The following is a 72,089-nucleotide window of genomic DNA, read 5'->3' as shown; positions in this document are numbered from 1 at the left end:
GTTGTAGGTAAGATATATTCCCTTTTCCTTGATTTTCATTCTACTTTCATGCCATTTCATAGGATTTTTTTCTAGTTAAAATGGAGGATTTCAAATTTTAAAATCAGGGGCGACTAACGCGAGTTTGCTCATCGGATCTGCGTTGATTGCCCTTGAGCCCAAAAGGCTCTCATGATGCCAGCATGGAATAATTAAAATAGACGTGTTGGTTACAAGGTGGAAAAAATAAAGAGAAATCCCCTCTCTTGATCGATTTTTTGGAGTTTTTTATCCGTGGAAAGGCATTAAATCAATGTAAATTATTTTTTTGTAGGATATTTTGACAACATGGTCATCGAATGGAAGGAAAAGGGCCATGAGGTGGAAGACCACTAGGATGGCTCAAATGCTAAATGTGTCAACGCTTTGAGGGACTGCAGGTTATTGAAATTCTTCTGAACCCCAGGACTCAGAGCTCAAAATGAGCTGCTACAATAGCTGATCAGTTTATGGGATGTTGATTGATAGATCATCATCATTGGAGACCAAGAACTAGAGCTAGAAGTAGCTGATATTTACTTTATTACTGGATTGTCCAGAAGAGGTGAAGGAGTCCAACCCTTTGGATCCCGTGGTGGAGGTGAGAGAACCAATTCTTTAGTCAGAAGGCATTTCTCGGGTGTAGAGACAACTGTGAGCGGGAAGGTGAAGATAATGAATATCAACAATATTCCCTTGAGGAAAATTATACACATCGTGGCCCGCATAGCTAGGGAACAGACCTTACACAAGATCTTGAAACCAAAATTCCAGTACGCAGTGGATTTCCTTACTCCAACAGTGTTTAACTCGTGCAAGGGACTACTAGTCAACATGAAAATGCAACCGACCAAAGGAAAGTTGGGAAAATTGAAGCAATTCGCTTTGGTTCGATTTTGGTCACTTTATTTTTGGAGCGTGTGCACTTATTTTAGTACCAGTGGGTAGAGGTGGAGAATCCTACTCCACAAGATCTCTTGGCATGTCCCAAATAGCACGTTAGATAGAATATGATCCATACGAGGAAGGAGAAGACCCTATGGTAGAGATGGAGCAAAATCTAGAAGTGATTACCCGAGGGATTCCAGAATATGTGACTATAGATGACCTGCCACTGTGATACTAGAGGCACACAATAGGAGTGTCTGCGGGACTGCATCAGATATTGGGCTGAGTGATTAGAGTGGTCTCATGCTATCACGAGCATCATGTGGGCGAATAATCTTTTCTAGTCATGTTTTTTGCACTATTGTAGGCTTTGAAAGCCATTTTTCTGAGAACACTTATTTTTTGAAATTTTGATGACCAAACTTTGACAGATGTGATATATATATATATATATATATATATATATATATATAGATATATGCATATATATATATATTTATATACTTATGTGTATGTGTTCATGTATCATGACGATGTGATCAGTTTTACGCAAATTCCTGTTAAGAACATAATTTTCTAATGCATCTGTAAGTGTATTCAAATTCCATGGAATGTGTTGATATGTGATTTAATCAAAATTTATTTCCAGTAATCGAACATGTAGATACATACACAAAATTTGTGGATTTCTTACCAAGTAATGAGTATTCAATTGTAACACAATGATTTGTGAATCTAACTTAACAACTAAATTTCTAATGTCAAGAGCAACTACTTCGAATAATAGTTCAATAATTGTACTGTACTCGGTAATATTATTAGTTGTTCGTCCCAGGAAAATACCTTGTAAATCGATCGACTTGCTATAAGGGGTAAAAAGTTCCCAAGCTGCGGAGGATAAGTTTCGTGTGCTATGACAAACACCATCAACAAAACCAACATAATGGTTTGACAACATCTGCAAATCGAGTGGAACACAAGGTAAGCAGAGGAAACATGTCTGCAAAGGAAACAATCACACCAAAAAATCAAAACTGCACACCAATGAATTCACACACTAATGTACAAAGTAATTACACATAACTCACTCATAATACTTTTTTAGATAAAGCCCGTTGTGGGGCTGTGATAACGCATTACCTTCGTAGTAAACTAGCTCATAGGCACCTTTTTGCAAGACACGTTTAATGATGTATGGCCATGCCACATAGGTTCAAACTTTCCAGCTCCCAATGTATCGTTGGCTTGGTCATACAACAAGACCAAGTCACCTTCAGTGAAAACTCGCGGACAAATAGTTTGATCAAAATGATCTTTAACTCATTTTTTATGTGCTTCGATCACCATCACAAAAATATGATGGGTCTCATCAAGCCTCTTGAGATAAAGTAACCACTCCTCTTCAAGTGAGGTATTGGGGAGTATCTCGATAACTAGACTTAACGAAGGAATTTAACACTCGATTGGGAGTGTCGCCTCTAAACCATAAACCAACTGGAATGGAGTGAAACCAGTGGATGTCTTCCAGTGGATGTCTTCGCCAAAGTTCGATAAGCCCAAAGAGACGAGAATAGCATGAGATTCCAATCCTTCTTATGCTTCACAATGGTTCGTTGAAGCATAGTAATCAATACTTTTCTAATTGCTTCAACTTGGCCATTGGCCTGTGGGTAGTAAGGAGTTGAGCTATCATGGTGAAGACCCAACTGAGCAGTTATCTTTGTCATCATTTACTGACAAAAATGTGATCTGTGATTAGTGAGAATGGCTTGAGGGATGCCAAAACGGGTTATGAAATGGTTAAAGAGGAACTGAGGAGCAGTGATATCATCAGCATTATATGTGGGAATTGCCTTGGCCCATTTAGTAAAATAGTCGATGACGACGATGATATAGCCATGCCCCCCGACGAAGCGAGGGTTACATGTCATTAAATCTATGCGCCATCTAGAAAATGGGCCAACTGTAATGATTGGGTGTAAGGGTGTTGGTGGGGCGTGCTGTTTGCGGTTATAAATGTGACATTCATGGCACCTTTTAACTGCCAAAATACAATCTTTGAAGATAGAAAGCCATAAATAAATGACCTGAAGGATCTTTTGAGCATTGGCATATCTTGACATGTGACCACCACATGCCTCAGAGTGGTATTGATTCAAGACGCGTTTAGCCTCTTCAAGTGTTAGGCATTTGTGAAGAACAAAATCAACACCGACTTGATATAATGTATCACCAATAATCCGATAAGGTTGAGACTGATGTTGGATGCAGAGTCGGTCGGTTCGAGACAACTCGGATCGAAAAGTTTGGGTTTGAAGATAAACAATAACATATCCATACCATGGGTCGAGAGTGCTGATGAGAAACAAAATTTCATCAGGAATCTGCTCAGTAAGATCAATGGAGGTGTTTGTAGAAGGAAGGGCACAGATTAATTTGGAAAAAATGAGTGACTTCTTTGATTTGGTGGTAGTGAATTCCAAATCGAACTCTTATAGGATAACAATCCATTTAGACTATTTTCCTCCAAGTAACTGACAAGTCAGAATATAAGTCATGGGGTTACAGTGAAAAATCACTGCGGTTTTCGTAGAAGAATGTAATGGCGAAATCATTGAACAAAATGGACTGTGGCCAAGGCAAGTTTGTCAACATGAGCATATCAAGTTTTGGTGTCAATAATATTTCAACTCAAATAATAAACCACATTTTTATTGCCATCGTCATCATCCTGGACTAGCACCATAGCAATGGTACTATTAGCCGCGGCCAAGTACAGGAAATAATCGCGGTGATAGTTAGGGGGATGCAATAAAGGAGCACTGATGAGTGTTTTCTTTAGAGCATCGAAATATTTTTGGGCAATTTCATCCCAAATGAATGGGATCCCATTTTTGAGAAAGCGAGTAAATCCCTTGGCAAGATCAATGTAATTAGGGACAAAGCGATGAAGAAAATTATCCTTTCCTTGCAAACTCTGCAATTGGTGCAATGATGAAGGAGGGGGTAGATTTACAATAGCCTCAACTTTCAGAGGATCTATTCGGATACCTTCTTTGGACACAACAAAACCCAAGAGCCAACCAGATTCTATGCAAAAGACACATTTATGCAGATTGAGACGGATATTATAGTGTCGACAACGTAGAAAGATTGCTCGAAGGTGGTCCGGATGGTCACAACGCTTAGTAGAATGAGCTGGTAAGTCATCTAGATAAGGTTGAACAATGTGTTTAATATCATGAAAGGCATATGAAATTTCTCTCTAAAAGGTAGCACCAACGTTTTTAAGACTAAAAGGGAGCTTCTTATAAGCAAAAGTCCCCCATGGACAGATGAAAGTCGTCTTGTGTTGATCAACAGGTAATATGTTAATCTGGTTATAACTAGAAAAACCATCCATAAAAGAGAAGATCTCACTCCCAATGCACTCATCAATGATTTTATCAATAAAGGGAGTGGTATAGTTATCTTTAGGGCATGCACGATTGATATCATGGTAATCAACACAAACTTGAATTATTCCCTGCTTTTTAGTAACATGTACAATATTAGAGACCCAATCTGTCAATGGGATAGGGTAAATAAATATAGTCTTTAGAAGTTTTTCAACTTCTCCCTCAATAGCACTGACCTTCCTGGGATGCACGGGACAAAGCCATTGATGATCAGGCTTCACATTAGGATACGTAGGTATTTCATGCACCATAATAGCTAGATTAATACTAGGCATTTCCTCATACGACTAAGCAAAGACATTGCGAAATTCTTTGAAAAGGCCAGTGTAAACCCTGATCTCAACAGGAGAAAAAGAAACCCCAATGTGAATGTTCTCGACAATTCTAGGTTTAATGGAAATGTTGATTGGCATGGTTGTAGTAATATTTCCCATATTACCTTCGGAAAAAACTTCATGCACCAGAACATGTGTTTGAAGTGGATGCATCAGGTTATGAGAAACAAAAATCCTCAAGACACGAGGGAATCTCACTTAGACTTGGAAGAAATGAGGAATGATGATGGGCATTGTTCCAAGGAGTTTTGTCAAGAGACATAACCTCAACAATACTCTCATCGATACGGCATATCTTGTTCAAGGGATCCAGAGAATCCCAAGAACCAAGCTAAGGAGATTGCGAATAGGTATCCAGGTGCATGCTGAGAAGATCATGACTTTTTGAAGCGGCCACTGAAGCCGAGACAATTTCTTGAAAGGCTTGTTCTAAAGGACTTAGCAGCATAGCATCACCAAACAAATCAACCTGATCTAGAGAGGGAACAATCCACAGGTCAATAGAGATAGAGATCATGTTGATTGAAGCAACATGTGGAGGTGGGAGAGAAAAAGTTCCCATTAAGGTATAATCTTTGAAAAGACCTACCCCACACTCTCATATGGAATATCAGTATTTCCCACATATGGGATGTTTCCATTCAAAGCACCGGAAGAGAAAAAGGACAATTGATCGATGGTGCCAATTTTCCCTTCATGCGGAAAACGGAGCACCCGAAACAAAGTGGAAACCACAGTCCAAATTCACCCAAGTAGAAGGTTGTAATTCAAATTCACATCTACAACTTCTACTTCTAACTTAATAGTCTTCCCTTCCAAAGTGATGGGAAAACTTGTGAGAATACCATAAGGACAAGAGCCTCTACCATCAAAGGCCTCCAAGGTGTTCGGGGACTAGTTGAGAGATGGAGAGCCAATGGCTTTCCAACATGAAACATACATGATGCAAGTGGAAGCACCTTCATCAATGACAGTCCGATGGATTGTCTTTCCCTTTATAATGTCTTGAATCAAAAATGCAATTTGATGAGGAAGATGAGGAACATTGTTTTCAAGATCGAAAGTAATCAAATTCGAATCAGTAGGACTGTTGCCTCCTATAGCAGACAATAATGATTTCCTCTACATTGGACAAGTTTGGAGAACTTCCAAAGCAAACTTCACCAAAGGCGCTTGAGCTAAATCTTCGATAATACTATAATGTTTGTTGGAAATAATACTAAGAGGGGGTGGGGGTGCATCAGTATTAGTCAAATCAATAACTTTTTCTTTTCATACTCTGATTTATATAAGCTACTTCAACGAAGGTAACATGCGTGTACACGCAACTGTCTTTAAGGAAACCAACATATATCTAGTGAGCTTATGTTTCAGTTAATTCATAATATGTTAATATTTCATTAATGCATCGATACTTTATTAACCATATAAACAGTAACCATGTGCATTAATAACAGAATACACCATCACACATAAGAAACACACATGAACACCAAGATTTAAGGTGGAAAACCAATGCGGGACAAAAACCACCTGCTGCTGTCTTCTTTTAATATAAGAAAAAATGTTTACAATATTGTACTGGTGCAGACTCATATCAGTACGTAGGCACCCACCTATGGAAGGCTACAATCTTCTCCCATTCTCCAGCTTCTATTGGAAGGGAGATATAACCCCCTAGCTATTGTACTAGCCGATTCGTTTACTAGTACGTAGATGCCGGCCTACAGAAGGCTCCAACCTTCACTCATTTTCCAGCTGCTACTAGAAGGGATCTCCAACCACCTGGCTCTTGTGCTATCCTATCCGTTCACTAGTACGTAGATGCCAACCTACAAAAGGCTCCAACCTTCACTCGTTCTCCAGTTGCTACTGGAAGGGAGCTCCAACCCTTTGATCAAATCACCAGCCACCACTGGTAGGAAGCTTCAACTTCCTCACTGAAGGCTCCAACCCTTAGCATCCTCTAGGGACCACGTTTCATAAATTTTCAGACTGGATACTCTTGGAACACAACACCACAATCTGAAGACAACATTTCATCCAATTTTCATACTAGACCCATCAGAAACATTGAAGCTCAAAATCAATCACCACTACAATACAACCAATCACTAAGAACACATCATCACTGAAGAAAATCATAATCAATCAATCTGAACATTCAAAACACTATCACCAGAACATAGTTCCGGGGTTCCATTCAATAAACGACTAACTTTTTCACATCGGGGACAATGCTTGGTGTATTTATCTTCCTCACAATTAAGGCAAGGTTATTTCAGCTTTCGTTTGGAGGCATCATCAATAGATGAATTAGGAGTATCCTGTTTTGGGGTATTGGATTTTGCTTTACCTTTACCCTTCTTCTTACCTTTCGAGGCTTTGTCTGCCGCAGTAGACTGGATGACATTGACCTTAGAGGTTTTACCAAGATTTGATGGGTTTTTCGAAGGAGGATTAGAACCAGTATTCGAAACAGATTTTTTCTTCGAAGAAGCTTTAGTAGAAGTTTGAGATACTAATCCAATTATACCATCAACAGGTGGTACATCTGGAGACTTCGAAGATGTGGGATTCATAGATGGCCTTGGAGCATCAGGTATAATTTCATATAGTGTGCCAGATTGGGAATAAACCAAATCCAAATATTGCGCAGGGGAAATAACTTGATCCTCAGAAACACAACATCCCATTGTTATATATTCAATGATTTTGTTTAAAAATGACTTGGTGAACCATTCGGTCAACAAGTCATCAGGGATTTCGAATTTGATGAGGTGACGCCAATGTCTTCATTCATGGATGTGATCAGAGATATGGGTCGCGGTATCCTGTTTCATATATGTGAGAAAGTGGGTACCAGTTTCATAATGAATTGGTAACTAGAAGTGGGTGAGGAAGGGTGTAGCCAATGAATTGAAGCCTGCATAGGTACCTTGAGGAAACTCGATGTACCACTTTTCTACAACACCTTTCAGGGTTCATTGAAAGAGGTGGAGACAAACAAAATCGTCAATGTAGGAATTGGAAGAACACTATAAGTGATATGTCATCACATAGGCCTGAGGGTCCTCTTTAAATTTTCCTTCAAATTTGGGGCAATTGCTTTGACTTTTAATGGGAACTAGAAGCCAATAAGACAAATGAAGAATTGGATCATTAGTAAGCCTCGAGACATCAAGCAGTTCCAACATCGCTAAAAATGGAAATTGCAGGTTAAAAAGGTAGGTAAGGTCTTTGAGGAGGCCCAATATACGGGTTTCAACCTTGTTGGTAAGGATTCTACCCCCAAAGTGGAGGATTTTGTCCATAAGGGGCTTGATTTTCTCCCCACTGAGGGGTTCCTTGACCATAAGGTGGATTCTATCCAGGGTAGGGTTGATATTGACCTACCATAGGCCGTTGATAACCATAAGGAGGATAAACATTATGTGCAGCATATGGATTGTAAGGTTGCTGCATTTGCTGACCCTGGTAATAAAGCTGTTGGCCCTACTGCTACAGGGGTTGACCTTGTGTCTGCAAGGTTTGGTTGGGTTGTTGAAAATTTTCTAGTTACAAAGGTCGTTGAAACTGCTGTAAAGGTTTCCCCTGCTTCTGCAAAGGTTGTTGAATATTTCCTTGAGGGATTCCTGTTGGTATTTATAAGTTCCAATTGGGATTTGACCATATGCACCAGGAATAGGATTTTGACTAGGTTGCACATGACCATCTTGTGGAATGTAAGGTGGATACCACTAGGATTAGGCTGAATCAATCCAACCATGTGAGGTTGTGATCCACTCACATGGGTTCCACCTGACACAAGAGGAAAGTTGCGATTCTGGAAAGTCACACCTCTCGCACTTCCCTGTGTCAGACCTCGAAGTGCCTGAAACTTTGTAATCATGCAATGTACCCATCTTGATATGTAGTTCAGATCCTCCCTGAAACACCAATGGAAACATCCCTTGAGCCTTCCCTGAAGACGTAAGCTCTAAAACCCTAATTTCAGGACCAGCACGACTGTGAAACTGGCAACTAATGTTGATGACAAGTTGAATTATACTAGACTCGCACCACCAACGCATTTTTTACTTGGATACTCATGTTGATCCCTAAAAAGAAAGTTTTCCCAAAGAGGAAAAGAAGCTTCGTGATCTAAAGGCTTCCAGAACGACGAGCTGGATGTTGTTCGGTGTGGATGTGGTCGAATTATCCCAATATTTCCCTTTAATATTATCCATATGAGCTATCTCCTTGAGATGAGGGCCTTCTCCTATCTTTGGAGAGATCCTAACTCCCTTTCCCTGCCTATATATTCATCCTCTCCCATTCCCCAATGGTTGGTATCTAATTATTTTAACCCTTATGCTGAGATAGTGGCTACATGCTACTCATTTGGCTTGGAGAAGGAGTGCTTGGAGAGCTTGAGCTTGGACTTGGAAATTCACTCAAGGAGAGCTTATTGACATCAAGGATTGGTTGTATGTTTCCTCCTTTATTTCATTAATATATACAATTGCTGGTTCACTTTCCATAAATGTTTGTGTTAATGCATCATTTATCTTAATGCTCATTGATCTGTTAATTGGATTACTTTAGATTATGATCGTTGTATTTGTATGCTTTGTTGTGTCTTTGATCTCTTGTGCAAATATTCAAATTCTGTGAGTAGTAGAGTTGAGCCTGAGGAGCAAGCGATTCAAGATGTTCAACAAAGTGTGTTATAGCATCAGAATGAGGTAGACCATCTTCCTTTTCTCTCATTTCAATTGTAATTTAGGAAAGTGTCTTGTAGATTTCCACATAGGTTGCTAGTCCCACTCATTGGGCTAGAGGGATCATCTCTATCTGTAGAGAGGATTTACCTAGACAACATTTACATTCCCTGCAAGCATTCATTCCTAACTATTTTTAGTTTGTTGCAGTGTTTTCTTCTCAAAGATGTACGAAAAGAATCCACTTAATATTGTGGATGACAAACAATCTCAACAATGCAAATGGATGCTAAACATTGTAGATCTGCATCAATTGATAGAAACAAAACCTACCAAATTTTGGATCTATGCCACAATCATAGTTAAACAACAAAAAGAAAGAGTAATAACTCCAATGATCCAATGAAAACCAGATATACAAAGAATAGTTTTATTATAACACCTGTGAAGGGAACAGATGAATGTTACCAGTCCCCCTCTATGGGATGGGTTCTTGGCTATCCTCAAATGTCTTCAGCTTGTGTAGAGTCTCTCTCCTCTATAATGTGTAAACCCAAAAAATAATGGTGTGCGACAATGAAAATAATCAGAGTTACAACAATGAGTGAAACAATGAAAATAATAAAAAGTGAATAATGAATGGCAAACCATTCTATTTATAACAAAATATTGAGTTATCCTCGAATAATGAGCAATAATAAAATATTATTGATCCCATTCTTGGAATAACCACTTGGAATATTTTATTATATTTGGTTAGGAGGGAAAAAGTATTTAAACTTTTATTTAGAAATAACAAATAAATAAATGATTTAATTATCATCTCAAGGAATTAGTTAAGGAATAATAAATAAATAAGGATTTATTTAATTATTCCTAAGGGATTTAGTCAAATTCAACAAAGAATAATAATTAATTAGTGATTAATTAATTATTCTTAGAGAAAAATAAGATAATTAATGATTTCTTTGTTTATTTTTCATGATTGGGTCAAATATGACAAGGAATAATAATTGAACAATGGTTTAATTAATTATTCCTAGAAAAAATCAAATAAATAATGATTTATTTAAGTATTCTTCATGGGTTTAACTATAAATTACTCAATAGAGGTGGTTTATTAAGTAATTTCTCACAGTGAAAGAAATTTTACTATGGTAAAATTGGCTTTAGATGGTGTACTTCGATCCATCTAGTAAATTGGGCTAGACGATCAATTTTTTGAGGATAACAGATTGTCTCCCAATGTACAAGTGTTAGGAGAAAAATGTGTGACTGAAGTATGTTGTAAAGACACAATCACTAGACAACACAAGGGAGAGAGAGGGGGAGAGAGAGAGAGACCAATGAAGCTAAATTGAAAGAGGATAGGGACAGAGGGGGCTTGACTAATGCAAGTCTCCTTTTATGTTGTGTTACTAGACCTCACTGAGGCGGGGGAGGCATACCCATACCCGTCGAGATAACTTAGTACAAAAATAATGGTTTGCCCAGAAATATAAAACTGAGTAATGAAGTACATGCTAGCATGGCAGAGCCAAAAAATAATACAATGTATCCCATATACATAATGCACCTAGAAAAACATGAGCCATGATTGAATAAAATAATATCTGAGTACATGAGATATAATGGCCCTTCCCTAAAAACAATTGGGTGGGAGGGAGGGTAAAACAACCGAAGAAGCCCCGCTGAACAGGGGAGGGATCTGTAGTACTGAATGGATCATTTGAAGGAGACGTGCATGCTATGAACACTGTGATCGGTAGGAACCAAACCCATCAACTCCGTGAAACTACATCTGAGGCTGTAGCATAATGGGAATGCATCCAGGCATGTGGGGGGCTACCCGAAGGGCACCCCCTCATGAGGTCTAAAACATCTCACACACACCCAAGAATCACTGGTACAATCTGTTGCATCACTGGACCATCAAGTGTATGGATCACAAATATGAAACAACCAAGTCAAAGGGAAATAATGAGTCCCTTTGCTTGATCCGAGGCACCGAACAAGAATGGAAGTTGGAACCAAGATACACCACCCTTTAGGCTGTTCTTCTGGAATAAATGCGCTGATGTCGACATAATAGGGCCCGCGATAGGTGAGGCAATGAGGATCCTCAACTAAAGCATGAGGGAAAATAGTAATGTGACTGATGGAATGACGCCATGGATACTGTAATGTCCCTTAATAATAAATAATAAATAATAATAAATAATAAATATTAAACAATAAATAAAATAATAAATAAAAATAAATAAATGAATAAATAAAAATAGTAATAATAATAAAATAATAAATTAATAAATTAATTACATGCTTTAAATAAATATAAATAAAAGAAATAAAACAAGAAAAATAGTAAAATTCAGTAAAACTATCAAAAAATAAAAACAAAAGAATAAAACAAGAAAGCAGTAAGTTGCATGTTGACACATGGAGTGTGTGCATGTGGTTCCCCTTCTAATGTTTTCTCTATTTAATAGATGGTGAGGAAGATGAGAGGCATTCCATCATTCCAAGATCCTGTCATTCATTCTCTTGGGAGAATAGTGTTCTAAGACAGAGGAGTCACTGGCAGTAGTACGTTGATTGAGGGCTCGGGGGTGGCTAGTTGTAGCAAGTCCTTGTGCAATTGAGCCTATGGTTGGGAGGAGAGTCATCCCCAAAACCTTGTTTCTGTTAGCAGACGTCAACCACAGGTAACACAGGTAAGTGCTACTCTGATTTGAATTTGATATTAATTAGAAAATTAATTATATGTTTATTTGGGCTATTACATATGGTATCAGAGCAATAGGTTCAACCCTTAGGGCCTATGGGCATCTTAAAATATATATATATATATATATATATATATATATATTTTGTTTTGTTGGGATCATTTAACTCGAGTTATTTTGAAAGTTATAGGATCATTACTTCCGGGAGGCCGCATGTCTTTTATGTTATTCCATTCCTCTTTTCTGAGTATGTAGTGGTTAACTTGAAGGATTTGTTATTATTGTTCCAGACTGCTTTGAAAACATTTTTTTTAAACATTGTATTTAATGTTATCATTCTATTTTATATCTACTCTGAATGCCTATTCTTTAATCTTAAAAAAAAAATTGTGCCTACTCTCTAAGGGTTTTACAAAAAAAAATATAAAATTTTAATTGACAGTTAGCCATTACTTTCAACGCAGGAAGAAACGCCTTACTTGGTAGTTTAATTTGTATTGTCAAGTTACTTGATCAGGCAAAGGTTTTAGAGCATTCAAGTTTATTTTGTGAAGCCGTCCCGTCCTTTCAAGGCCACAGGGTTTTCTGGCATTCACTTAGTAGGCCGCAAGAAATTTTGGGCCGCTCCTTTGAAGTTTGGATATAATACACTAACCATTGTATTTTTCCACAGATCATAGTTGTATTTGTAGGGGTTTACATCTTGGAAATTGCCAAGGAGTTACAAATTGAAGCATTAATCTGAAAAGTGATTTTTTTTTAGCAATGCTAAAGGGTTTTGACTTTTTACTAACCGAGAGCCTGAAACAAGTCGTCCTCTTCTCTGGTGTGAAATCCCTCTGCTAGCTTGGATGTCTTGGGTTGGGGTTTTAAAATTTAATCATAAAAATTTCCGTAAAATTCAAATTTAATTTCTTGCGTAGAATTTAGCAGTCTCTTGATAAATTTCTCGCCCAAAATCTAGCATTCTGTTTATTAATGGTTTTTACCTCATTCCCGTCTACCAGGCAATCCGCTCCATATATTTTCCCTCTATTTCAAATTTTTTGGTTGATTGTTGTTGGTATTCGATTGTTGTCCATGACTACTACTTTTTGCCTATATAACAATAGTCTCCTTAATGTTTCTAATTCTATTGGATAAGGCTCTGTTTCAGCTAACATAATATCATATGGAGTGAAATTTTTTTATTCTCAGGAATCCAAATCACAAATTTTTTTTAAACCTAATGTTAGGGCTTGAGGTCATCAGGCAGATCCAAATAGTGATGTAAATTAATATGTGGCACAAGAATTTGTCCATCTTTCGCCTAACACAAATCTGAACATATTCTGTATTCTAGACATTAAAACATATAGGATTTCAATCTGTGAAGTAGCACTCGCATCTCCTTTTGGGTTGATGTTTTTACTGAATACCGTTAAAAGGAAAACCGATGCAAAACAAGTTCAACAATCCTCCTATTGTTCATGTCACATTAAATTGCTTGTTGTCTGAAGACTTCTGGCACTGGTTATTTGCAGCATTGATAAATCTGTGTAAAAAGAAATATGAGCATATTGATTGCATGATGTTTGGGTAAATGTTTGAACATATAAACCTGTCCATAAGTAAATCAACAATGAGGTAAGAAGAATAATTTAATACCTAAGGATAATGAATTTATTTAGAGTTTAGGATTTACACCATAGATGTGATATGTTCATGGCATAGATGTGATATGTTGCATCATTTTGTTTTTTGTTTTTTTCTCTGCAATTCTGAACATCACTTGAAAACATATATATGCTAAATGAACCAAATAATCCAATACATAACATCAATGTCATACTGATTGAAGGTATACATTGCTGGAATCAAATCTTTATGTTTATTGTTGCACTAAAGAACTGTTCTAACGCTCACTCATTTATGATCAATATCTCAATATTATAAATTCTATCTCTGATAAATGGCTGAGCTTTACCTTCAAATACAATTGAATGAATATGATTCGAGGTTGCCTAAAATATTTGAATGTTTAGCTTAAATCATATATTAAATTTCAGTTTCCTCTCAAAATGATATGACATTTAGATACTGTGATAAGCATCTCACATCTGATGCATGAATGAAATATGGTTATAATAACAACTAGGATAGGATATCTTGCTCTGTATGGTCTTTCGCTGATGCATCAAATATGTGATAGGAATGAAATCATCGTCATAAATTTCTTAAGACTTGGAATGTAAATGTTTGAGATTTCCAGTTTTAATTATCATAAATGAGATGATGTGTGGATAATTCCATTTTTTGATGCACAACCATTTGATATACATGCTTTATTTCTCGAATATAACTGAACATTGTAACTCGCGCTTCATTTCCAAGCATTAATGTTTTAATAAGCATTGTTTCATTTAAGTCAATATTATCAAATCTTGTTCATTATTTTTATCTAGTCAACTTGATCTATTCACATGTTTGCATTCCCATTATTTATGATTAAAGGTGAGTAGAGTGAATTGATCCTTTTAGTCACTCTGAGCCTAGTACATTCACATCTCTATATTTTTGAATATAATTGGAATTTTATTGAAATAGGGTTTTTACACATCACAGAGCTAACACTTTGTTTCGTCGGAATATTAATAACACCATGAGGGATAGAGGGTTGATCTCTCTAGGCCGTGACCATTTTTAGTGCCTGGTGGTTTTACTCCTTAAAGGCTAAAACCTTTGGCTGCTCCTAGATCACTCAGGAAGTGAGAAAATTGGACTGTAATCAGTGATTCAAGTATTTGTGGAGTCATTTGTCACTTCTTCAGCTCGGTTTCAGTAATTGTCAACTTGTCATTTGAACACGTGGATTTCGAGCGAACTATAATCATTTGTAAGACACTTGGGCATAACTAATGCACATCTAAGGGATACATTTCTAAGTGCTAACCATCTCATTCACTCACTGCTGGCACAATTGCTTCAGCATTTGAAATCATCTTGAACAGTTCACCAAATTGAATGTTGGGATAAATTCTGGAAATTAAAATCTTCGTAGTTTACCTAAATGCTGATAACAGTGCTAAGACTGCTGTGTGAACAGTTACAATGTTTTAAGTTCGAGAGCAGTTGGGACTCACGAGTCTTTGTGTTCTTTAAATTCGATAACTGGATCGGAGATAAAATGAGCATAACCACGATGAAGAAAACAGGGGGCATGAAATACAGATACAATTCCTTGAAGCAAGAACGACCATTGATTATGCAAAAGAGCATACTGAGTTCTTGAATACGAAAGTTCATATGTTGTGTATTTTTTTTTTTTAGGCATATTCACGCTTGCCTAATGTGAGAAGAGTGTTTGAATAATGAAATGAAGTCTCCATTGGCTTTTAAAAGCGGTTTGCATGATCCTGTTGGATGTTTAGCTTCATGGAATATTTCACCCAGTGGAAAAAGCTTTGAAATTTAGGCTTTGTGTAATCTCCTTGTGTAGCATCCAAGTTACAACCATTTGCAGATATATATGATCCACAAAGTTACCTCAAATGAAGTGCATATCTGTTCAAAGTACAAGCCCCAAAAGAAGCTCCTTCTCTCGTCAAGAATTCAAAGTGATAAAATCATTATAGCTAAAATGTATTGTAGAATGTAAAACCCGGTAGCTATTAAAGCTTTGCTAAGGGTTTGATATGGTGTTGCCTTCGCGGGTGCGCTTGAAGGCGGGCCATATTATTAATAAAATGATTTTATTTTGTGTTTTGGGGAGGGATAACCTTCCCAATGATCCGATCCAATTTTGGGTAGGGTGGCGGTGTCTCTTCTTGTTTATGGTGTGTTTCTGTTGGAATATGTCTTTGGTTTCTTAAGCCCATAGAGTCATCATTTAATGGCCATAAGAATCTCAAGATACATAAATTTGTTAACGATTTATTTTGTTAAAGGCAGTCCATTTAATTTTTATAACATCTTTCTTCTAACATAAGTTATGATTGCTTAAACAGATACTCAAAATATTTCACTCTACAACACAAAATTTCAATTTATCCTAGCACATAAGGTCATGAATCTGTAGACTTAATATTGGTGTGACATATAATTTCAAAAGTCATGGTGAATAAATTTTCTTTCAGAATTCAAGTACCTTCTTAAAACAATAATGCCACTAATATTCTTAAGCTTTACTCATTTGAATTTTGATTTTATGTTGAGACAATTCTCTAAGTTTTATTTTAGACATCATTATTACCTTCCAACCCATGTTTTCCATGATTTAATACTACAAAATTAGTGATTATTGATAATTTGCATGATCAATCAAACAGTTTCAAATTTGGCAATGGTCTGATTGCATGCCGTGCAGTAGGGGAAAAATATACAAAATAGTAGATTGAAATGAATCAAGAATCTTCAAAACTTTGTTGAATAAATTTGGCATGGTTAATACATATCTGGTTAAAAATTCACTGCATAATTTTCACAACAATAATCTAAGTATCTTGGCTCTTATTTTATGCTTCTTCAGTGATGAATCTTGATATTGAGTGACTGATAATATTATTACAGTGTTTGGTTGCATTATTCCAGTGGTGTTTTAGTTCTCGTACAAGGTCTCTATACCATTTTTTTTTTTTTTAAGTTCATCAACTTTTTTTTAGCACTATTAATATGGTCTACTGGCATGTTTTTCTGGAGAAAAAAAATCTTTAATGTTGGTGTAACTACTCACCACCGGTTCATTTTATAACACAGTTTACATAGCGCCTGAAGTATTTGGATAATTGATGTTGAAATTTGTCACCAATTGAAGTGCTCTAAAATAGTGAAATCTGTTCCAATTCACAATGGTATAAACTATGATATCTTATTATCTTTAGATAATCGTTGTTCACTTGCATCTATTCATTATTTTATGGTTCAATCTGATCTAAAAGAACAGAGGTAACATTCCTTGAATGCGGAGCATATTATTCACTAATTATTTGGGTTGGATTGCTGTTCTCATTGTCCTTTAAAGATAACAATTGCTTGGTATTTCTCTGGTCTCTTATTGCAAGAACACAACTCTCTGAATATGATCTTCTTGCGATGACAACAAAGCCTTGATGATTAATATGTGATGAACTAAGTAGGAGTACTTACTTAGCTAAGACATATTTTTCTATTTTTTTTTTTTTTTTTTTAAATGGAGCATCTAAATCATGTTTTATTATGATACATCTAAATCGGACACTATGATTTCAGTTTAGTTTAATTAACTGTTACGATGTTGAGTATAATGTTACATTAGGTTCCGTGATTCAAGGTTAATTGCACATATTGGATAAAGTTGTCTAAGGAGAAGTGGAAAGGAAAAGCTTGCAAATTTTCTAAGGATAATAACTAATGATAGATCATGTGATTATGGCCAACTTGGTGCTAGATAGATACTTATGGTGGTTGAGAAGAAGTGTGATAACAAGGGTAAGAAATTAGTAAGAAGAGGAAACCTATTTTAGAACATAATGGAAGAATTTGGTATAATCATAACTTGATACTCTAAAGGTATCACTCTAAGGTCTATCTAAGGATGATTCACATAAAGAAGAAAATATTAGCAATCAACTGATGAAGTTGAAAAATCATGGTAATAACGAAGGTTATTTTAAGGAACCTGGAAGGTATGATAAAATAGAATGATTGGAGAAGATAAGTTGTGTGCATAACAACATCTATAACAATGGGAGAGCCACATTGTAAAGTTTTCTATAGGTGACTAACTATATGAATGAATTATGGAAAACAAGATGAAGGATTAGGCAATTTTATTATCTTGATATCTTAAAACAGGAAATGATAAGCAGATTACATTTGGTAGTCATCTTAATGAATCTATTTATCAGGTATTACCCAAGTTGGGAAATAGTAACAACATTTCCAAAGTATATCAATACTATGTTTTTAAGGGAGGAGGAAAAGAAACCACAATGCCTAGAGGTGAGAAATTAAAGTCAAATGAAGTGAAGAAGTTTCATTTTTGAAGCTAGTAGACATGGAATATTAGGAAATTAAGACTAGGAGAAAAATAAAAATATATCTATGAATATCTGGTAGGAGGAAATGAAGGGATGTTCTATCAAGAAGAAATTTCTTTCAAGGTACTGATGGATGGAGCGAGAAACATGATTGGTAATGGTCATAATGATGATCTACATATTTTAAAAATGTGAAGATATGAAGTTGAGAATTTCCATGATGATAAACGAGGAAGATGTTTAAAATAATAGTGAAGTATAGGAAGGAATGTTGCTAAATTTTTTATAAGGATACCTTGAAAAGGATTGTGTACATAGTGACAAAAGAAGTGAAAGCCAATTAATAGAGGTTGTACGTGACTGATTTGCACTCATTGTTTCATGAGTAGGACTTCCAATAATGTTAAAAGAGGTTGTTTCCACATAAAACCTCACATTTAAATTTTTCATGGACAATGATGATAGTAGTATTTCCAACTGTTTAAAATCTAAAAGAATGATACTATTTAAAGAGAAAGAGTCTTTTGTCCAACTTGATGAAGGGTGAATTTATGATAAAGCAATCAAGTGGTATAGAGATAGGAACTTGACGAGATAAGAAAATATTTTTGTGGATGAAAGTGATAATTGTTAAATGATGTAGGTATAAGTCAACATGGATCAACAAATCCTCATGCAAGTAAATTAAGCATGATATAAAATTAAATCATGATGACCTAGTGTTTATATGCAATTGCATATAGCGGTATTGGAATTAGTAAGCCGGAGAGTAAATGGATGTAAAACCAAGGGATTTTAATTTTGAGGTAGAAGATTTAAATAAGGATTGTATAACGAGAGATTAAGACTCAAGATGATGAGGCTCATATGAAATTTAACGATGTACTTAGATGATTATACCTATGGTGTAAATGGTCAACTTCCTAGTTGAAAGAAGTAGAAATGATTATTGAAAAGGAATTGGTATCTTGATGAAATCATAACACTAATAACCCTGATGAGATAACATAGATCCTAGATGGATGTTGAATAATCTTAGTTCATAGTTGAATGTCTGTAAAGTAAATGAATGCTTATAGAGTATTATTCTATATTTGATAAGTGTTGAGATGTTTCTCATATTGACGATGTTTCATGATATGATGGTATGAGGGTGATCATGCCCATGTGGTTCAAATTTATATAGTTGTTACAATAGTGATGATGTATACTTATGATGATTATGATATGCATAGGTATTATGATGTTATGTCAAGGTATATTGACATATTCATTTACTACGTGATGATAGGTATTTAATGTTAAATACTCATGATGGATATGATATGCATAGTGTGGCATAGGAATTATGATGCTGATGTTATAACTTATGAGGGTATTTCATAAGGTGAAGCATATGATAGTTGCATACAAATTTATGACATGCATGAACATGTAGTTCGTTATTATTCATAATGTTGTGATTAACAATGATGAATGTTCTCATGATGACATGCACGACTTGGCATGTGGATTATTTTCTATGATACTATGATGGTATGGCTAATGCATTGGTTGCATGTTGAGTGTGATGATTCAAAGAACTCCACAAATGGGCCGAGAGGGCCGGTTTATTTGATGATCTCGTGCAAGCCCATACGCACGAAGGAGAATAAGTAACACCATATGGGCTGGGGACAAACTCAATCAACACTACATATGCTAGTGGTTCCTTTGTCTTGTATAGCTCTTGAAGGGCTATGGGGCCATCTTGAGGAGGCCCAGTGCCTGATGTTCTAGGCTAGGTGCCTAGTATTGTATTGGGATGCTAAAGTCTGGTGGGGGTGTAAGGACTTTGATGCTTGGGGTTGTGCGCCTTAGTGAGTTGTGGAGGGAGTGGGCCAACCTTGCGAGATGCCCGGTGACATTGAGCACTGTACCGGATGCCTGCCTTGGGGTAGATGAGGTCTGAGTCAGGCATGAGCCTTGGGGCCAGCCTTGGACTAGGATACAAACTAAGGAGGCTTATGCCTGATTCCAAAAATGGAAGGCTTATGCCTAATTCCGAAAGTGGGAAAAAGGATAGAAATTCCTTAGGATTTCCTGGGTGTTGTGAAACTTTCGATGCCTGCTGGTTATGCTAGTTCAGCAGAGGGTTCCGGAACTATTACATGACGTAATAAATAACAAAATAAATGTAATGTCCCTTAATATAATTAATAGATAATAAAAATAATAAATAATTCAACTTAACTTTGGGACGAAGTTCCTTAAAGTGGGAGAGTATGTAATGTCCCTTAATAATTAATAATTAATAATAATAAATAATAAATATTAAACAATAAATAAAATAATAAATAATAATAAATAAAAATAGTAATAATAATAAAATAATAAATTAATTACATGCTTTAAATAAATATAAATAAAAGAAATAAAACAAGAAAAATAGTAAATATCAGTAAAACTATCAAAAAGTAAAAACAAAAGAATAAAAAAAGAAAACAATAAGTTGCATGTTGACACATGGAGTGTGTGCATGTGGTTCCCCTTCTAATGTTTGCTCTATTTAATAGATGGTGAGGAAAATGAGAGGCATTCCATCATTCCAAGATCCTATCATTCATTCTCTTGGGAGAATAGTGTTCTAAGACAGAGGAGTCACTGGCAGTGGTACATTGATTGAGGGTTCGAGGGTGGTCAGTTATAGCAAGTCCTTGCGCTATTGAGCCTATGGTTGGGAGGAGAGTCGTCCCCAAAACCTTGTTGCCATTAGCAAACGTCAACCACACGTAAGTGCTATTCTGATTTGAATATGATTTTAATTAGAAAATTAATTATATGTTTATTTGGACTGTTACAGATACTGGGGAAAGTGGTACTGAGGGACAAACATACGACTTCCCTTGTTAGAGCTTAAAGTGCATGGTTGACCTGGTATCCACTGACTCAACTTCGAAGGGGATGGGGATAGTATGACTGGAGGCCAAAATGGGCAACAAAGGATGGAAAATATGCAAAGATGGATGGAATACTGTGACATGATATAATGGGACATGAAATAGACTCCAAGAATGCAAGGGTGGCTCATCGCGAATGCTCTGAACAAGGGTGACTTGATGATGCTGCCACACAAACTAGGCCCGGTGGGGACCATCGAAACATGAGTAAATGATGGTTACTCATCACTAAAATTGACACGTGGTGTGACAAGTATTCAGAGGATGAGGAACTCAAAGTATAAGTGTCACTTTATGAAGAAATTCAATTTTGAGAGGTGATGAAGTGTCCCTTCTTGGAAAAATGGCTTCCCGGCGAAGTGTCAAATCATCAAATGAAATGATGCAACCTACCTAAATGCATGGCAGAAATAAATACGCACAAATCAATGGGAAATTCTATGGGTAAAATTTCTTAAGGTAGAGTGCATTACGAGGATTATGAAGGAGTTGGCCTTCAAAATCCTCCAAGAGATATGCCCCCTTTCTTAAGTCCTTACTAATGATGTAAGGTCCCAACCATAATGATTCAAACTTCCCATGCCCCAAAGTATCATGGGCCTGGTCATACACCAGAACAAGATCACCTTTGTGGAAGGCACGAGGGTTGAATTTTCGGTCATACTGAGCTTTGGTGCGCTTTTTGGCCACTTCAATGGTTTGCAAAGAAACACGACGGTCTTCAGAGGTGCGTTCAAGCATGACAAGTCTTTGTTCTAATGGTTGGGTGTCAGGGAGAAGTTTGACAGCTAGGTGGAGGGAAGGGATCTCACACTCAATTGGAAAGACTACCTCCTCGCCAAAAACAAGGTGGAAAGGAGTAAACCCAATGGAAATTTTAACAGAAGTTCTATAGGACCACAAATCTGGGAAGAACATAAGGTGCAAGTTGGTCTTGTGCTTATTCACCATCCGTTGAAGCATCATTTGAGAATCTTGTTGACTGCTTCAACTTTTCCATTACCTTCAAGGTAATAAGATGATGAGTACTGGTGCTGGAATCCCAACAGTGAGGATAGTTCACGCCATACCTCATCTTCAAAATGTCGGCCATGGTCAGAGACCAATTGTTTCGGAACCCCGAATCGAGTGATAACAAGGTTAGAAGAGAAAAGGGCCGTGGTAGTTGCCGTGTTATTGAACCTTGGCATGGTCTCAACCCATTTGGTAAAATAATTGACCACCATGATAATATACTTATGATTATTAACAAATGATGATCGACACTCCATAAAGTCAATGACCCATTTACAGAAAGGACCAACAACTATGAGAGGATGGAGGGGAGCCAATGAGGCTCTTGCCTTTGGGGAAAAATGTTAGCAATTGGAGTAGCGTTTGACTGCCTGAATGCAATCATTGAAGAGAGAAGGCCAAAAGTAACCAACGCACATGACTTTATGGGAAGTGGCCATACCAGAAAGGTGACCATCACAAGCGCCATTGTGACAGGAATTTAGCACTTGCTCTACTTCAGGATGGGTGAGACAACAACGAAGGATGGAATCCAGACTGTGACAATAAAGGTTGTCATCGATGAGGGGGTAGCGAGGGGCCTAATATCGAATCCGTCATCAATCACCACGGTAAGATGGGGGGAAAACTTTTGGGTTCACAAAAATGTGAAAATATCTCCATACCAAGGATCGTCTAAAATGATGACAAACAAGTGTTCATCCGGGAGCTCATCGTTAACTGACGAATCACGTGCACCGGCGGGTAATTCAAAAATGGGTTCCGCGAGGGCCAAACCTTTATTACTCTTAGGTGTAACAAACTCAAGATTGAATTCCTAGAGGATGATGATCCAACATGCATACTTCCCATTGATGATCCATCGACTCAATAGGAAGGTCATGGGGTTGGAGTTTGTTACGACCCTAATGGTACACGTGAGGATATAATGATGGAGATTTTGGACAGAGAACACAACGACCAACAACAAATTCTCTTTATGAGAGTAGTTCATAGGGGAACTACCATGTTCTTACTAACATAGGAGATAACATTCTCATTTCGATCATCATCATCTTGAATGAGAACCCCGTGACCGAATGGGTAGAAGCTCAGATGTACAAGATGAAATCATTGGTGAAGTTAGGGGGACTGATCAAGGGTGTGGAAGTGAGAGCACGCTTTAGGGCATCAAAATAATGTTGAGCATGTTCATCCCAAAAAAATGGGATGGTTGAGCAAAGGTGTCTGAGAAACCCATCCGCAGTGGTTGCATAGTCAGGCACGAACATGCGATGGAATTTGGCTTTGCGTTGAAGGCTTTGTAACTGGCATAAGGTACGAGGAGGTGGAAGATCAAGAATGGTTTGAATGTTGGGTATACGACCAAAGTCCCACATTGACTAGAAGTGGGGAGGATCATGGGTATATAAGGATGGACAAATATCTCCATTGGTATGAGGCCTTTTGGGGTAAGTCCAAAAGCAAATCCATGAGGGCTTAGGCCCAAAGTGGACAATATCATACCATTGTGGAGATATGTGGTGTCCACAGAGTCCTTACAAGTGGTATCAGAGCCAAGTTCAAAGTTAGCCAAGTGGATGAATCCTCGGAATACCGAACGAAGGTGGTGGGCCCCAGTAATATCACGATGGGATCCGTGGATGAGCTCGGTTAGACAGGCAGTGTGCTCCGGATTCTTCATGGACGTGTCCTAGTCCAAACACGGTGAAGAGGAGTTGACCTGGGATAGAGCAAGCTCTCGAGGCAGGTGGTGCTCCATGTAAGGCGTGTGTTTCCAATGCATTGGAGCGGAGAATCCTAGTTGGTAGAGAGTGGACGGATGGATAATCATTTGAGGGGAGGCTCGATGGTCCTTTGTTCGAGGGGAGGATTGTTGGGTATACGACCAAAGTCCCACATTGACTAGAAGTCGGGAGGATCATGGGTATATAAGGATGGAAAAATATCTCCATTGGTATGAGGCCTTTTGGGGTAAGTCCAAAAGCAAATCCATGAGGGCTTAGGCCCAAAGTGGACAATATCATACCATTGTGGAGATATGTGGTGTCCACAGAGTCCTTACATTGAAATTTCAAGGGGTCAAGAGTGATACTGTCTTTCGACACATTGAAGCCTAACAGACAACCGAAAGGAACACAAACTACACATTCAGCGGATTAAGATGAATGTTATACTTGCGACATCAGAGAAAAATGGTGTGCAAATCATGAATATGTTACGCCCGAGCCTAGAACGAGTGGTGAGATCGTAAAGGTAAGAAAGGATAAGGTGCACAAAGTCATGAAAACAGTATGACATGGCCACTGAAATGTGGCTCCAAATTTTTAAGCCAAATGGCATGACCCGATATGCAAAGGTTCCCCATGGACTAATGAACACTGTCTTTAACTGATCAACACGACAGATACTAATCTGGTTGTACCCAGATAATCCATTCATAAAGGATAGAACCTTGTGCCCGGCACACTCATCAATGATTTGGTCAATAAAGGGTGTGGGAAAGTTGTCTTTGAGACAAGCTTTTTTCAGGTCACAAAAATCTGTGTAGACACGAATGGTGCCTTGATTCTTGAGAACAGGAACCGGGTTGGATACCCATGTGGTATACTCAATGGGATAGATGAAATCAGCTTGCTTGAGCTTTTCGATCTCGACTTTATGGCCTCATGTTAAGAAGGGTGGTGTAGAAACTTTTTCTACAATTATCTAGCTCCGATACCATGTAGAAACTTTTTCTACATATCATCTAGCTCTGATACCATGTAGAAATTTTGAATAATTTAACACATATTCACAAAGATTATCCTGATCATACAATTATAAGCGGAACATGTATAATACATAATCTCCTCTACGTTGATCATCAATTTACAGAAGCAGAAACATTCACAGGCACACATAGAAGCATCAATCAAACTCATAAACACAGTATGTATCCCGGGGAAAGCATCTCGCTAAAAACCCCACACTATCTGTATATTATATTGATTGAATCATGTAACAATACACAGCATAATACTTCTCACAAGTATCTCCACCTGTTACACACAATACAGCTCAGATCTGATCTCCAAATCTCTTCCACTTCTTGCCTGCCTCCACTGCTCAATACCTGCTCAAGGACTGATGAGAATAGCTTCCCAAACTCGATTTTCACCTGCAAAATAGTCACTCACTCTTTGTGGACGTGAGAAAAGGCTAAAATGTGGGCCAAATACATGAGCAAACTCATTGGCATACTCAATCCCTTGATTGTGCAAGATCTGATGCACAACTATAGTCACAACTGATAGCAATCTGATTCTCTACCACTTGTCCCTGTTGAACTGAACATGCACTGACATGCAACTGAGTTAACTGATGTATTCTTTAGTTGCATTATGAGTTAATAACTTGTGAATTAATTAATAACTAATTCACCCAACTCATCTCTAGTCTATTGATCAGTTAGACTAAATACAACCAGTTTAACAAAGCTAAACTGAACACAACTCCATCAACTGCACCTCTAGTCCACTAAACTCAACTCACTTGAGTTCTAACTGAAGTCCTGCATGCAAATATTAGTCATCCCATAGGTAACCACGTATTTCCTTGTGGGATCTGCATGTACCACATCCGTAGCTCATTCTGAAGTGCTCCAAGAGAATAAGATCAAGTTTATAGTCCAAATATTATTATGAGACAATAATATTTGACTTTTCTATTTTTGACAGCCAGTCTAAAAATAGACTTTGATCACTCACACTGTGATCATTCACATTTTGATCAAAAATAGAAGTCCATCTATTTTTCCCAACTTGACCAATCATCCATAAACAACAACCTGCAATCCATAGACATGATCCATATGTCTAAAAATAGACATAGTCTAAAAATAGACTTGCGCCAAAAATAGCCTGCGGGCCCACTTAGTGAAGGCGACTCTTTTCACTAAGCTCCATCATCTTGTTGTATTCTCAACAAGCATTTCTTGTTGCACACTTTTCAACAGGTGGATGGGTATCAACTTCTGATGGACATGAGTGGCATCAGACCATGTGTCGATATGATGTTCAACAATGGAGGGATCAAGTCCGGGCATCTCAAAATAGGACTAGGTGAAAACATCACATAATTATTTGAAGAGCTTGGTGTAAGCTTCAATTTATTTCGGGGTGCACTGTGCCCCCATGGTAATGTTTTATTCGACCCCTAGCTTATCTGAAATGTTGATTTTGATAGTAGGAGAGATGTTGGCCATATTCTCTTCTTCGAAAGAATCTAGGGTAGGTATGGGATTTCGAAACCAATTGACTTCACCGTGGATGAAGTCTTTTGATTCCATAACATACTGGTCATGGGACTACTGTGGAAGGAAGTGTGCACAATGGTGCATATCATCCAAAGGGTAATAAGGGGTAGACATGGATTCCATGATGTCCTCATTGGAATGGAAGATTAGTGGATGGGAGGAAGATTGACTACATGATACGACGACATTACCTGGTGCATCAACTTGAGAAAGAAGGTTCATGTACACATCATCTTGAATGATAGATGAAGAGATGGTAGATGGAGGATCTATGGATGTTGAGACCTGGGATTCTGCCAAAAGGGGTTCGATAGAAGCACGCGCAAAAACCTTAGAAAGGTTTTCCTGCGAGGAACTCAAGGATGACGATAGGTGAAGGATATGGCCTATGTTTTCCATCATCTTGACATCAGGGGGAGGGATCACGATGGTGGGACTAGAGTCCCCCTATTTTGGTTGAATAGGGGTACAAGAATCCATGGGTAGAGGAGTAGGGATTCCACTACGAGTGGCCTCGTATTTGTGAAGCACTTTAAGGAAATCGCAAAATTCATTGAGACGAGGGAAACAATGGGAATAGTGACCATGATGATCACACAGGGCACAAGGGTGGTTTGTGCGCAATGTTTTGAGTTTCTTAGGTGGTCCCAGTAAGTTAGTATGGACTTCAAGGATATTTGACTCAGGGAAAATTTCGTGAACCAAAGGTTTGAGTTGAGGAATCTTGGGACAATTATTGGTGGCGTGCCCAAAAACTTTACACAAAGCACATGAAGGTGATCGATTTGGGGCCTTATGGGCTAGAGTAGCTTGGGGAGCCTTGTCCTTAGGTTCTTTCCTCTTAGCTTTGGCCCCCTGTTCGGATTTTTTGCAACAGGAGTGGGTTCCTGTTGAGGTTGTGATGGAACTGAAGTAGCGGCAGGGGCCATAGGGACTGGTTGGACCGGGGTCAAAGCATGAAATGGTCTTAGCTGACCAGGCAGAATGCTTGCAGGGGGATCGATGTATCATACTGGAATCCCCAAATTCATGTTAGGAAGGACCAACGAAGCCATGATAGGGGCAAAAAATACTCTCATAGGGGGGGAATAAGAAAGGTATCTGGCTTGCAGGGTAAAGTCTTGGCAGAATAGCTCCTAGATGGTTGAGACTTGGAGGAACAGTTCCTGGTGGAAACATAGGAGAGGCACGCAAAAATAGAGGAGGTCCTGGGGGGTGGATCTAGAGGGCTCAGCTGGGATGGAAACAACAGGGTGCTGAGGAGCTGGATGTTGATTAGATGTACCAGATTACTTAAGGGTAGATCGTGACACTTGTAACATGCAAACACTTATAGAGTTAGGCTCTGATATGGGAGGGGGAGGACCAATGAAAGTACCCAACAATGAGGAATCTTTATAGACTCCTCGTCAAACACCAGTGAGGGGAGTTGAAGATTGCTTATCTGACATTGACGAGATAATGGACTTGTGGGAGGTCATGGATGCCAGCTCCTAGTAAGTCAACTGATCGATGGTAATGATCTTCCCTTCTTGGGGGGAGCACATCTTGCGGAACACCACAGATGTGATGGCTGACATGGAATATGTGTAACTATGATCTAAGAGAATGTTGTAATCCAAAGGGGAATGAATAACCTCGATGTCAACATGGATAGTCTTGCCCGTAAGAGTCACTAGACAATTGCGGTACATTTCAAGGGGTTGGTAGGAGTGTCCGTCCCAAGCATGCAAAGTGATTTCAGAGGGGAACAACTTAGGTGACTTAAGTTTTTTCCAAACAACAGCAGACATCACACAGGTGGATGCACCTTCGTCAATAATGCATTGGGAGATGATGGCATTATGGACTCAGAATGGTATCTGGAAAGCAATGGATGAAGGCAATGGGGGATATTCTAATGTATCAACAAGGAAGACAATTAGAAGATCGTCAGAAGAATCTAATACACCCAAGGCAATTAATTGGGATTTATTTTGAGATCAACATGACTGGAGGACTTCCAATGTCGACATGGCAGCAGGCGATTGTGCTAAGTCATCTACTATATTATATGTATGGGAAGCTCTATTAGAACTCGCATTATGGCATAATGGTCCCTTTGGGATCTTGGGAATGGCCTCAAATTTAGGTTGAGGGATATGTAAGAGACAATTTGGTGACGTAAGAGGCTCAGTAGATGCTTTGGTTTTGGACTTAGTGGCAGATGAAGTTGATGGCTTGTCATATTGACACGAACGAGTTTGCATGTTGATATCGGAGGGATTAACCTCATCAGAGTTCATCATAAAGATATGGTAGTCTCCAGAACCAGAAGGTTGGGGGGGATGGGTTGCTTGACCAGACTGAGGTTGACCAACAACAAATCCTTACTGAGGGAAAGTATTTGTGAGCACGACCGGTTGAGATGGCGTAGGATTCTGAGGTGATTTTTGACCTCTAGAAGCTGCTTGAGCTTCCCACATTTGGCGCATCTGGGGTAAGAGAGGACACTCATGTGTATAATGGCCATGTACACCACAACATGCACAAGGCTTGTTCATATGAATAGCCTTGTTCTGCTTGGGATGGCTTCCATGTTGCTGGTTGTTAGTGTTAGGCTGGTTCCCCTAGGGTTCACTAGGTTGATTACCTTGATTACCTTGGTTACCCTTGTTACCCTTGTTACCCTTCCCCTTATTCTTTTTCTTTGAATTTTGGGGATTGGTCGCACTCTGCTGTGTAAAAACCTAACCTTGAGGGGTTGGTGGCTGCTGGGGCTGAGGATGCATGGGAGGCTGTGGTGCTAATAATTGAGGGGATGTAGCACTAGGTTGTACATAAGGAGGAGAAACAATTTGGTAGACAGGTTGGGGACCTAAAAACATGTTGCTAGCAGCAGAGGCATAAGTATTGGAGGAACTGGTGCCCCCTGCGATAGCCATAAATTTGTTGACTATATGGAAGGGTGTGAAAGGGTTCCAATGATAACGTTAGTGGCGTGAGATGCCCCTGGTGCATTGGCACTTCCAGGGCGAGGGAGGTCTAGAATGACGGCATATACATAACCAGATTGCGCATAAGTCAGGTCATATCTTAGAGCGGTTTGCAGAACTTCTTCCTCGGTCTGAGGAAAATGGGACACGATGTCTTTTCCAATGGGAGATAAAAGGCTCCTAAGAAACCAATCTAGATAGACACGGTCTTCCAAAGGTGGGGCACGACATGTGCTCCTCCTTCAAGCCACTCTCGAACATGGTCAGATAGGTGAGTGGTGGAGGACCAACGGAATGAGGTCAATAGCTCCGTGCCAGTGTCATACCAAAGAGGTAACTAGAAATGTGAGAGGAACTCTTTAGCAAGCATCACAAAAATGGAATGAGATGCGGTGGGCTGGTCTACATACCATTTTGCAGCATCTTCATTGAGTGTGCATTGGAGTAGCCGAATATGAAAGGAGTCATCGGTAATGGATTTGGACGAACACCACATATGGAAGGAGCGGAAATGATTGGTAGGATCCTCTCCAATATTACCCTGAAATTTTGGGATGTCTGAGGGAATCTTAGTCGACATAGAAGGCCAATCAGCATCATGGTGTATGGGGTCATTTATTAACTGGCTAAAATCTAGTAGACTTAACCTAGCCATAAAGGGGAGCATGGGGGTTTCCGGAACGGTTCCTGAGATTGTTCTGCTTGATGTGACCATTGGGTTAGAATTGGAGCCAACACTAGGTTGGGTTCCTACACCAACTCCGGGTCTAGACATGGTGACAATATGCGGTGAAGGAGGTTCAGAATTAGATGAGGAGTTAGAAGGACTAGGATAAGAGTCGATATGGGGACTCAAAGGGCTATGAAATCGAACCTGATGGGGAGGGGTAATATGCCTGAGCGGAAACTGGAGATGAAGGCTTAATAGTCTCCATGACAAATGACTTAGTGGTGCGATGGTGGTAAGACACACGTGGCACGGAAATAGTGAAGGGAGATCAACAATATGCCTTTGTCTCAATGAGGAGAGATAAATTTATTATGTTAAATCTTGGCTTGACGGTGTAAACCAAACACCCTTCGCTTAAGGTGTGCTTGTGTATGCAAGTGTATTTATTGATTGAGCCCAAATCATGTTTGTAAAAAAGAAAAAAAGTTTGTTGAAAATAAACTGAAATTAACAACAGAAAATGAACAACAAAACAATTAACTAAACCCCACCCAAACTGGGTTTGCAAACACTATGTTGGTTGGTGGCTAAATCAACGAAAAATACAATAAAATGATCAAGAGATCTAAATGTCGATGTGACTAGGATCAAGTGACACTAGGCTATTGAAAAGTGGTGCAGCGGAAACCGATGGGACCCTAAGGCCAATGACCAAACAATTTTAAATGTGAAAATATGGATGGTAACAAACTATCTTTACAGATATGAAACTGAAGGGTATAAATCTGGAAAATGTGGCTGAAAGCGCTGCAGAAACTCAGACTACTCACTTAGCTAAACTCCTCCTATAAATGTGGAAGCATACTAGAAGCCCTAGGGGGGACTAAATTCGAATTCAACAAGTGAATCAGGGCCTAAGCAAGATGAGACTGAGGTCAGACAACCCAAAAAACAACTCTCTGCAAAATGCAGAAACAGATCTGAGAAAAATCCTAAAACCCAGAAATCGTAGGCACTGACCTGTTTTCCAGTAGGGATCGCACTTTTTGGGCTAATAAGTGTTCTCTGGCCTCTAGATCGCACTTTTTGGGCCAAAAAGTGTGATTTATGCTCCATGGATCCCTGTCGACAAATCTTAGAAACAACTGCCGCCTTTGTCACGGCTAGTTCTTGTGACCTGCGGAAAAGACCAAAAATCTTGCGAAAGTAAAAAATTTAACAGATCTACGGTTAAAAAACTAGGAAAAATTAAGAGAATTGAAAAAAGAAGAAACCCTAAGCTGAAAAATAAAGGTCACCCAGGTTTCTCGATCTGAAGTATAAAACCCAATGGAGTCGCCAATTTTGTGTTTGGCAACAATAAGAAAATCCCCAGTGGAGTCACCAATTTTATTGTAGTGTTTTCTTCTCAAAGATGTACGAAAATAATCCACTTAAGATTATGGATGACAAACAATCTCAATAATGTAAATGACTGCTAAACATTATAGATCTGTAGCAACTGATAGAAACAAAAGCTAACAAAGTTCAGATCTATGCCACAATCATAGTTAAACAACAAAAAGAAAGAGTAATAACTCTAATCATCCAATGGAAACCAGATATACAAATAATAGTTTTATTATAACACCTGTGAAGGGAGCAAATGAATGTTACGAGTCCCCCTCTATGAGATGGGTTCTTGGCTATCCTCAAACATTTTCAGCTTGTGTAGAGTCTCTCTCCTCTATAATGTGTAAACCCAAAAAATAATGGTGTGTGACAATGAAAATAATTAGAGTTACAACAATGAGTGCAACAATGAAAATAATCCAAAGTGAATAATGAATGGAAAACCCTTATATTTATAACAAAATATTGAGTTATCCTCGAATAATGAGCAATAATAAAATATTATTGGTCCCATTCTTGGAATAACCACTTCGAATATTTTATTATATTTGGTTAGGAGGTAAAAAGTATTTAAACTTTTATTTAGAAATAATAAATAAATAAATGATTTATTTATCATCTCAAGGAATTAGTTAAGGAATAATAAATAAATAAAGATTTATTTAATTATTCCTAAGGGATTTAGTAAAATTCAACAAAGAATAATAATTAATTAGTGATTGATTAATTATTCTTAGAGAAAAATAAGATTTAATGATTTATCTGTTTATTTTTCATGATTGGGTCAAATATGACAAGAAATAATAATTGAACATTGGTTTAATTAATTATTCCTTGAAAAAAATCAAATAAATAATGATTTATTTAATTATTCTTTAGGGGTTTAACTATAAATTACTTAACAAAGGTGGTTTATTAAGTAATTTCTCACAGTGAAAGCAATTTTACTATGGTAAAATTGGCTTTACATGGCGTACTTCAATCCATCTAGCAAATTAGGCTAGATGATTAATTTTTTGGTGATAACATAGTTATTCAATGTATGCATATATAAATGTCGGTGAATTCCTATTTCAATGGCATGTACTGATAATATTTTTTTTGTTTTTGTTTTTTTTTTTCTACAACATGTATTCTAATTTGCAAGTGAAATACCCTTGCAATGCTGGAAATACAGAGAGGGGGGTGAATCAATATTTCTTTTCAATTGCTATTTTTACTAGTTAGATTCTTCACAATTTAATAAGAGAAATGTATAATAAAATGATTTTATTAAGTATAGAAAATATTGAATACAATAAATGATGAATGTTTTCCAAGCACCAACTTGGACTTGATGAGCCTCTGACCTCTAGGGTTTCAACCCTATCTTATCCAAGGCTCCAACCTTTCATTTAGGAGCAACAAATCCAAGGACACCAATTCTGCTGTCTTTTCTTATTTTAATTGAAAATGAAAAATGTACTTACTTTACTGACATCAATGAGATCACCTTACCGTGTTGTTGATTTTAATCTTCAAGGTCAACTTCATTTGTCCACTTGCTTTACTTCACTTAATCTATCACTACTTGTGCCACTGCTTGCTGCTTATTGAGGTGGAGTAATTTTCTATTGTCCAAAGTTTTATACCAAGTATCAAGGTCTCTAATGCATGCCACAACTCCGATCTTCAAAGCATTTTATAGTTCAAACTTCAACACTGCACAATCCAAGAGGATATACCAACACCCATAGTCGAAGATACACTGTTCACAAAGGATATACTAGACTGCACTTGTTCAAGAACACCTCACAGTCCAAAGAGTCAATTGCCATAGTCACAAACATTGAGAGCACCCTGTCCAAAAGTAGCACTACCTAGTTCACAATGCAACAGTTGATACACTACCCAATCCAAGATTCCTTTACACAGTAATCATATAGAAAGAGATGCCCAATCTGAGGTTTCGAGACAAATTTTGAAGAGGGTCTGAGTTATTGCAATGCACCAGAGGTTATCTTCAAGTCCGAGTAGTGGCACTATGTCAACAGGTCTGCAGAGAAATATGAGGTAATAGTTCTGAAGATGTGTCAACAGATCTGCAAAAAAATCGAGCCAACAGTTTTGAAGCTGTGTCAATAGATCCGCAGAAAATCGAGCCAACAGATCTGAAGATGTGTCAACAGATTCACAGAAAATTGAGCCAACAATTTTGAAGATGATTTGAGGTTCTGTTCTTTGAAAAAAGAGCTTGTCAATTTGCATTAATCCATGTCTGTGTTAGAAAGATAGCTCCTATTTCAAGACCAGGCTCCTCTTCTTTTTATGTTTCTCCTTCCTTAAAGTTCACGAGATGTGAACTATTACCTTCTATTCTTCTTGATGATTGAATTGACGAATAAAGAATGAATACGTATGCCTAATATATAGTGTTCATGTCTCTACAAATAGGCTGACATGAGTAGGCTAGTATAGGCTGGCTCACTGTCAAGAATAATATTCTTAACTTAAAAAAATTATATCTCCCAAACTATTTGGAGTTTTGGGATAAGTTGAGCTAATTGGAAAGGAAAAATTATGCTCTAAAAGATGATATATGTATCATATTGAGAGGTTGCCTCTAAGGTAGTGAAAAAACATATTTTAACAAAAATAAGAGAGCTCAACAATACATATTTCACCAATGACAATTATTGACCAACAATCTCACCCATTGTCATTGATGGAAATATTTATCCATTTTCTCCCCCTTTGAGATGAATGGAAAATGGGGTGCCTAAGTACTACCCCTATCAAACTGTTTCCTTTTCCATGCTACTCCCCTTGATATGCCACTCCTACTCTTGTGAAGATGATTATTTAATGTGATGCAAGAGAAATAACCTCTATATTTTGGTGAATGTGTTCAAATGCTTCTCGTGGAAGAGGTTTTGTAAAGATATCTAAAATTTTCTCTTTTGTATTGATGCATTCCAACTTGATGTTTTGTTCACCAACCTGTTCACAGAGGAAGTGATATTTGATTGGAATATGTTTGGTCTTCGAGTGCATTACTAGATTATTTGAGAGACTGCCGGCACTAGTGTTGTCACAATAGATGGTGATTGGCTGTTTAGTTTCTATGTTGACATCCTTCAAAGGTTCCTTCATCCATAATATATGTGTACAACAATCCGAAAAAACTATATATTCATCTTCAGCTGTGGAAAGAGATATAGATGATTACTTTTTGCTGAGCCAAGATACTAGACAATCTCCCATGAAGAATGGATTTCCGCTGGTACTTTTTTGATCATCCACGCTTCCATCCCAATCAACATCACTGTAAGCTATCACTGTAAGAGTTGTGTTTTTGGGATACCAAAGACCAAAGTCAGGAGTTTCTTTCAAGTATTTGAGAATTCTTTTCACAACCAACAAATGGGATTGCTTAAGAGCTGATTGTAATCTTCCCACCATTCCTACTTCTTTTATAATGTCGAGTCTTGTAGAAGTTAAGTATGGGAGATATCCAATTATTGACCTGTAAATAGTTGCATCTACTAAGGGGGATTCATCATCTTTTCTCAATTTGCAGTCTATGGTCGTCTGTGTTCTCATAAGTGCACATGCTTCCATCCCATATCTTTTAAGCATGTCCTTAAGATATTTTTCTTGAGATATGAGCATGCCTACTGTGGTTTGAGATACTTGTAGTCCAAGGAAGTAAGATAACTCACCAATCATCAACATTTCAAACTCTTTTGACATATTTTGAGCAAACTCATGGCTCATCTCATCATCATTGCTAGAAAAAATTAGATCATCAACATATACAAGAGTGACTAGTAATTTATCCTTGTCCATCTTCATGTAGAGATTACTTCCTGCCACCCCCTTCCTGAAGCCTTGTTGTTGTAAACAGTGATCCAATCTTGCGAACCAAGCTCTAGGAGATTTTTTTAACCCATATAATGCATTTTTCAACTTACATACAAAGTATTTTCCTTCTGCTAGATCAAACTCTTCTAGTTTCTCCATGGAGACTTCTTCCTTGATTTCCCCATTCATAAATGATGATTTTACGTCCATTTGATAGACTTTGAATCCTTTAGAGAAAGAAAATTCCAAAAACATCCTTATAACCTCCATACGTGCTTCCGGTGCAAAGGTTTCTTCAAAGTCGATTCCTTCAATTTGTGAATAACCTTTATAAACAAGCCTTGCCTTATTTCTGATGATTTATCCATCCTCATTCATTTTGTTTTTGAACACCCACTTGGTTCCAATTATATTTTTATCTTTTGGACAAGGTACCTAATCCCATGTTTCATTCTTCTTGATTTGAGACATTTCTTCTTCCATGGCTTCTACCCAATGAGGATCCTTACTTGCTTGAGTAAAAGTTTCTGGTTCTATCATAGATAAGAGAGAAACATCATCTTTCCTTGGTGTACTTGTCATCCTTCTTCGAGTTTGTATTCCCTCATCTACATTGCCAATAATCTGCTTTTTCAGATGATGTTTTTGGAGGAATTTCACTTTTGAAGGAGTTTGAGATGGTTCTTTTTGTTTTTCTTGATCTTTTTCCTCTTTTTGTTTTTCTTGATCTTTTTCTTCTTCTTCTTTTTTTTTTTTATTTTTTTTTATTTTATTTTATTTTATTTTATTTTATTTCATTTTCTGAATCTTCTTCCTCAAATTATTCAAGGATAAGATATTCTTCATGGACTTCAATTTCATTTTATGGAAGGGCTTCATCAATTTTTACATCGATGCTTTCTACTACTTTTCTTAGTTGATTATTGTATAATTTGTAAGCTTTTCTTCTTGTATAATTTCCAAGGAGTATTCCTTTATCGACCCGAGAATAAAATTTTCATGGTGAGTCATCATCGATCTTCATAAAAAATTTGATTCTAAAGATTGTAAAGTACTTTACCGAAGCAGGTCTCCCTTTCCATAGTTCGTATGGTCTCTTATTGTTATTTGATTTTAGTTGAGTTCGATTCAAGGTATAAACTGCTGTCCCGATTGCTTCTTTCCAAAACTTGGGCTGCAAATCAACTGCTAGTAGAATTTTTCTTTCCATCTCTTGTACAATTCAGTTTCTTATTTATACTACTCCATTCTGTTTGGGAGATCTAGCAACAAAGAGCTCTCTCTTGATTCCATGCACTTTACAAAATTTATCAAATTCTTTTGAAGAAAATTCTCCTCCTCTATCTGTTCTAAGGCATTTAATCTTTGATTCTTTCTCATTTTCTACTAGAGGTTTAAATTTTTTGAAACATTCAAAAGATTCAAATTTGAATTTTATAAAGTATACCCACATCATTCTATTATAGTCATTAACAAATAAAGAAAAATACCTTTCGCCTTGTAGAGATGGAGTTCTGGTTGGTCCACATAAATATGCATGTATGATCTCGAAAGGTTTTAATGTAGATAACTCCTTAGTCTTGAAACCGATCCTTGTTTGTTTTCCATGTTGACATGGTCCATAAACAACTTGATCCGGCTTGATGATTTTTGGAATGTACCTTACTGCATTTTTTTTTGTTGATAGTGATCAACTTATCAAAGCTTATATGTCCTAATCATTTGTGCCATAGCCAACTTTCATCTGCTCGACTTACATAGTGTTTATTTTCTTGAATTTTGTTCAAAATGTATACATTATCTGGTGTTATTATTCCTTTAGCTATAAGTTCACCTAAGGAGGAGCTCCTTATCTCACAATCTTTTGTACTAAAGACAACCTTGTGTCCTTGATCACAAATATGGCTCGCACTCAAAAGATTGTGTTTGAGTCCTTCCACCAATAATGACTTTTGGGATTTTCCTTTTCCATTGATTAGAGCAATAGTTCCTTTTCCAGCTACCTTGGCAGATCCAATTCCAAAATACACATTTCCATATTTCTTGTTTGAGGAGTTAAATATCTTTCAGTCACCTAACATATGTCTTGAACATCCACTGTCTACAAACCATTGGTTTTCATGACTATGAGCACATAGGGCTAGGCCACATTTATTAATAGCGGGTTCATCCTTTTGTAGATCTTCCCTTTTGAATGGACAATTTTGCTCATCATGAAAATAATCACTACATAATGATCAATTTGGATCATACTTAGCGAAAGGATCAAAATAGTTATAAGTCTTTATTTGCCCTTGTTCTTTGAGGCCAAGTGGCTCGCTTTGTTGATTCTTATTTCTTGAGGCATTGTACTTACGAGCCTTGCAATGCTTGGCCTGATGACCAATTTTTTTACAATAAAAAAAATAACCAAGAAATATTATTTGGTACCTGTTAGAATAGCCTAGATTTGAGGTAGTATTCTTCCTTGGAGTTTTCCTTCATTCCTTGGATTGATAAAGGTGAAATTTTTTTCTTGGTGAGATGACTTCTCTTCTTTTGGATGACTAAAAATAATGTCAGCATAGATTCTCTAGATTTCATTATTCACATTCTCCTTTGTACTTGATGATTCTCCTTTGAAGCCAATCCTAGATTTGTCATATTGAGAATTAAGGATATTATCAAGTGTTTGAGATATTTTCCAACTCCTTTTAGCTTGATCCAATTCTTTTCTTAGTGAAACAATTTTAGTGTCACGTTTTTTGCAAATCTCTTCTTTCTCTTTTAGTTTATTGTTCAAGAAATCTTCCCTCCTTTTTGCTTCCTCCTTTTCTACTTTGAGAGAAATAATATTCTTTTGTAATTTCTCATTTTTTCAATGGAACTCATTAGTAACACATCCACATTTCCTTCACCTTCTTGTTTGGAGTCATCATCATTTGTAAATACCATGAATAATACTTCTTTGCTTCCAGCATAGTCATTTTTCTCATCTGACTCATCATCATTTATTTTGTGAAAAGTGATATTTTTAGTTGATTTCTTCTCGGTGATCATGAATTCATCTTCCGCAGAATTGTCTTGTTTGGAGAAGAAGTTATTCTTGTTAAAACTTTTCTTTTTGAACATCCCCTGTTTATATTCATCCTCATTATCCCTATCATATTTATGAGGACATTTTGTAGCATAGTGACATATTCTTCCACATTCGAAACAAATGAGAGGATACTTAAATTTTATCTTGGATCATTTCCTTAGATTTCATACAAACTGTGCAAGTTCAGATTCAGTATCGGAGTCATCACTACTGGTATTCCAATTATTCCCCTTATTTTTTGATTTTGAAGCTTTGAATGCAACTTCCTTGGAATTTGGGGTCCCTTTTATCATTTCATAAGCAACGAGAACTCCATGAAGTTCATCCATTTTTAAAGTATCCAAATCCTTCATTTCTTCTATGGCACTTACCTTGGAGTCAAATCTATCTGGGAGAGACCTCAAGACCTTTTGAACAATTGTGCTTTATTTAATATTTTCTTCTAAGCCTTTAAGTGAGTTGTCGACTTCGGCTACTTAGAGAAAGAATGATGAAATATCTTCTTCGTCATCCATTTTAAGACTCTCAAATTTCCTTCTATTAGTTTGGATGTTTGCCTTCTTAACTTTGGAGTCCCCATCATATAAAGAAATGAGCTTGTCCCACATTTGTTTTACAGAATCACAACCCATGACTTTTGTGAATTCAGAGTCAGTGATTCCACTAGTTATGGAATTTAATGCTTTTGAATTTTCAATGTAAGATTTCCTTCCATCTTGATCAGTCAGAAGAGTGGGAGGAGCTTTGTATTAATCCAAAAAAGATTGCCATACTTCAGGTCCAAGTGACATTAAATAATAGGACATCCTTTTCTTCCAAAAATCAAAGTTTGTACCATCAAATAAGGGAATCTTTCCTGTCATTTCTTGATTCTTCATTGTGACATGTGAATCCTTCTTCCAGCTGTTACGCTGATAATGAAGAAGCTGTATCTGATTTCAATTGTTGGAAATACTCAGAGGGGACTGAATCAATATTTCTTTTCAATTTCTATTTTTACTAGTTAGATTCTTCACAATTTAATCAGAGAAATGTATAATAATGATTTTATTAAGAATATAAAAGATTGAATACAATAAATGATGAATGTTTTCCAAGCACCAACTTGGAATTGATGAGGCTCAGAGCTTTAGGGCTTCGACCCTATCTTATCCAAGGTTCCAACCTTACGTTTTGGAGCACCAACTCCAAGGACACCAATCCTACTATCTTGTCTTCTTTTAATTGAAAATGCAAAATGTATTTACTTGAATGACATCAATGGGATCACCTTACTGTGTTGTTGATTTCAATTTTCAAGATCAACTTCATTTGTCCACTTTCTTTACTTCACTTAATCCATCACTACTTGTGCCACTTCTTGCTGCTTACTGAGGTGGAGGAATATGCTATTGTCCAAAGTTTTATACCATAGATCAAGGTCTCCAATGCATGCCATAGTTCTGGTATTAAAAACATTTAATAGTTTGAACTTCAACACTACCTAGTCCAAGAGGATATACCAGCACCCACAGTCAAAGATACACTACTTCCCAGTTCACAAAGGATATACTAGATTGCACTTGTTCGAGAACACCCCACAGTTCGAAGTTTCAATTTCCATAGTCACAAACTTTGAGAGCACCCTATCCAAAAGCACCACTGCCTAGTTCACAATGCAATAGTTGATACACTACCTAATCCAAGATTCCTTTACATAGTCATCGTATAGAAATAGATGCCCAATCCGAGGTTTGGAGACACAATTTGAAGAGGATCTAAGTTACTACAATGCACCAAAGATTTTCTTCAAGTCTGAGTAGTGGTACTATGTCAACAGGTCCGTAGAGAAATCTAAGGAAAAAATTCTAAAGATGTGTCAACAGATCCGCAAAAAAATCGAGCCAACAGTTCTAAATATGTGTCAACAGATCCGCAGAAAATAGAGCCAACGGTTCTAAAGATGTGTCAACAAATCCGCTGAAAATTGAGCGAATAGTTCTGAAGATGATCTGAGGTTCTGTTCTTTGAAAAATGAGCTTGTCAATTTGTATTAATCCCTGGCCATGTTAGAAAGATAACTCCTATTTCAAGTTTCGGGCTCCTCTTCTTTTTATGTTTCTCCTCCCTTAAAGTTCACGAGATGTGAACTATTACCTGCTATTCTTCTTGATGACCGAATTGATGAATGAAGAATGAATACATATGCATAATATATAGTGTTCATGTCTCTACAAATAGGCTGACATGAGTAGGCTAGTATAGGCCGGCTCACTGTCCAGAATAATATTCTTAACTTAAAAAATTTATATCTCTCAAAATATTTGGAGTTTCAGGCCAAGTAAGAGCTCATTGGAAAGGAAAAATTATGTTACAAAATATGGTACATGTATCATATTGAGAGGTTACCTCTAAGGTATAGATTTTTTTTTTAATGTGACTGGTCATCAATTAATGCAGAATTGGAGGTCGGACAAAATGGCTTCATGGAGAGTAGGGTTGTTTGGAAATGTAAGGATTCATGGTTACATTTACTAGGAGAGCTCAATAATATATATTTCATCAATGACAATTATTTACCAACATGCAAATTTTTTGAATTTTGCTTCATTGTTTGCTTGATTTTCTGCACTGAATTTGCTCCCTTCTTATTTTTGTTTATTTCCTTAAAGGATATACACCAAACATTATGTCAAAATAGTCCTCTTCCAGAGATATGAAGAATGACCTATGCATATGATGCTATTTATTCTTGTGCAAATGATTTATGTATTAAAAATTGGTTCAAGATTTTTGATCATAGATTCATGTTAAGAAATTGCTGATTTGGTTGAGTATAGCGATGAGACCTTGATGAGATGAATCTACGCTCATACCCCTATGAGGCTGTGGATATCCATATGATCAACAAAAAAAAACTAATTATTCTGTTCCCATGTCGTTGAAGCTCTTGAAGATATTTATTCTTTTGATGATCAATTAATTTAGGTCAAACTAATGCATTCAAATATGTATGCTCATAATAACAAGATGAAGGATTTAGAGGGATTGTAATGAAGCATTGAAAAGCAGTAGTGTAGCTCAATCACATGATGACCTTTTGATGTTTAGATCCATTTTCATAGTCTTCTTCAATAACAATTTTTGCAACCATAGAGAATACATGCATACTGTGATCCTTTATGCCAATGTTGTACTTGATTATCCAATTATTTGATAAGCCTTTTCATATAGAATTTTCAAATAATATGGTTCATATGATGACATCATGGTACTTCATGATGAGGGATACTAGTAACCAAGCATACAGATGTATAAGATCCACTCCTTACAATGCTTTTTCTTTCAAATAATTGCAGAGGCTCATGTTTTTGCTTACTTCATAGACCAAACATCAACTAAATACATGAGATGTCACCATAATGTACATGATGCATTCCATATACATATTTTAGATTCGTCAGCAGCTAAAGAATTTGGAGAAAATTATGATGATGCCAATATACAATGAGCTAGACTCATCTTTCAAAATGATTTGACTAGATATGCAAATGTCTAACAGGACTATGTACATTTGAGAATATTTATTTACATTCTTATATAAAAGATATATACATGTGTACATTTTTTTCATAAAATTTTGTATTAAAGGATGGAATTTTGATTGAAGAACCTGATTGATGTTGCTTGTTCATGAAGAATATGACTTGTTCTCACCATTTGATGATGATCCTTTGTTCTTTCTGCTTCTTGACTGCTTCAACTTCTTGACACAATCATATGCTTCGTGTTCCTCTTCTTTACTCCTTTCTCTTAAAGTCTCCCCCTTTTATAGTGCATTCAATTTCATATTCTCTATAATGTTTTAGGCTCTTCTTTTGAAGACAAATTAGTGAGAAGAATCTGCATAAACTATCCCTAATTTATTTCTTACATATTCAAATGGTTCTCTATCAAGAGGATTAATAAATATCTATACTATTTGTTCTTTTGTGGGTATATATTCTATAGGGTCCTATAAATATAGTGATCAAGGTATGATTATCTAGCCATTTATCCTAGTGGGATGTTGTAAGTTATTTCTCATTTTAAGTTGTTTAGTTGTAAAAAAATTAAAAAAATAAATAGACATAATAGAAAAATAGAAAGGAAAATAAATAAAATAAAGGGGAAAGAGAAATTAATAAACAAAAAAAGAAAAAATAAATAAAAAAAGAAAAAAATCCCCAAAGGGTGTGCCAGCCAAAATGCTACCTAAGTTGTTTTAATTATCCTTTAATCTTGATTAAACCAACGAAAAAATGTTTTAAATGATGAATAAACGTCGATAAGATTTTTTTTTCATTTTGCAATAAATTTCTAGCACTTTTGGATGAATGAGATTGTCCCCACCAAAATCAATGGCAGGGAACAATGTTTGGTCCCCCCCCACCTCCCGAAGGTTAATGCAGATGGGAGGGAGGTACAAAAAGTGGTTTGTTGGAAACCAACTTTGACCACGTGGAGACCCCACAAACATTTCAGGGGCCTCTCCTCCCTTACCACTTACCACCCAAACCCCACGAAAAACACTTCTTGTTTCCACTTGCCCCCCCTCCCTCTAGCTCCCGCGCTATGACATCCGCCACCCCACTTCATCCATCCATGTCATCCCATATTCCACGTCACCTCACCCCCTTACATCACATGACCATTGGCTAAATATCCCGCCAAGAGTCATGTAAATGTTGGGTCCTTAACTCTCGCCAATGTTTAAACTATTAATTGCGATGCTCCAAAAATGGTAATTTTTCCTTTGATATCCTTCCCCCTTTTTCTTTAAAAATTCCGCATTGCCCAACTTTTCTCCCTTTTCCATTTCGTTGTATCAATGCAGGTTGACTCTCATAAGTTGTTCAATGCACTAATGCCCTCTGCAATCACCATCCTCTTCCAGTACCAATCAAGCACAAATTAAGTAATTTCCTTTGGGCCTCTCTGCAATCTGAAATGTCATCACATAAGGGAAAAGTGAAAATGGTGGTCGACAGTCCAATATTACCTTATGTTCCAATTCTAAATGAGATTCATTTAGTTTACACACAATACAAGATAACATAAACTCAATGCAAATTTGATTTGTATGAGCTTCATAATTGGATGAAATAGAAGTGTTTAGATAATAGTGATGATTTAAGCATCCATGAATCGTTTTTACCTCAATTTTCCTTTCCCCAGACTCATATTTTCCCACATTTCACTACTTGGTGTCATCTCAGATACCTTCCCATCTAGAAAGCGGTAATTGCTCAAAACAATGAAATCTTATTCCTAATTACCCCAGAATCTATTTGTGAATTCCTTCAAATTAATTATCAGGCTTCTTTACACCCATTTTCCACTGATGCACCCATGGAAATATACAAAAATCTTACCTTCCCCTAGTGAGCCCATATTTTTGAATGTTTTTCGCCTAAAAATTCTGAATTTCCAAGAACAAATCCCCCATACTTTGCTTCTATTTTCCCTGATATGTCAAGACAAGTTATTTCCATGGTTACTTGCCTATTAGGTCATCCCACAAAACAATGGGTAGATGAAGTAGTGTTAGTTTTCTTGTTAGTATTTTCAGTTGGTCATAAGCCATCACTCATTTTCAATTATAGTCAATACTTGTCAGATGTTATTCATGAGAAAATTTTGAAATTTAAAGCTGAAGTTGCATTTAAACACCAATCAACACTTGTGTATTTAATGCTATTCTATCATAATACAGGTTCAAATTTCAGTTACAAAAGATGGATGACCAGGGAAGTCCACTATCGGTCATTCACTGGACTTCTTTAGTCAGAAGGAATTCAAAAGATTATTCATTCAACAATTTTGTGGATCAATTTTTACGTGCATCCTTGTGTCTTCTGAGCAGTGATATTATGCCAAGGATTTCACAAGAGATCAAGAAGGTTTTTCATCTTACAGAACAAGCTAAAGTTGGAGACTGGTATCTCTACCAGAACTATACATAGATTCAAATATATGGGTGTGATCTTCCTCCCTGTAGATTACCAGTATTTGTACCAGTAAGGTTTTTTGCTTTATAATATATTAGACAAATGTTAAACATGTCTGACCTACATTTTGTATCATGTAAAAAGAAAGCACAATTTAAATTGAAGGCACATGTTGGGCGTTATATTGTAAATACCAGAGCAACAACAAAGGAAGTGGAAATTTAGGCTAAGCTTCACATGGTCTTATGATCAATTACAGACAATTTCATGACTAAGAGTTGAGCATAAGACCATACCATATGCACATACACCTAGGCCAGAGATAGAGAAGTATGCCAATCAGGAGCAGTGGATAGAGAGAACACACTATAGGAAGCTGAAGAGAAAATTTTTAGTCAATCATCTCTACAAAATCCTATTCCAAAGGATAAAGAAATTAAGATACCAAGGGAAAGTATGCCCCCTATAGGTTCAGAAGCTCAATCTACAAACTTCTGTGTTTTCAAGAGGAGAGAAGAGGATCCAAAGACCAATACTAAAACTGATACTAAAAGTGATGCTCTGTTATAGACATATTTGGGCACTGCAACATAAACCAAGGGCTTCTAAGCCCCTAAAAGTGTTGTTTCATACCCTAAGGAACAAGGTCAGGTGATTACATCATCTCCCAGAAGTTCTCCCTGAAAAACTACTCAGAACTGGTCAAAACTGGACCATACAGACTGCTCAGTGCTGAGGGTGCGATGCATCTCACCTTCTACATGCAAAAAGTTTGATGCATACTGAAAATCCCTTCTGTAGGGTGTGATGAGCTAGAGCAAACAAATGGCAGAGGAAGTTGGATAGGTGGAAACCAAGAGAATCTTCTAGAAACTTCCCATTTGACACTTGCCTCTCTGAATTTGCCCAGAGATGAGTAAGAGATCATGAAATCTCCAAGTGGAACCAAGAACTATCAGAGAAATGACACTAATCAAAATCCCAGAAGCTAACTCACCCACCTGCAAATATCTATATATGGATCCCTCATCCTAGAGATCCAGAGACTAGAATTTTGTATTTTGTAAGGAAGTGCTATTGGTTTCTCTGTGAAACATTGTATTGTTGGGTGATCTAAGCTTTTCATGAGGTGAAGAGGGCTTTCATGCTAGGAGGATGGCGTTGGATCAGACAGCTTGGTTGTAATCCTCTCTTCTACTACTTCTATCAATAAAGCTATTTGAGTTTTCCTCCATATACATGTATATATATGAATCTTGTATTTGTGTATGCATTTGCATGGTTAATATATATTTGATCCTATATTGTTTATGGTTATAGATCTCTACGCTTTGATGGTATTATGCTGCTTTGACTCTACAGGTGTTCTTTGAAGCGGGACAAGTAAGGATGGAGTGGCGAAGCTCTGTCAAAGGAGGGAGGAAACAAGAAAGGAGCCAATCAAAAGACTAAGGTTGGTACTCTCTGCTTCTCTCTCATCTATCTCTCATAAACGAAAACACAAGTAACTTTAGTTTGTTTGTTTCTAAGATAGCTACCCGTCTTAGTGGGACTAGCAGCTCTGAATGGACACTAGTTTTCCTGATAACAAAATGGTGACTCCACTAGGGAGCGAATAGTTTGTTTGCTTGTTTCTATTTGTTTGCTTTATAAACTACAGACGAAGCCTGAAGTTAAGCCAGCTAGCCTTCAAACTGCTTTTGCTATGCAATTGCAAAGTAGATCAACGTTGTTTCAGTCAATCTCCAGGTTAGTTTATGAACTGAACATTTGACTTGCAAACATCCTAAGTGCCCTAGTGGTAGCTCAAGTAACCTCATTACATCAGCCCCTGTACTTTGTGTTTACTATCTATCATTAGCTCAGCCTAAATCCTTGAACTTAGCTGCAAACAGTGAGTGAAAACCAAGATCAGTCTCATCCCTGGACCATCACACTGTCTCTCATTGGCAACCTGGATGCATCACACCTCCCATGTGTTGTAGGTGATATGCATCCCTGTTTCCCTGTGTTACAGGTGCAATGATTGAGTGAGACCGTTTCTGCCTCCAGATTTTGGTTTTTTCTTCATCGTCTTTAGCTTTATTCAGTAGTTTTGCTGTCTATGATCAGTATATCACTGTTGAAAATCTCTTCCTTTACATTATTTAGCCTCCATTGATAAATAATTGTGAATGTTTTTATGTATTTTTCATCATTTACAGTTCTCCTTTGCAAATAATAGCTTAATCGAACTGTCGTCTTTTGATTTGAAAGTGTCGCAAGTGTCATTTTCAGTCAAAGAAAAGAGTGTCATCAAGTCTTCCTCTTTTAGGTAGTCGATTACACTTTTGCCATTGTATTTGATTTGAATCATCAAGTCTTTGAAATGTCAAAAGCAGTTTTCAAATCGAAATTGAAAGCGCCGTCTTAATCTTCCTTTCGTTTTTGAAAAGAAATTGCTGAAGTGTCGCTTTGAGAAAAGATAATTCAGATCTGTACTTAGTTTTCTTTTTGTCATTATCACATTAAGGAAAATGAAAAACAAATACATGCATGTGCATTTGCATTTAGACTACATGCGGAAATTGATTTAGGACAGTGCATCTTAGTGTGTGCTCTCTGCTCTATGTTGAAAGAATTTTACTTCTCTTTCCTTAGTAGCTAGGATTTTCATTGCAAAAAGAAAGTAAATGACTATTTATCATCTTAGATTGCATATTTAGGAATTGTATATCTACATCACGTGGTGAACCTTAAAGGAAAACTTCTTAAGAAAGATCAACTGTAAAATAAACCTCAATGAACATAAAAATGCTTTGGAACCTAATGCACAACATCTAGAAGTCTAGGCTAGAGACGTATTCTGGCATCGTAAAGCCTAGTAACTATTGTTTTCATCGTAGGTTGGGTGATTCCTCCTCTTTGATACGACAAGTTCCAGTACGGACTTGTGCTCCCACGTACCATCGAGTATATATTGGGAGACCACAATAGGCTATATCCTTTATCCTTAGGAAGCTGTGTCTACCGCCCTATCGATCGCAATGCACTAAACACAACATTCAGGAAGATTGAATACCGTACCTTAAAAAGTATTATGCAGTTTTGTGATTGGTTTAGTAATCCCTTTGTCTAGTTTTCTAGAGTAGTCACTTTCGTTCCTTTTCAGACTCCTTAAAAGAAAAGGTCCATCTAAGCACTTGTCACTTCAGGCTCATTAAAAATCAAAGGCGACTAGAGCCATCTTTAGTTTTTTCTCGACTCTTAAAAATTGAAAAAAAAAGTTGTGTCAAAGCGTCATAAAATTCATTTAATTCGGAATCACATTTTCCCTTTCTTATTTTGAGTTGATCAAGTAATCCGCAATCGTGGAAGAAAGTCAATCAAAACCCCGTTGTTCATAGAGACTAACGAGTCAACTATCTTTGACTCCAGAAACGAAACCATTCCGGGCCAAGTGATCTCCTTTAACTGGGTCAAAGTCTCCTGGTTTATTTGAAACTTGTGTTTCAACATCCTCGGAGACTCCAGTTACTCCAACTATTTTTGGTATCCCTGCCTCTACAAAAGAAGTTCTGCAGTTACAAGAGGACATTAGAACTGATCCTAGTGTAACGGTAAACACTTCTATTCCTGAACCAACTCCATCTAGGGTTGATTCGGAAGGTGTCACCCCTCCAACATCTATCGCTGCAGAGTCTATACCTTCTTCGGCACCAGAAATATTTTATGGACCTGACGGTCTACCTCTTCCACCTGGACTGATTGCTATAGAAGAGATTGTGGAGGATCTTCCATCCAGTACCCCGTTGCATTTTGGAACTGGGATCCACCTATATCCTTCTACTACAAAAGTTAGTCATCCTTCATCGCAAGTCCATATAGAATTGATAAGAAGTCTTTTGGATAGACTCAATATGTCTAAACAACCATTGACATTTAGGACTGTCATCTGACATAGCAATAACAGAACCTCTTGCTGCTACTCCAACAATGTTCGCTGGTATACCATCTGTCCAAAATAGTTCTCAACCACTAGATGGAGTCCACTCAGGGACTGTTTTGATAGTATGGTCTGTTCCTATTTATTCATCGGGAACCTTATCTGGAATCTCTTATGTTGAGTCTTAGAAAATTGATCCTTCACAACAGTATCAATTTGGGCAGTCCAGTCTCCAAAGGCCAATTTTCCCTTTGAACACTGGATTGCCACCATATGGGGGGCAGTATGCCTTTTCATTGTTCCCTCCGGGAGAACAACCATATGAGAGTTCACAATAGAATTTGGGTCAGGCTGGAATCACATCCAATGGTTGGGTACCAATACTGCCTCAACAACCAAGAGTTGTATATTCTATACAACCAAATCAACCTGTGTCAAATATTCCCACTACACTGGCTATTGTGACGGTGTCGCAAGTATAAGCGTTGCTCGTTGTATGTCAATCTCTAGTCTATCAGGTCGTAATACAACAACCTCTCGTCTCCATGACTCAATCACAACCACCGATTAGTGGATCCTTAACTGAAGCGACTCAAGCTCAAACGGGTACTATAACCCCTCATCTTGGTCAAACATCTAGTATTGGGCAACAACAAATGGTCTCACAGCCATGGCTGGTGCAATATCAACAATCGCAATTCCGGCAAGCTTACCGAGGACCTGAGCAACAAAGCTTTGCAGGTAATGGGAAACCGTATATTCAAAAAATTTACCAAGAGCCATATTATAATGGTTATGCCCATCAACCTTATCAAAGTTATCAGCATCAAATACATTATGTTGGTATGCAAAGACCCACGGCTCAGGCGATCCCATCTTATCTTGGGTATGCTTCACCAAACCTGAATCAATAGTTGCCTTTCGTAGAAACTTTAGAATTACCAGATCTGAATCGGCGAACAATTGATCCAATTGCTTACACCCCTTGGTGACCAGCGATTCCTCATAAACTTCCATTAGATATTCCTAAATTCAATGGAAATCCAGGACAAGATCCATTAAATCATGTGATGACCTTTCATCTGTGGTGTTCGTCCAACACTCTCAATGATGATTCGATTAGGATTCGCCTTTTTCAACGAACGTTAACTGGTCCGGTAACAAAATGGTACATCGAATTGCCTAGAGCTTCATTCAATAACTTCAGCGCCCTCGCCACCACCTTTTTAACCCATTTTCAGTTACTCATAAGGTATGAAATAGGAATGGAGCTTCTTACCAATTTTAAGCAGACGACAGCCACTCACATATCTGATAATATTCATGAGTGGCAGCGTCATCGTCAAATGGTAAAGACATATGTTCCTGATCAGCTGTTAGCTGAATGGTTTATTAAGTCATTGTTACCTTGTATCATAGAAGATGTGGCCAAGGGAGGAGTTGTCACTGAAGAGCAAGTCATTGCTCGTGCACAATATCTAGACTTGATCTATACTCAGTCTAGCATGCTCTATGACAAAATTCCTGATGCTCCTAGATCCAAGTTTTCCGTTACTCCTCCTCCTAAATCAAACGGGGACTCTCATGCCGACGATGGTGTGATTGGCACCTCAAGTACGCAAACCGCGAAGGCCCCATTTGGTAAAGCCCTTGCAGTGTCCAGTAAAAAGGCAAATGACAAACTTCTGCCTTGGAGGTTAATGCCGTGTCAACCGACAAAGGCAAAGAATCGAAGCAACAAGGGGGCAAGAAGAAAGGGAAAAGCAAAAAGAAGAAACAGGATGATTCGTCTCCTGACAAATCTTCTAAAAACCCTTCTGGGCAAAAGAAACCTAGTCATCCATGTTTTATATGCGATGAGGACCATTGGACGAATGATTGTCCGCATAAAGCTGAGATTAAGAAATTCTTCAAGAACTCAAAAACCTCAGCGGTATTGACTGATCCGTTTCCAAACCCAGAAACCAATATGGTTGCTAGCGACAATGCTTCCCCATCCCAAGTGTTTATGTTGTCCATTTCGAAACAACAAAATGATGCTTTGATATCGACAAGGAATAAAGATTATGGGAATCCACAATTGTCGAACAACAAGGCTACTGATCAACCTAGTAGTTCAACAACAACTTCGACCGAAGTTGTGCCACCCATCATTCCTGAAATAACAATAAAGCTGCCAAAGGGAGTAGTACACAAATCGATGTTTAATCCTCGTGCCAGAGCAGCACAAGATTATAATATAGTAGAGGATCTGGCCCAATCGCCATCCGCTATGTCGACACTTGAAGTACTGCAAAATTGTCCCTCCCAAAAGCAGGCTTTATTATTAGCAATAGGTGGGATTGACCCAGCGGATTCCAATCTTGTGGCCTTTAATCATAAAGGATATGAACCCTAGTTACCAGCTCAACTCGCTTTCCTCATCCAAGTGAAATCCCTCAACAAAACTGTTCATCGAACAATTATTGATGAGGGGGAATCTACATGCATTATGTCAATGAGTTACTGGAAAACTTTAGGCTCACCACCCTTGTCGTGATCATCAACGACATTAAAAGCATTCAATGGATGGACATACACCCCGTATGGGATTTTAAGTAACTTGCAAGTTGAACTAGGGGGAAAAACAGTAGAAATTGATGTTGAAGTTATTGATGGAAACCTCGATTACAACATCCTACTGGGAAGGACCTGGATTTATGCTATTGCTGCTATTGTGTCAACATACTTTAGAAAGATTGCATTTCCTTTTCAAGGAGGAATTACAATTTTTGACCAACAAACCTTTCTCCCCAATAGTTCACAAGTTACGGGAAGCATCCCGATGATCCATGGAAGCTCTCAATCACTTCAAAATATCGGAGTAGGCCTCCTAAAAGACCCTACATTGATGGGTACTTTTTCTCTACCGCCTCTGAGTAATCTGGCAGAAGTAGCCACGGTGGAGACCTGCAATATGGTATCTTCTGTATCTAAAAAGATTCAAAAGATTTCCGAACATGATGTTAGCATGGATCATCACCAGGTATTGCCTCCAAGCCCAATAGAAATATTGTAGCAATCAATTTTCTTGGCCTGGGCGACAAACCCAAATCAATGATCATCGAGTGTTTGGATAGATAGGTCTAAGGAATATGGCACCTCTTTAGATCCTTAGTCGCATGTACATTCTACAGATGAAGGAATCATTAAGTCAATGATGATAGGAGAGACACCATGGGAAGATTACCACCATCGTTCCCATATTCTGGATAACCACGAAGATTATTCCAGTAACCTTAATCATCCTTCAGTTTTTGATTTTCTATCAAATACTGTAAATACAGTGGATTCCGAGCGAAATCGGTATCTCTTGAACATTCATTCCATCCACCTAATTGCCATAAGTAGTCTGGTGAATGTAATGAAGCTTTGGGGGCATGCACCTAGTTGTGAAGATAAGTTTCCTTGTAGGTTAAGTGATTGGTCTGTCACACCGTTCACCTTTGTCTATTCCGGACAAAGCCATCCTGCTTCACCATAGTGATTTCCATCTGGTTACAAGAGACTCTCCTTTTCATCATGCTGGGGGCATGCAAACCGCACGAGCAATGTTTCCACAAAGTTCAAGCTCGTTAAAAAATAAACCTAGTTACGAGCAGGTTTACACGAAGTTCAAGCTCGTTAAAAAATAAACCTAGCAATGAGCATATATTCCCCAGAGTTTAAACTCATTAAAAAAAATGAACCCACTTCCGGTAAATAACCTTTGTGATCGCATTACTATCAGCTTTTGAGCCTTGGTCGTGTTCTTACCATCACCTCCACTTTTTAGCCAATCATACGCCTCCACTTGATATTTTACCCTTTTGAGGAACAGCTGCGACGAGTGATTTTGTTAGCCATCTTCTTTACATTGCCGTGATTGAAAAGTTCGCTTCCTGAAAATATCACTTGTTCCTTAAAGACGAGTCTCTTTTAAGCTCTTTTTAGACTCGTAAAATATAAAAAGATTGCTGAGCAATTGGCCTCTCCAGCTCGTTAAAGTGATTGGAAGTTCCATCCCTCTTGTATTTTAATCTTTTTGGACCTGAGGGATCATTACATGAAAAGATCGAGCGGTTGTCTTTTTCGGCTCGTTAAAGTGATCAGAAAAGTCATCCCTTTCGTATTATTTTATACTTTTTTAGACTTAAGGGATTATATTACGAAAAGGTATTATTGGAGTTTCCTTTCTGTCTCTTTTCACACTCTCTAAAATTGAAAAGGACTGAGTTATATTTGTCATTAAACTCGTTAAAAAAATAGCGACAAACTTGTCCATTATAGACAAGAGCGAGTTTCATTGTCGCTAAGCATGTTAAAACATAGCGACAGGTTTGCCCGAAGGGAAAATTATAGAACGAGCATATGTTATCCTCCTCAAGCTTGACAAAAATAAAGAGGTAATGGTCATAAATGACTAGGGAAAAATTGGGAAGAAAACTTGAAGAACTTCATTGGTAGCAGGTCGCTCTTGAACATGACACTTTCACTCCATCACCATGATTGAGTCGGGTTGGGTTATTCCGTTCACTGGTCACATCACCATTGGTCTTCCGTACCATCCATTGTTGGGGTTTACGCTACCAATCCATTTCAGTGTCACAGATATGCTCAAGAGAAGTCGCTCAGAGAATTCACCAACCCAGCTAACATCTCATCCGCTGCAATACATTCACACTTCATTCTTTCATGACCGCCACCCTGAACCTTGTATCATCATATTGTTTTCACATCCACAAAATCATTTGCTCCATTTCGTGTTGTAGATGGGGGATTCATTAAGGCCCTCCTACGACGAGTCACTTCTTTTCAACATTAGCTCATTATCCAAGAAGTTGACTTAGGAACAACCCTTTCAGTACTTTGAAGCTTGCATGCCTCAATGGAAAGTTTCTCACTTCGGCAACAGGTTTACATCAATGGCCTTCGACCGGAAGATTTTGTGTGGTGTTCGACATCGACTCATGTATTCACACCATGTGAATTGTACTGCAGTACCTTGAGGGTTATTATCATTATCGATGATTCCTCTCGTGCCTGTTAACAACTTACATCATTAGTTGGTAATCAGGCAATGTCTTTCCATGTTCGACATCAAAACATCTTTTCACATGGATCGAGTTGTACATCAGGAAAAGATTGAATGATTTTGAAGACCTCAGATCTAGTTTCATCCATCCAGGCTGTGATATATTTAGGAAAATAAAGACATCAAATGTACATCATAGCTGCACAGATAATCATCTAAGCCAAAGGATGATGGCTCTACCAGAATCATCAGTCTGTCACACAGACGGTTGTCTGTCATATGTACATGAAAATGAATTTATAAAGCTGAGCATGGGAATTCTCACCTCAACTAGATCATGAAAATATTATGAAGATAATGTATTGTATTATATCTTATTACAAGTCACCTTCCAGTTCGAAAAACCTCAGATCCTCATGATAAACCATTTCATCCGACTTCAGAAGATTTAGGACCTCATGCTTTAGGGGGCAACTGTTATAGACATATTTGGGAACTGCAACTCCAATCTCATATGTCCATAAACCAATGGATTATAAGCCCCTAAAAGTGTTGTTTCATACCCTAAAGGAACAAGGTCAGCTGATTACATCATCTCCCAGAAGTTCTCCCTGAAAAACTACCCAGAACTGGTCAAAACTGGATCATACAGACTGCTTAGTGCTAAGGGTGTGATGCATCTCACCTACTACATGCAAAAAGTGTGATGCATGCTGAAAATCCCTTCTGTAGGGTGCGATGAGCTAGAGCAGACAAATGGCAGAGGTAGTTGGCTAGGTGAAAACCTAGAGAATCTTCTAGAAATTGCCCATTTGACACTTGCCTCTCTGAATTCGCCCAGGGATGAGTAAGAGATCATGAAATCTCCAAGTGGAACCAAGAACTATCAGAGAAATGACACTAATCAAAATCCCAGAAGCTGACTCACCCACTTGCAAATATCTATATATGGATCCCTCATCCTAGAGATCCAGAGGCTGGAATTTTGTATTTTGTAAGGAAGTGTTGTTGGTTTCTCTGTGAAACATTGTATTGTTGGGTGATATAAGCTTTTCATGAGGTGAAGAGGGCTTTCATGCTGGGAGGATGGCACTGGATCAGACAGCTTGGTTGTAATCCTCTCTTCTACTACTTCTATCAATAAATCTATTTGAGTTTTCCTCCATAGACTTGTATATCTATGAATCTTGTATTTGTGTATGCATTTGCATGGTTAATATATATCTGATCCTATATTGTTTATGGTTATAGATCTCTATGCTTTGATGGTATTATGATGCTTTGACTCTACATGTGTTCTTTGAAGCGGGACAAGTAAGGAATGAGTGGCAAAGCTCTGTCAAAGGAGGGAGGAAACAAGCAAGGAGCCAAGTGAAAGACTGAGGTTGGTATTCTCTACTTCTCTCCCATCTATCTCTCATAAAGGAAAACACAAGTAACTTTAGTTTGTTTGTTTCTGAGATAGCTACCCATCTCAGTGGGACTAGCAGCTCTGAATGGACACTAGTTTTCCCGATAACATGCTCAGATAATAAATATTCAAGAGGAATCCCCAGAAGAAAAGGGCTCACAGGAGAAAACCACAATGGTTTTGACAAGTTTTCCCATCACTTCATTCCCATATGTTAAGGAGATAATTGAGTCACCTATGTCTTCTACATCTTAGATTATAGCACAACAGAATATTTTTTCTAGATATAGGGATATTAAGAAGAATAGTGAAGCATTGAAGGCTTCAACATATTCAGATTTTTGGAAGCAAACTGCTACTACTCTACATAGGTTTCTATTTGCACTTGACACAAATAAGGGGCAGTTCCAAATGGCCTTTTTGGAACCTATAGTTCCAGTTCCAAAAAGTACTGAGGAATATAAAGCCTCAATATTCTATTTTGATACCAAAAAGGTCCATGCAATTGATCAAATTGATTTTCATAAGCATGCAACATAAATGATCTATTCAACACTGACAAGTTCAACCATGATTGCCTCAAAACTGCAGACCTCCTTGAATAATATGCATTCATAGCTAAAGATAGAGCGAATGTCATATTTGGCCAAAGGCACTAGAACTAAAGCTTTGGAAGATTTAGTGATCAAGCTAGGATATGATCCTAGTAACATCAAAGCAACCAAAGATAATTAAAAATAAAGATGCAGATATGCAAGCTTTGAGGAAACAACTCAAGATTCCAACCATAGAGCACCGTCAGGACAAAGAAGTAACTAATCCGGAGATAGAAAAAGAAAAGTTGTTCAAATGAATAGTTGAACGAAACACTCAAATTTAGAAAACGAAGGCAGACATGGAGGCACTGTTAAAGCATAAGGAACAATTAGCACCTATAGGTAGATCGACACAACAAGAAGTACAACAAACAACAGAAACATCCATTACATATTCTTCTAAAAATCTAGTCAAAACTTTGGGAGGACTATCAATAACAAATAAGGAGAAAGAAAGGTTGATGACAACACTAACAAATATGGAGGAAAACAAAATCAAGTTGATTATGCATATCTAGTAGAGGTACAGAGGAATTTCACATTGACTCAAAAAAAATGAAAAATATGAAAATCAATCTTTGATAACTCAAATGTTGGTAGAGGCCAAGCAAAGTATATGTCATAACATCAATGCCAATATTACAGAATTGTGGCCATCATTTCAAATTATTTTTGAGCAGGAGGAGTTAATACAAAGGGTCAAAGCAATAGTTGAGCAAACAAAAGCTGATATTGAGCACAGACCAAGGGAAGCACACAAAATTATTAAGGTTCTTAACTCTAAGAATAGAGATGAGTTAGAAGATGTCCATATTCAAGATAGAACATTCAAAATTATGGAAGTGAAGGGAATTATGACAAAGAAGAACCTCATGATACAACTGGAGAATAAGTGAAAAGAGTTGGAGCTACAGGTGAAAAGATTAATTAGGGGAATTTTGAGGTATAAAATGGGCCTCCTAAGGAAATCATAAAATAATAGTGGAAATAATGAAATAAGATTAGATTACATTATCAAATTTTAGAGGGAAAAAATAAATAACTATTTTTTCAACTCGTATTTTCAACTTATCTCCATATGGGTTTACTCAAATTTCGAACTATAACACTCGTTGGATGAAAATTTTTATTCCCCATCCAAGGAGTATGATGTTGAATACTTTTGATGGACCCTACTACACGAAAAATGAGAAATACATGAAAAACGTGATTTCAATCACGTTTTTTCATGTATTTCTCATTTTTCGTGTATCAAGGTCCATCGAAAGTATGCAACGTGGGTACTCCTTGGATGAGGAACTAAATTTTGCATCGAATGAGTACTTCCACTAGAAATTTGAGTAAAACCTTAGGGAGATAATTTGAAAATACGAGTTGAAAAAATAGTTCTATTATTTTATTATTTTTTAATCTAGTTACTTTTTAACTCCAAAAATGGTGAATCATCCCCCATGGTTGACATCATGATATTGAATCCTTTTGGTTCTTATAAATTTTATTTTGGTTGTACATTTTTCTTAGGAGGCCCATTTTAGACCTCAAAAATCCCCTAATAGTAACAAAAAAATTAACGTATTGCAGGAAAAAGGACTTCCAACTCTGAAAGCTTCTAATGGAAAATTGATCCCATTAGAAAACTATCAAGACTAGTTATGCAATATAACTGTAAATACTTCCAAATTCATCAAGGTCAGAGGAACCATAACTGGAGAAGATTTCTTGGAAGGACTACAACATGAACTCTACATTCAGCATGAAATCCACCATCTATTTCTCAATAAGCCAACTTTTCAGACATATACAAAAGTAGATGAGAAATTTCAGAGCATGGTAAATTTCTCCATTCCTAGTGAAGAGTGGTGGGATAAATTGCTGGAACTCATTGAATAAGGGTAAAGAGGAATCCTACAGATTGGGGAGTAGGCAAACGTAAGAAGCACAAAAATAGATACAACCAACAACAATTCTCCTCAATGTCTGAAACAAAACATCAAAAATAGTCCAGATTTCCTATTACTTAGTTCTATTTTTGAAATATATTCATTATTTCAGTAGATATTATTTTGTAATAAATTTTATTCTGAGGTACAAATTAATTTGAGACAAACTCTATAAATATTTTGTAAGAAGATTTAGAAAGGGTTGGATTATGCAAAAGAGAAGAGATTTTATCTTGATTGTAAGTTGTGGATTTTGTTTGAAGTAATCAATCTCAGAAATGTAGAGGCAATTTTGTTCCAAGATTCGTGTGTGAGATAAATGGTGATGTTTCTCCTTGTGTTAAGTTGTTGTTGTTTTTTTTTCCTGATTTTTCACATGGATTTTCTTTCTTGATTGTTGCAAGAATATTAAGAGCTGAATTTACTTATGGTACTCTGCTCTAGCTTGTTTAAACAATCTTAAGTCTTTTCTTTCTGAGATTAAATATAAAATTCATTAAAGTATGCTTTATATTCAATTGATCATCAAATCGTTCATCTCATCTACACAATAGTTTGCCTACCTCACCTTGTTTTAGCTACTTTGTTAATTTGTGATTGATTACTGCAGATTTTGTGACTCCATGCCAAATGGACTTTTCTTCCATTATACAACTAAGATTTAAAAATAAACCTATCTTGACATTTCATATCTAGCCTAAGATCTATAAATTAAAATTAAAAATCATACATAGAGAGCCCTCTTTGAAGCTGGAAGGGCTAGATCCTAGCTTTACAATTAGTTTGTGGTTACCTCTATTGTTTCCTTTTCAACCTAGGAAAACTACAAAGTGATAACATTCTAGTGACCATACTGGGGAAATTTCCCTGGTAAAATTTGATTCAAAAGCTCAAACGTATTTCTTATGGGTGAGAGTGAGTTAGGAAACCTTTAGGGTGAGTTTTTCACCCATAAGGTGTGTTTTTACCCAGTTGTGATAAGTTCTTTTGGAAATTTGGCTCCTAAATTTTTTATACAAGATCAAATCCAGATCCTGATCCTCCCAAAGTTGTGAATGATCCTAAGAAATTGATTAGGAAAAAGAACCTTCAAGAAAGTCAAGCAAGCAATAGCCCTCTGCTCAAGTTTTACTCACTCCTTGAAATATTTCAAACACTTGAGGATATTGATTCTGATTTGTCTTTTGAGCTTAGTCTTTTTAGAACCAACTTAGAATTTTTTGTCCCATAAATAATCTTTGATGAATCCATTTTGAAACCATACATTTCAACAAAAAAGCCTATTTTTTCAGATTCTGATAAAGATGTTGCATATCAGTTTGAAAATCTTGAAGATCTGGTAACTCAGTTGAATCAGGCTACTCAAGAACCATCCATAGTTCAATAGACTGTCATTTCTTCTTCTATTCCATCATTGACCTCCCCTTTGATTTCTCCTTTTTCAATGTCCCCATTACATCCCTCATTCATACTCCTTATATAACAACTCAATAGAATACAATCCCACTATCTTTGCCACCTCTAACATCAAGCAACTACAATTTCATCTTCCTCTCATATTCCAATCATGGCAACCCGTTATGCCCCTTTGATTCTGCAACAACCATTAAATGCTATGCCACTTAATTATTCACAACGTATACCCCAATTTGATGGCACTGGGCCCACTACAACTCAACAACACATTGATAAGATGAATGATTTTTCAGACCTAGAAGAGGTTGATGATGATGATGTTTGAATAAGGTTGTTTTCTCAAAGTTTGATTGGTGAAACAAGAAAATGGTATAGGGGATTAACAACAAGAAGTATTTCCAATTTTCAGCAATGCCATCAAGTTTTTCTTGCTCGTTGAGAAGATAAAAGAATCCACTTCAGATCCTTATAAAATATGAAAGTTTAAGGAGATCTCCAGAAGATTCAGTTCAAGATTATTTAGATAGATTAAACAACCTTTATAATTATATTCCAATAGAAATAAAGGCTCCTCCAGGATTGGCTTTACTTCATTATCCAGATGGTTTTGATGTTGACATGGCCTATTAGTTTAGAGAAAGAAATCCATCTACTTTATAAGAGATGCAAAAGAATGATGTTATTGTAGAGGTCAATTTTCTAGCCAAGAAATCCAAATTGAGGGTTGAAAAGAGAGTGACTATTAAAGAAGAACCGTCTTCTTCATCGGATGTAAAGTTGGACACTTTAGTTAAAACTATGGAGAGAATGATGGAAAGAATGAATTTGACAGATAGAGATGCACCAAGAGAACCACAAGGGGCTCCTCAAATCATAAATCCAAATTTTAGAAGACAACAACCCCAAATTAAACAAAGAGATCCAAGAAACCCAGCAGATCAACAAAAAATGAGACCTCCTTTTCAGGAAAATTATGCAGAGGAAGAAAATGAGACAGTAGAGGATCCAAAAGAAAATCAGATCAATCTATTTGGTGAAGGAGAAATGGATAATTTTTTCTTGACCAAAGAGGGACAATATTTGTTCTTATTAGCACAACAAAATGTGATGCCTGCGGAATCAAAGGACTACAAAAAGAGTGATCTGGATTTAAACATGAACGCAACAAAATACAGATATCACCATAAATACATATATGCAACAGAAATAATACTTCATTTCATTGATGTAAAATATTGAAATATATTTACAAACAAAAATTGAACTAAACTAGATCGGGCGATGGTAGCTTATCTCTGAGAAGAGATGTGGTGGCTACATGCCTCTTAACTGTCTTACAATGAGACTCGAAGGCCTATTTATTGTTGAGAAACAATGGAAAACCATAAACATCCAAAAACCTAACCCTAGGATATGAAGCACCAAATGGCTCTGTTTTGGGTAAATTGGTACATCAACTTCCCGGGGTCGTAACTTTGGCATACGATCTCTGTTTGACGCGCACAATACCTCGTTAGAAAGATCTATCTGAGGAATACAACTTTCGAATGAGAAATATTAGTCCATGGACCATCTTGCTCTCAGGTTTCCCCAAAAACCTTGTTTAGGGACTCAAAACGGCTCCGAAAGTTCAGGACCCGAAAAACTGCCAAAAATAGTAAATGGTGCTACAAATAAGGAAACTGAAAAACTGAAAGAAACAATGGTGGAGGTCCAAGTGGAATAGGTGGGTGGCCACCAATATCCACTTGGATCAAAGGGTTATCAAAATGCCATTATGGAAGTGCATAAACAATATAATTTGAGAATTAAGAAAGCTGCATCAAATCCTTTAAAAAGATCCAAATTGATACACCTTCGACAAGTAAAGAAAAGGTTGATCCTCCAAAGGAAACCCCTCAAAAACAAGATACAAATGTGAAAGAGGTAGAAAAGCCTCAACCTTTTTTAACATTGAAAATGAATTGTCAAAGGTTAAAATTTCCATTCCTCTCACTGAATTAATGAAAAGGGATGTATATAGAAGTCAAGTTATAAAAGAACTAAATATAAAGGACGAAACATATACTGTAAACATAATTGATGACCAACCTAAATTACTATTTGGACCAGAAGTTGAGGGAAAATCACAAGATGGTTGTAACAACCCTAGAGAAAATTCCATGTAATAAAAGTAATTAAAGGCAAAATAATAACCACGGATGATGAGACACTAATTCCAAGCTAAATGTTGGGTAGAATCTTAGTGATGGGGATCACTTGTGATTATTTATGGCTAAGGAAATTGGCAAAGGCTTTAGAAAGGAAAAATGACATTTTTGGCACAATTATTTATGAAAAATAATGGAAATTAGGAGAAAAAGGAGGTGAAAGGTCACAAGTTGCATGTGAGAAGGAAAATGAATAAAATAGAGGCCTCAATCATAAAAATGCTTCTGAGGATTAGATGGTAACTTTTTTTCAGTTCAATTTTGGAGCTCTCTCATTATTCTCTGTCTCTCACATATTCTTGGAGACTTAGATTTTTATTGGAGCACTCTTGGTGGGTGTGGCATACTTGGATTCTTGGAGCAAGAAGGAAAAGGAAGAGTAGGAAATATCAAGAGGACATCAGGATCAACAACTACATCATATTTTCTTGCAGGTACCGAGTCACATGTATGATTTATTCACTAGTTTTGGCATGCTTGGCATATGCATGTGGATTCTTGGTCACGATCTGTCATTAGCATGGAGGATTGCCTGGAGACATTGGATTTCCTAGCCTTTCCATTTCCTGGATAACCATGGTGATTTTGGGTTTACTTTCATTGTTTGTTTTTGGTTGGTTCTCATGTTTCGTTAGCTTGGATTGATTTATTAGTTCCTGAAATCCCTGGTTGGAAAAACACTCTAGAAGCCCTGTAACAGATTGGGTTGGGTTACTAATCCTGGAAGCCTTCGTTGGAAAAACACTTTGGAATCCCTTGATGGGTTGAGTGACTAGTCCTAGAAGCCCTGGTTGGAGAAACACTTTGGAAGCCTGACCACAGTTTTGGGTTGAGTTGCTAGTCCTGGAAGCCTTGGTTGGAAAAAACGCTTTGGAAGCCTTGGATGGAGACCTATCTAATGATGGTTTTGTAATGTACAACCATGAGGTGGAATCATTGTTTATGGGTTGAGGTGGATGGCCTTTGGAAGCCTTGAATGAGTTTTGATTGATGTGTTCTATGAGATCCCAAATTCATGCTTGGAATATGGCACGAGGGTGAATGGCTGAAGAGAGATTTGGCTCAGCCATTCTACGGTCGGGTAACGTGGAAGTCCCATCCCAGGTTTGGATTTTGCATCATTAATGAAAGGCTATTTCTCTTTGTATTTCTATGAGCATTTTGATGGAGTATATGTGGTCTATATGACTGTACTTTCATGAGTACTTCTGCTTCTATTATGCTGGCTATGTATGTGTTTTATGACAACAACCATCTATGGTTCTCATCATGTTTTTACTTATACTATAATTATAAATGTATTTATGACCTAATGGATGGAATGGGAGTTGATGCTTTAAGGCATCAATGGTTCTTAGTGATTCTCAGCTAAGTATGATCCCCCTATTCTCAAAACTATTATTTACACCTATAGATTGCATATTCACGATATATTTGACGAAATGGCTGTCATGGCTAGTAGGGGTCCAATCAAGGTATTGAACAAGTATTTTCTTTAGTATTGTCATTTCCATGTTATTTTACTGATCTAAAGATATGGTTCAATTATGGGTAGTGACCCGGCCCTAGGCCTGAAAAAGTGGCTCAAATCTAGGAGTTGCTGGAATAACAGTGATAAATTTGGTGTTTGGTCACCTTTGGGTTTCTGGATGCTATCATGCCTATAGCATGAGAGCGATTGAGGCTTAAGTTGTCCAAAATTTCAGTGGGAACCAAGGGAAATCTGTCTAAAGTATTGGATCAGTTCCTGAGGGTCCTGAAGCTAATGTTGAATGTTTGTATGGTGTGTTTCCGTCGGTTCCACTTCCGTAACGTGACTTAGGAGGTCGAATCGTATCATAGTGGCCTCTCGAAGCATGTTTACCCCAGTTGGCTGGTTGCTTGGGTAGATGTGGGAAGAGGGTGTTACAGAGTGGTCTTAGAGCATGGTTCACCCCTCGCACTGGATGGACTATGTGTTGGTCCTGCATGCATGCCAATTGCATGTATGTCTCTCACATTTTCATTCCATGTGATTGTTGCATTTGCATGATGTTGTTCATGGTTGCAGTGATGTCCTCATGTGGAACTTGAGGTTGTTGTGGTGGAATGCAACTTTGTGAGTGTATGACTAGTTACATGTCGATTTATGTCGCTTACATGTATCGTTGTAGTATGTTTGGTTGTAATATTTCTTGTTGGTTACATTCTTGTATGCTAAGTTACATGTATCATTCTTGCAGGTTTGATTTCAAGTATCGTTCATTCATGCTTGATCATACATGTTTATGCATATGTGTGAATGGTTATGCGTCGCTTATGCATGTTCATGTTTGAATGTGGTCAAGTGTATAGTGACGTAATGATGGTAGTTTTCATGCATGAGGTCCTGGTGTGTGTTGTTGTTGAGGTCATGCATTGATGACTGGACCGTAGTTAGAATGATGGTTGCATGGTCATATGCTTATGTTTTATGTTTCTATATGCTGTCATGATTATGTTATACATGTATCATGCTGATTTTTTGATCTTGCAGACAAGATATCCTCCTCGAGTTGTCTAAGGTACATTGGTTTATTGTGATTTGGTTTAGTTGACATGATACAACTTGCAGGAATAAATATCAAATGGCTAGCAAGATGGTTGACTACAAAGACTCTTCCTATGAATTTGAAGAGCAATATGGTGTTGGGAACTCTTCCGATTTGGCAGTTACCTTGAGAATTTTAAAGGAAGAGAGGATTTGTAAGGAAGATAATGACAGGATCATGCAGGCACAGGAGAAACAAGCAGAGGTAAATGCAATGATACTTCAGAGTTTTTTATATTTGCAGTGATAGGGACCGCGTCAGATCATCTATGGGCAGGAGGATATAACTAATGGGGCATATGTTAGTCAGTCGCATGATGGTCACAAATCAAATAGAGATGACACAATTAGAGATGGCAGATGGTTGGACACTCTAGATAGGAGAAGGGATAGACACAAGTATGATTCTAGTTCTAATTCAGATAAGAACTATGATTTTCATTGGTATCATCCTTACAGGACAAGTGATAGGGGATACTTGTTGGATGAGTTTAATAAATAAAAGACACCAACATTTGATGGATAAATGAAGAAACTGCAGGATGCATAGGCATGGTTGTTGGGCATGAGGAAATTCTTCAGGTTGCATGACTATTCAGAGAACATGAAAGCTAAAGTGGCTACATTCAGTCTTAAAGGTAAAGTAGACATTTGGTGGGGAGATATGAAGAAAGTTAGATGCATTCATGAGGAGGATTTGACTTGGAGTATTTCTTAGAGGGATACTTTGATGACATAGCAAAATAATTTATTCAGCTAAAAATGGGTTCCATGAAAAATGATGAGTACACTAGCAGGTTCTTGGAGTTACTGAGGTATGTGCCTTATCTCACAGAGGAAAATACCAAGAGTTAGAGGTTCATTAGTGGGCTACAGGTTGCATTTAAAGATAGAATTGAGTTCGATGAGCCTAGATCATTGGAGGAAGCCATTCAATATCTAAGGCATTGCTATGAACAATCAAAGCGCAGAACTGAGACTAAGCCAAACTAGAGAGGTAATGCAAAGAAAAAAGGAAAATGGGACAAAAAGAGAGGAAGGCCTCAAGATACAGGTAACAAGGAGAATGTCACACCACCTAAGAAGCTCAATGCATCAGATAGAGGACAGGGATTACGATCAGGAGAACAAAACAAGGAGACAATCTGGAAGCCTATAGAGTGTTGGACTTGTGGCAAGGATCATCGCAGGAGAGATTGTCCCCAGAATCAGGATGGAGGAACTCACATATAAAGTGCATAGGAGGCATAGACGGTTGGGGATGTTGGTTAGAGTATTCCACGTATCTATGCAACATTGGATAACAAACTGGTAGAGCATCAGACATCTATCATTGAGATGGGCAGTAAGCTTTGTGATCAAGTTATTTATATTTTGATTGACCTTGGATCTAGTTATAGCTATGTTAGTCCTGACTTGGTCAATAAGTGTGGTTTGAGTAAGGAATTGCATGCAGAATCTTGGTTAGTTCAGTTGGATATAGGTACAAAGAAGTGAGTTCATCATTGGGTAAGAGCTTGTGCATTTTATTTGAATGGTATGCCTACCGCAACGCATTTGAATGTATTATTGTTAGGTTCATACACTATGTTGTTGGGCATGAATTAGTTGTATCTTCATAGAACCAAGGTGGATTGTTATGACAAATCTATTGAGTGTATTGATGGCAATGGAGAACTAAGCGCCTTACAAGTTAAGAATAAAGTTACATCAGTTAGGATGGTGAAAGCTATGAAAGCAAAGCGAAGTCACAAGAAAGGGTGTAAGTTATTTGTAGTGCACATTTCTAGTGATAAGGACACGAAAGTTGAGGATGCAGATGTGTTGAGCACGTACCCAATTTTATAACAGTTCAAGGATGTATTTCCTAAGGACATTACAGAATTTCCACCTCACACAGAGGTAGACTTTTCTATTTAGTTATTTCCAAGGGCAGCTCCAACAACAAAAGCACCTTACAGGATGAGCACACTTGAGTCTGTTGAGTTAAAATTGCAATTGAAGGAAATGTTGGACAAGGTATACATTAGGCCAAGTGTATCACCATGAAGCACAATGATATTGTTTTTGAATAAGTAAGATGGTACTCTCAGATTATGCATTGATTCCATGCAGTTGAACAAAGTGACTATCAAGAATAGGTACCCTTTGTCGAGGATTGATGACTTGTTCAATCAATTGAAGGGAGCAATAATTTTATCGAATATTGACTTGAGACTGGGATACCATCAGGTACACATCAAAGAGGACATCTACATGATCACTTTCTAGACTAGGTATGGGTATTATGAGTTTGTTGTAGTTCCATTTGGCTTAACTAATGATCCAGATACATTGGTGTGATTGATGAATGATGAGTGCCAGTATTGCAGCAAGAATGATGCAACTCCAGGGGATACCAACTTTACTTCATCAACCTAGGGTTTGTACAAACTTGGAGATGATAGTGCTGTATACACAAATAGATGTAATGGTATACTCTTGTCACTATTCAACTAGGGCAATAGACCACTAGGGTTTCTCAAACTAGTCTTCTATTGACTAGAAGAAGTTTGACTACCAATTGGAGAAGGGAAAATGATCCTAAATGAAAGAAAAGAAATGCTTCCTATTTTAAAGAATGAAAGACTGAATTGGAAGATGCTTGTAAAGTAACATGAAATCCTCTATTTACTCATTGACACATTTTTCTTGAAAAAGAAACCTAGCTTAACCCTATTTATCACATGTGATGATTCAAACTACTGAGCATGGAATTTATCTAGGGAATATCAACTGTTGCATGCATGTGCTAATTAAGAAATAAAATAACTCTTTTTCTTTATCTTTTCGTTTTATGAATGTAAATGCTAATCTTCACTTGTTCTTTGGCAAGGGAGACAGGTATGGAGGAAGAGGGTTAGAATGGGCTTAATGGTATGGAGGTCAAGTAGAGACCTAATCCAAGATTTAGTGATGAATTTTCTAAATTCAGGCTCAAAACATGCTGCTACAGGATTTCCTACAGGAAAACTACATGATGTCCTAGTTCTCCTACATGATCCCCTGTTTTACTACCAGAACAAACTGAAAGCTTAGGAAGTGGTTTAGAAGGTGGAATGAAGCTTGAGAAAGGTAGAGAATGGGAGAATAAGGCATGGAGGGGATGAACACTATCCAGATCTCAATTAAGTGCTTCAATATGGTTGGATTTTCTCAATGGAAATGGCGATTTTCACTTATAAAACAAGAATCCAGATTGAGATTTTAGTGGATTTTGGTGACATGGGTGGATAAGGCTGGGATGAGGCAAATGAGATGAGGTATCCTTGAAATGTAGAGGCTTCTACAACAACACACATTCTTGTATGCATCTATACACAAAATCATCTATACATAGGAAATATTTATTAATTGGAAGAAAACAGATCTATTATAATCTAATGGCTAAGTGGATGAATTGAAGTGCTTTGAAATAAATACAAGACCTAAGAGATCATAAATGACAATTGCAACTTATCTTAGGAAACTTAAAGATAATGATCTACTCATCAAGAAACCCTAAATTATGCAACAAATCAAGAATTCTGGTTTTGGGCTGAAAGTGTCCCTCAAGTCATGATCCCAAAAGAGAGAGATGAGGTGAAAACCACTATCACTATCTTTTATGAAATGTATTATGTCACTATGATACCACTATTCTAACTATCCACTAATGAAAGAAAACTAATTAATCATACATCTATAAAAAGAGGAACCTCTACTGATAGGGTTAGGCCCTAACCCAAGAGCAGCCCTTTGAGTCAAATCAGTGCTGGATCAAGGGAATGCTTCTCATTTTCATTAAAATATAAAAAATACACAAGATTGATGAGCCACAATGTTTCAACTCGAAAATGATTCTTGGCTACAATGAACAAAAATCTGAATCCTAATGAGGCTCTAAGCCTTCTTATTTATACAATTGAAGTTACCAACCAATTCCTTAAATTTAGGGGGGCTTGGCTCCCAATCTCAAGATCAACTGGTCTTTAACTATCATTAGCTTGGCTCCCAATGATCTTAATGGATCAGCTGTTTGCAACTCCGAGCTAATGAGATTCGATGGAGGAATATTCGAGTTAGTGAGGAGTTAAGGAGGGAGATCCCATCTCCTAAAATCCCTCTTGCTTGTCTCCTTCGAGTTCTTGCACTTTAATTAGCCAAAATTTTCTCCAAAACCTGCAATCAATACACATTAGATCACTAGACATGACATCTCATCTTTACCTTTCTCATTAACCAAAATATAACAAAACATGTACATAATTATGAGAAAAGTTGATTTTAGTAAGCCGGAGAGTTGTATTAAGGTCCATATAATTTACCTATTGATGAGCCTCATCATCACCCGCCTACTGAAAGTGTTGCTTATCCTCTGAGAAACTCAATCTATGTCCACGTCTTTCATTTCTTTGGTGGCCTCATTGACATTCCAGTTTTCTTTTATAGTTTCCTCCTCTTGTGGATAAAACCTTGCATGATTCTCTATATCCTCCCACTGCTTTCTTTCTTCTTCCTCCTTTCTCCTTTCTAACATACCCAAAAGTAATGGTGGACTGAGTTTGAAGCCAATCCAATTGACTTTGAGTCTCTGCAATACTTGCTTATACATTGGGGTCCTTTCTAGTGCATCGATTCTTAAAATTGAGGTTATTTATAGGACTCATTGATTTTGTTTAAAAAACCATCACCAAAAATATAATGAAACTTTTATAATTCTTAGTTTTTATAATAAATATGAATATTTTATTTTATTTCATAATTATTTTATTGCCCGAGAAAAGAAACCCGTATTCTCATTTATATAAAAGAAAAATACATTTTATATATACACATTTTCATGTGTATTTTTCTAAATCTAAATCGATTCAGAAAGTTAATGCCATAGAAAAATTAACATTTGTACGTATATGGAGACATGCAATCAGAAAAGTGCATAAAAAAGGAAAAAAGAAAATAAATTCTTGTTTTTTACAGTCACTGAGTCCAAACAAGTCTATAAAAAATGTTACATACTAAAGGTTGTCGTGCAAAATAATATAGTTAATATAAATATGCATGAAGATAATTAGAGAAAAGGCCCATCCATATGTTGGAAATACTGAGAGGGGGGTGAATCAGTATTTCTTTTTCTCACTATTGTTTTACTAAAATCATATATGTTCAGAACACAAAATGAACAGCAGGAATAAATGCTTTTATTAATATAACTGTGCAGTAAAATAAATACAATAAATAGGATGTCACAATTGGTTGCCAAGCTCCAACTTGGACTTTGGTGAGGCTCCAACCTCCTGAGCACCAACTCTATTTTGCCAAGACACCAATCTTGGATTTAGGAGCAACAACTCCCAAGGACTTCAATCCTTTTCAATTCTGAGGCTCCAACCTCTTTGGTATACACTGGTGTGCTGCTGCGCTCTTTTCAGCTTCCATTGCTTCTGCTGCCCCCTTTTTTTCTGCTGCTTCCACTATCTCATGCTCAAGTTATGCCATCCACCAATGACTCTGCAGTTCTCTGTTTTTGCTGCTTTTATATGCTCCATGCCCTTGTCCATTCGTTTCCTCTTACATGCTGGCTCTTTGGCTTCCTCCTCACTTGATCGCTTTGACACTTCGGCTTCTATTCCTTTGCTTCTTCTGTCTATACACGTGTTCCAAAATCTGAGTAGAACAAACCCAAACTCCCCTTTCTTAAATAAAACTCGGCCCTTGACCTGTAGTTAATACCTTACGGGCTTTATCGGAGGCGTTTAATCACCCATTGGAAGCCACCACCCGAGTGTTTTAATCAACCATCGGAAGCCACCACCCGAGCGTTTTAATCAACCATCGGAAGCCACCAACCGAGCCTTTAATAAACCATCACCGAGCGCTTTAATCAACCATCACCGAGCGCTTTAATCGACCATCGGAAGCCACCTTTTATTCGGCGCTTTCTATCAATAATCAACCATCGGAAGCCACCACCCGAGCCATTAATCAACCATCACACGGGCTTTAATATATATCTTAACCCCACGACCATGTATCATATAATACACAGAAAACATTATAAACCCCCGCTCTAATTCAAATGCCGGACTTCAATTATTATGCATCCGCCTTTACAATTTCGGCGGGTCCGGATTTCGCAACCATAACAAAACTCTTAAGGCCTGACCTCCGATGAAGTGCAGATCCGATGCTCTTTTAGACTCCCGTCTCTATATTGAATTCAGGTCCGGGATATCGGCAGGTTCGCTTCGGCGGATTTGTAACGCGAAGGTTTAGCGGACCCGATCTCCCTTTAGGCTGCTCTCTAATATGATTTCGGCTCCGGATGATTTCGGCGATCGCTACCTCCGCTGCTCCGATGCGATACAAGAGTTCTGCGGACCCGATATGGTTTTACACTTCACTTGATAATAGTTTCGGCTCCGGATTTCGGAGCTTGCACCTTGAACAGTTCCGACATTCTAGATGCGATATATTATATACTGTTTTTAATAAGTCCACCGGGTCCATGCCTCTATCGCAATCGGCAGATTATAGCGCCATCCTTTATGACTTGCGATCACTGCGGATGCGATATGATATTAAGCCACAGGTTATATTCCTGTCGGGTCCGCAGCCTTATCGCAATCGGCGATCGGGAGAGTGTCATGCCTTTGTGTGTTGTTGCGATGGGCGGATGCGATATAACATTCAACCATAACATAATTCTGCATCGGGTCCGCATTATTATCGCAATCGGAGGTTTCAGTGGTGGCACATAGCTGAACCGCCGATTAGCGATGTCGCCGATATATATATATATATATATATATATATATATATATATATATATATATATATATATATATATATATGCCTTTATATATAAACTTCTCCGCTGATAGTGTGTTTGTAATATGTGCCCGCCGATAATGTTAAAGCATGCATACATGGGTTTTACAAGCCCGATAACATATCTATATGAGTTCTGCTCCTCTTGGCATATATATGGCATATATATATGTGGCTCCTCCTATAGCTCCTCTTTGCTCCAATGTGGCACCTCTTGGCATATATATATGTGGTTCCTCCTATAGCTCCTCTTTGCTCCAATGTGGCTCCTCTGGCTTGGTCTGCTCCTCTTGGCTCCATTTGCTCCTCTTGGCTCCGATATGCTCTGTCTCCTCCTCTTGAATATTGCCATATTGACATCAATGACAATCTGTGTCCAACACCATATAAGGCCTATGGTAGAAACGGAACTGAAAACAAAATTACATTTTGTAAATACTATTAGAAATGCATTCCTACAAAATATTGAGCACAAAGCTTCAAAACTAGTCCCCAAACAACTGGAGGTCTACAAAAAACCAAATATGAAAGTCGAAGCACCCTAAAAAAACCATATAGGGAGTAGAGGCCCACAACCAAAACCACAAGGATTACAGACATTTAAGAGTCAAAACCTAGAGAGGAAATGGAGGAATGACCAAGAACGTTGACCAAGCATCAACTGGATCAAACAAACTCTAAATATGAGAAAACAACAACCCCACATCCATAGAAATTGACCAGAAGACACCCTGATGAAATGACAACGATAATGGAAGACATAAAGACTAGCGACAAAAACCAGGTGAGCGACCACGACAACAAAGTTCAAGCAGAAGGAAAACCTTGCCAGCGAGAAACATATCCGAGAAGAGAGGACACTAAGAAAAACACTAGGCAACGACAAGTAGAGACCCAGGGTGACAAGAAAAAGGGCGATGATGCCTAGCAAGAATCCCACAAGAAAAGAACACTGACGAATAGAAAAACAGAGTAGGGACAAGCAATAGTGGCAAGTTCGACGATGGCAACCAAAACCCAAAAAATTGACAGAGGCAACTGAAATGCAAAACAAAACTCCACACAGAGAACACATGTAGAAGAGAAAAAGGTCTGACACAATAGATGGAGAAGACCCATGACTCCCATCACAAGAGGCACGAACCAAAGGCATGAAACAGAGGGCCGTGGTGGCTAGGTTTTGGCCACCTTTCCCCTTGCTCCATTAACCCCCTCATCCTAAATGTTTTTTTAATTGTGTTTCATAGGAATTGAGTGGAAACTACATCCATTGGCAATAATCTGGGAAGATCAACCCGAAAGGATCTATCGGCCAACCTAATTTGTCAGGCCTAACCCCGAGGGCGTCGAGGAAATTTGACCCTGTGACCTCTCAACTGGCAAGCCTACTTAACACGAGAACTTGACCAACTGAGCTATCCTTTAGGGCTCCCTGATCCGAAATGTTATTATTGAGACATATATTATTATATTAAAAAATATATTATCATATTTAAAATTATTTATATAAATATTAGATATTAACATTGTTTATATAAAATATAAGGATTAATCTTTTGAATGGTGGTGAAAGTTTTTATATTTTTTCAATTTAGATAAATGGTTTAAAATTGTTTTGATCAAATTTTTGTTTTAAAAGAAAATTAATTAATTAATTAATACTATAATAGAGATATTTGATAAGAATGAAGTATAAACACTCAAAATGGAAGAAAAAACCTAATTGAATGAAACTCGTAGTCTTCGGGTGAGGAGCCCCTGAGGCTACCACAACACTGACTTGCATTGAATAATCAAACCATCAATACAATCTTATAA

The sequence above is a fragment of the Pinus tabuliformis genome, chromosome 1_2 (genome assembly GCF_031772625.1).
Source record: "Pinus tabuliformis cultivar Carrire ecotype Pingquan chromosome 1_2, CPIR1, whole genome shotgun sequence".
Lineage (NCBI taxonomy): Eukaryota > Viridiplantae > Streptophyta > Pinopsida > Pinales > Pinaceae > Pinus > Pinus tabuliformis.
This window is presented reverse-complemented; position numbering follows the sequence as displayed.